This window comes from Melanostigma gelatinosum (genome assembly GCF_949748355.1).
Source record: "Melanostigma gelatinosum genome assembly, chromosome: 23".
NCBI lineage: Eukaryota > Metazoa > Chordata > Actinopteri > Perciformes > Zoarcidae > Melanostigma > Melanostigma gelatinosum.
In genome coordinates, this window is record NC_136656.1 from 1407237 (window position 1) to 1478035 (window position 70799).

The 70799-nt window shown below is 43.4% G+C and overlaps 4 protein-coding genes and 1 long non-coding RNA gene across 10 annotated transcripts in view; 1 reads left to right on the plus strand and 4 right to left on the minus strand.

Annotated features, from left to right (window-relative positions):
* Positions 1 to 7479: 7479 nt before the first annotated feature.
* LOC306796220 (ladderlectin-like) lies at positions 7480 to 9481 on the minus strand. 2 transcript variants are annotated; one of them, XM_079295051.1, is made up of 5 exons: positions 9322 to 9481; positions 8874 to 8983; positions 8646 to 8780; positions 8196 to 8307; positions 7480 to 7839 (listed from the first exon to the last, which is right to left on the minus strand). In XM_079295051.1, the coding sequence occupies exons 1-5, from the start codon at positions 9380 to 9382 to the stop codon at positions 7772 to 7774; spliced, it is 486 nt and encodes a 161-aa protein (XP_079151177.1). In that variant the 5' UTR covers positions 9383 to 9481; the 3' UTR covers positions 7480 to 7771. The 2 variants fall into 2 exon arrangements, with proteins under 2 accessions (XP_079151177.1, XP_079151178.1); XM_079295052.1 differs by having other exon boundaries at positions 8874 to 8980; positions 9322 to 9480.
* Positions 9482 to 23621: 14140 nt separating this feature from the next.
* On the plus strand, positions 23622 to 26473 carry LOC306796217 (ladderlectin-like). Of its 2 annotated transcripts, none has more exons than XM_079295045.1 (5): positions 23622 to 23781; positions 24131 to 24240; positions 25120 to 25254; positions 25646 to 25757; positions 26114 to 26473. In XM_079295045.1, exons 1-5 carry the CDS (start codon positions 23721 to 23723, stop codon positions 26179 to 26181), a joined length of 486 nt encoding a protein of 161 aa, XP_079151171.1. In that variant the 5' UTR covers positions 23622 to 23720; the 3' UTR covers positions 26182 to 26473. The 2 variants fall into 2 exon arrangements, with proteins under 2 accessions (XP_079151171.1, XP_079151172.1); XM_079295046.1 differs by having other exon boundaries at positions 23625 to 23781; positions 24134 to 24240.
* Positions 26474 to 29416: 2943 nt separating this feature from the next.
* On the minus strand, positions 29417 to 39744 carry LOC306796437. The gene is made up of 5 exons (XR_013773054.1): positions 39655 to 39744; positions 31310 to 31430; positions 30768 to 31109; positions 29896 to 30177; positions 29417 to 29809 (listed from the first exon to the last, which is right to left on the minus strand). It is a non-coding gene; the product is annotated as an uncharacterized lncRNA (long non-coding RNA).
* A 1347-nt stretch (positions 39745 to 41091) lies between these two features.
* Positions 41092 to 45570, minus strand: LOC306796316 (coronin-2A-like; the record flags this gene model as incomplete). Its single annotated transcript, XM_079295178.1, has 13 exons — positions 41092 to 41157; positions 41250 to 41318; positions 41416 to 41583; positions 42294 to 42454; positions 42538 to 42628; positions 42706 to 42821; positions 43348 to 43444; positions 43643 to 43747; positions 43827 to 43943; positions 44013 to 44213; positions 44472 to 44621; positions 44713 to 44829; positions 45370 to 45570. The coding sequence occupies 13 exons, from the start codon at positions 45568 to 45570 to the stop codon at positions 41092 to 41094; spliced, it is 1659 nt and encodes a 552-aa protein (XP_079151304.1).
* A 19536-nt stretch (positions 45571 to 65106) lies between these two features.
* LOC306796958 (uncharacterized protein) overlaps positions 65107 to 70799 on the minus strand; it is a 6402-nt gene continuing 709 nt past the window's right edge. For 2 of the 4 annotated variants that reach the window (XM_079296056.1, XM_079296055.1), the window contains exons 2-10: positions 70229 to 70354; positions 69178 to 69314; positions 68331 to 68433; positions 67786 to 67824; positions 67479 to 67558; positions 67291 to 67381; positions 67108 to 67215; positions 66230 to 66448; positions 65107 to 65555 (exon numbers count right to left, since the gene is read on the minus strand). In XM_079296056.1, coding sequence (XP_079152182.1) covers positions 65401 to 65555; positions 66230 to 66448; positions 67108 to 67215; positions 67291 to 67381; positions 67479 to 67558; positions 67786 to 67824; positions 68331 to 68433; positions 69178 to 69314; positions 70229 to 70354 — 1058 coding nt within the window. In that variant the 3' untranslated portion in view covers positions 65107 to 65400. The remainder of the gene's footprint in view (positions 65556 to 66229; positions 66449 to 67107; positions 67216 to 67290; positions 67382 to 67478; positions 67559 to 67785; positions 67825 to 68330; positions 68434 to 69177; positions 69315 to 70228; positions 70355 to 70799) is intronic. The other 2 variants (XM_079296057.1, XM_079296058.1) reach the window with 2 other exon arrangements.

A 70799-nucleotide genomic window follows, 5' to 3' on the forward strand; every position in this document is an offset into this window, starting at 1 on the left:
GAGGTTGGCGAGAGGTCCTCGTTGGCAGATTTTGTACGGTTTGAAAGAGTAGCTGATTCCCCCTGATGTCAGTCTTTATGCTCAGCTTAGCTAACAGGCCACCTTCTCATCTAACTCGTATCAAGAAACCAAAGAAGTGTATTTCTCTGTTAAGTAAAAGATCTGAATGCTTCTTTCATCAATGACTTTTTCCTCGTGATGACTGGAATCAGCAGCTTCTAAATATTGTGTCCACGTTTGTCATTTTGGTTGATGTAGGGGCACATTTTATAGTAAATCTATATCGTATGAATCAAAGATTACTTACCAACGACGAGCATGATAAAAGCGGGTGGACCCAGTGAGGGAACGAGGCATCTGTACGTTCCCTCATCTGACACTCTCACTTTGGAGAGTTTCAGTGAAACGTCTGCGTGCTGCAGTTTGTTGATGAACACTGACGTTCTTCCTCTGAATGACGGCTGTTCGTGAGCTACGTATTCTTGACGGTTTGCCCTCACATGTATATACCCAGGGCTCAGGTCGGCTCTTGCCCACTCCAACCTCATGTCAGAAGCATTCATGGCAGGTTCCAGGCGGCACGGCAAAATGACGTCATCACCAACTGTGGCCAGTATTTGCTGAGATGGACCAATCACCTGAAGTTGACCTGAGGAGAAACAGAACTGTGGCTTAATTCCAGCACTCCCCACTTCCTTTTTACACTTCACGATAACATAAGCAGCTGAAACTCAGAATCTGTTGAGTATCAATCAATTTGGATGCAAATCTTTGAAGTTAAAAGTTGATTGGTGTCCTTTGGCTTCTAAAGCACAGAGTGGTTTTATTCACGTGTTGCACCACAGTTACCTCCGTGTGGCTGTGACAGGAGAAGGAAGACAATCAGGGGACGAAAAAGCGGAACTGTGAAGTCACTGAAGGCCTGATTGAGCTGCATCAGCAGATTCAGCAGATTCAGCATCCCATAATCCTGAAAATGAACACAAAGTTGTGAAATGGAAGTCAATGATTATCCGGGTTCTGTTCATGATGTACAATGATATTTGGGGCGACCGTGACTCACTGGGTTAAGAGGGTTGTCTGGTAACCGCAAAGTCAACGGTTCGATCCTCGACTGGGATGTGTCACGTGTCGAAGTGGACCTGAGCAATACACTGAACCCCTAACGGCTCCCCGGGTGCCTGTCATTGGCAGCCCACTGCTCTCTATATACAGGGATGGGTCAAATGCAGAGACAAATTTCCCCCTTAAAAAGGGATCAAGATAGTATAATAAATTGAAAAAAAATTTGATTAAATGATAGTTATCTGTTGCAAAGATTTGCTTGAAAGTAAAGAAATCTTTCGACACTATAAACATTAAGCTTCGGGCCGCGCTGAATCACTTTGTGAGGGAAAGTTATGTGTTGCTCTGATTCTCAGGTTCATTGCTCTCGTCCGCTCGCAGTCAGATATCGCTGTTTTATAATTTAATGATTTGTATCTCATTGCACAGCTACTGTCTTACTACTGCTACTAATTTGTCTGTGGTGTTGTTTTCATGATATGGTTAATATTGTTCCCTCTGATGTGAATAATATCTGAATGGCTCGTGCTCTTCAGTGTGTGGTAGAATACGTGTGTTAGCGCTGCAGTGTTGCTGGATTGATTTGTTGCCATATAAATATCTCTGACTGGTTCTTGTGAGTTTGTTCTGGTCGTTGTGTTAATTACATTGATTGTGACTCAATGCATTGTCCGGTAATGACGAAGCATCCCGTCATGCGCGTACTCATGTATCTGCACTCTGCAGTTAGTGTATTTGCAGGTGTTGAGCTTCATGTAACATTTTATTTCACTTGTCAAATGTTGCAGTGTTCTGTGAATATGAGGTGTTTACACGAAACAAATAATAACCCGTAGCTGTGGTGTTATAATGTGTCACAGTTCAGCTCCACACCCTCCTCACTCTACTCGTCAGCCACTCCCCCCTCATCAGTCTAACGCCCTTCACCTGATCACTCACCTGCCTCTGATCACGAATCGAGCCCCTATATAGACTCCTGCCTCTCAGACGCTTATTGGCAGATTGTTCTTTGCTATTGAATGCCAGACGTTCCAGCGCTTCGACCCTTCCTGCCCCTGAAGTCTCTGTTGCTCTGCAGAGTCTTTGCTGTAACACTCTGTACCTGCTGAGTTTATAATCAAATCAAACTTCATTACATGTTTCTGCTTCTGGTAAATCTCAACAGGGACACATTTTTGCTCTGAAACTTTTCCAGGACGACATTACGATAAAAAACGAAAGTTGGGTTAAGGCAACGAATCCAATTCGTTAGGTTTCGGAAAAACATAATTTCATCATTTTAAGAACAGAAAAGGATTCAAGTAGAAATACAATACGTCAGAAAGTTGAACCTGTAGTTGTGTGACTTTAAAAAAAGATTTCTGCCTTTCAAATGAAAACAAGTTTTGTTTTTGTTTTCTGAACATGTCATACCAGGTAAGTCAGAAATAACACTACGTACAGAGCCAGTAAAGGTCACCGTTGTTTCTCTCAACTACTTTAGTGATCCTTCATGATACTTTTGTGTTTTCCTGCAATACATTCTTTTATCCACTGTGATGCATATTTCCAGAGAAAGGCCCCGACAGTCATGTTAAATTACTATAATAATACTATGAATTAGATTTATTGTTATACTTTTAGTCATTTAAAAGTCTATTGTTGTCTATTGAGTACTTCTGTGCAACATTTCTGCACGCTTCCAAAGACGGATGTTGAGCAGAAATGTTGTTCTGTGTATGACAACAGTCCCACATCTGTCCTCAGTTCCCTCTTTGTGAGAGATGGTAAGATAAGGGGCTTTATTTAAGTCTTCCTCTTGTTCTGCACCTCATCACAGGACGACTGAAGCTACAGACATCAGTATCAAGTTTGGACCAAGTTAGGTTAAAAACAACCACAGCTGCCAGTTTATTGACAGGACACAAGTAAACTGTAGTGTGCAAATCCCACTGCAGACCAGGGTCTGGTGCCAGGCAGATGAGAGAGAGCGAGGGCCGAGCAAGGAGACGCTTCTATTGGTAAACCACATCCTCATCCAGGTGCCCTCAATCACTTGTTAGGGAGCTGCACCTAGAAGTCAAAGACACAGAATACACACATGCAAACAGACACACCCAAGCACAAACATTCACAGCAGGACATAGAACCATACGTAACACTCCCCTCCTTAAGATGACAGCCATAAGGGTGTCATCCAAAACCATGCTGTTTGAACATAAGAAACCCTCTTACGCATGAGGATACCAACCTCCCAGTAAAAGTGGCATGAGTAGTACCACTCTCATCCTTAGGCAACACTGCTGCCAGACACTTGGCCAAAGGAGGGTCAGCCTTCTGGGCTGCTATCAGCTGTTCCTTGCCAACCTTCAACTGTGTATCAGGCCCAGCCGGCACAGTGACAGGACTGGTCAATTTAACTTCAGCAGACTCATTTCCAACAGAGTTAGTGGACAGCTTATCGAGAGGCAACTCAGAAGTTACAGAAGGATCAGGATCAGCCTCAGACTGTCAACAGGTGGATTAATTCACTACATCTTCATACTTTCTTGACTGGGCACGAGTTACAATGCAAGCAGGAAGGACTTTAGGCACCCGAGATGACAGATCAGCACTCTGGTAATTGTCAACTACGGAGCCTGTTGGTCTATCCACTACAATGGGAGCAGGAAACACCTTCCCTCCAGCCAAATTATTACCCAAAATCAGGTCTACTCCCCCTAAAGGAAGCTGGGGACGAATCACCACCACGACAGGGCCTGTAACCAACCCAGATTGCAAATACACAACATGCAATGGGGCTTTAAGCCACCTCATCCCACATCCTTGGACTGAAGCACTGCTACCAGTGGAGGTCTTCTCAGAGAGAGGCAAAACTCCTGCCAAAAACAAGGACTGAGAGGCCCCTGTATCCCCAAGGATGTGAATTGGGATGAGCTTCTCAGAATCACAAATTGCTATTGAACCCTCCATATGGAACGGTGCAAAGGAGTCATGCTCAGTGTGTTTTTTTTTATTGGTCTGACAAGGACCAACTACACAGGGCAACTGCTGTGGTAGTGAAACTATTAGCCCTACAGGCTTAGTACCTTCTGACTTTTTATTGAGAGCATGACAGTTTGCTGTGAAATGACCAGGCTTTTTGCAATAAAAGCAAGTCCTAATGGGAACTGAAGGAGACCCATTGCTTCCAGGTCTTAAACAAAAGGTGTGAGGATAGTCTAAGCTCTTAGTCTCACCGGTTTTCCAACTAAAGACTGTTTTATGAGCAAATACATACTCATCGGCAAGCACAGCAGCCTCCTCCGCTTTAGTCACTCTTTGCTCACTCAGATAGGTGGCCACCACTTCAGGGACACAATTTCAAAATTCTTCCACAATAATTAACTGCTGAAGTTCCTCCTTGGTCACAACCTTTTGTGATGTGAACCACCTAGTGAAAAGGATTTCCTTTTCTCGAGCAAACTCCACAAATGTCTGCTTCTCCACCTTACGATACCCTCTAAACATCTGTCTGTAGGCCTCAGGGACCAACGCATAGGCACGCAAAATGGCTGCCTTAACGATGTCATAAGCTGAGCTCTGGGTCAGAGTTAAAGATGAATAAGCCTCTTGAGCTCTACCTGTCAGTACATACTGCAACAGTGGTGTCCAGAATTCTTTAGGCCATGCTAAGGTGGTAGCAACACACTCAAAGTGGGAAAAGTACTTTTCTACCTCCTTCTCACCAAAATGAGGAACTAAAGCTTTGTTCTTAGCTCCATCAAAACGAGGACTAGATGTATAAGAATTAGCCTGCTCAGTTTCACCTCTTGACCTCAACTCCAGCTCCTTCATTTTCTAGTCATGTACTTGTCTCAACCTCTCCATCTCAAACCTCCTTACCTGTTCTCTTTCCTTAGCCTCCATTTTTAGCTCTTTCATTGGGGGCCGAGCACCGACGTAGTCGGAGCGGAGGACCTATTGTTTTTCGAATGTTTTTACATGTTTCGTCGCAAAAAGGAGGTGCTTGGGATACTGGGAAACTTCTGAAATTTGGCACGCAAGCCAGAATTTGCGAAAATTGCAGCCTGATTGGGGTGTCCAGCTGCGGTATGAAATAATTGCTCGATAGCGCCCCCTATTGAGTAGCCCCAACATTGGGTTTCACCTAGCTGTATGAAACTTGTTAGGTATGTGGATCTTGATGGGACGTACAAAAAATCCTCTTGGAATTGTTCTGTAAACCAAACAGGAAGTCGGACATTTTGAATTGTATGATGTTTTTGGACCGTTTCAAGGTACTTTAACCTCTTGGGCCCTCTTAGGCATCGTACTTTAACCCGATCAACTTCAAATCAATCCGATCAAATTTCAATCCGTTGCCAGGAACGAATAAACTGATGTAACTCAACTCCACATCGTCAGATCTTTACCAGATTTCACGTGTTTGATTAGACTCCAGGCACGAAGATATCTGCAGGCCAATTTTGAATCATGGTCATAGTGCCACGTACTGGTAAAAGGAAGTTAGAGACTTTATACTTTGGCTTGTTTCTCTTCGTAGGTAAATCAGATCAACATCAAGTTAGTTCCACACAAATATAAGAAGTTCATAATGCCAGTTCATGAAGCTTTTGATGTTTCGTCGAACACTGTTGCCGTGGCGACGCAGTCTTCGCTGTGAAAAACGAAGGTAATTTTGAGAGGCTAAAAATGCTCGAAACATGAGCAAACTTGGCACACAGATTACAAGCCCAAAATGTATTTATGTAATATCATTTCATTGGTTCAGAGGGACAAATCGGCTCAATAACGCCCCCTACAATATTTAGACGAAGCGGCCCTCGCAGTACGTTTCACATAGATTTACAAAATTTGGTATGCACATGTATCACATGTGGACTTAAAAGAAAGTCTCTTGGGACCATGCTCTAAACCCAACCGGAAGTCAGCCATTTTGAATTCTTTATGACTTTCTCGTGTCGCTTTTGTCATTTCCAGGCACTGTACTCTAACGAACTCCTCCTAGGGAATTAATCGAATCAACTTCAAATTTGGTCGGTACAATCTAAAGACCTTTGTGATGAAAAGCTACTCAAAGCTTGTTGTTTTGTGAAAAGCCGTTGCCGTGGCGATGCTTTGTTCGCCCTTGAAAAACAAAGGTGTTTTTGAGGGGCTAAAAATGATCAAAACATGACCAAACTTATCACACACATTTAAAATCCTGAATGTAGTTATCTGATGTGATTTTAATGCTTCAGAATGAAAGGTGAAACTAATCAAAACACACACGGGCAGGAAGTGAAGTTATCTGAAACTAGAGGAGAGGTGGGTAACAAAATAAAACAGGAAACACAAAACATGAATAAAAGGCAGGAAACAGGAAACACGTGACCTACGAGCAGGAGCAGGGCAGATTGTGACAGATCCAGAACTTAAGACAAAAACAAGATCAAATAATTTAAATAGTTACAGTTTCTTTAACTAATGACTCGCATAAAATGAACTGAACTTGCAGCAACTCAAATTACGTATTCATTTCTGAGATCATTTTCTGTGCATAGCAGATTCACGCAGCAGTGAGTAAAGAGGCGGGGCTTATCCAATGATTGTAGAAAACCTCAAAGACAAAACCTTCACACCACCCGTGTGATCATTCAGTCTTTGGGAATACTATCTTCACATTTGGTGTCTTTCTGTTGAACTGAAGCCTGCATACTTGACCGTGTCTCCCTGTTTTCTGATGTGAGGGTCCACACAGGATGTTGTACATTGTAAAGCCCTCCGAGGCAAATGTGTGATTGGGGGCCAAACAAATACATTTAAAAGTTAAAACTTCACCCTGTACGATTTTCACGAAACAAATAAATGAATTGATTGATGGAGGAGCTCTTGTTGAAGAAAATCATCATATAACTTAGGATTGAACTCAACAAATTTGGTTCATCAAAAACATTCTTAGGAAGAGATTAAGGCACGTCAGACAAATTGTAATCCATCACTCCAATGTGTGTCCAAACATTTCCCGTACACGAATTGTGTGTTCTGCGAAAAGGTTATCTTGACCCAAACAAAGTCACGAGAGCATGACATAGTGAAGAGACCAGAGGTGTTTTGTTTGTGCTTCAACCCATTGGTTTGATTGGTGGAAAGTGACTTAAAGGGGGGTGAAGTTTGACTATAAAAGTAATCTGTGAAAAGTAATACGTTGGATTTGTTTGGATTTGCTGAACTCGTATGTTGGCTTGTGCTTATTAAAACACTTCCCGCTGGGTTGCAACTTCAATTCGCTGTCTCTTCTCGTCATTTTGCAACAACACTGCGCTCCAATTTGTAGTGAATGAAATGAGTTAGTATTGATTTGATATGTTTCATATCCACACGGCAACCTGCAGCAACAAGAGCACAGGGCCAACATGTAAAGATGTCTGGATAGATGTATGACAGACCAGCTTGTTTGAATGCTTGAGCCTTTTATTCATGCAGAAAGAAAGAAGGGTTATATGTGTAGAATATATGTTGTGCTGAAAGGATTCGCTCCATAAAACACTCTTATTAAGGCACAAGGCCTCAAAGACAGTCCAGCTCCTGTTGATGTCACTTGTCGTATCGTTCATTAAGTAGCGTTACAGCGACAGAAAAGAAAGCTATAGATATGAAATACAGTCAATGTATTTGCGATCATGCACACAACAGGACTCCTTCTGTGTTACGGGTACTGCATGCCTCGCTGTCACTCCACCAATCAGACTCTCTTGACACACACAGACGGTTTCATATTGCTGCACTGTAGGTCGTCCCAGCACTTCCCATCTGCAAGCACAACACAAGAAGGTGAGTCAGTGAATGTTACTCAAACTGTTTCATGTGACCAATAATTATTGATGGATGAAGTCAGCGAACACTAGAGTCACTAATGCAAATCAAATCTTTGTCAAAACGTGAATAATGTAACACAAGAGGTCCTTGAGATACAGTATGTTAGAGAGCTGCTCATCTCAACAACTTCACACTCAAAACTTCTTTGAGTGCTAAACAACACAGCCAACGAGTGTGAAGTCGATGTGATGAGCAGTTACCAGAACATAAATACATGCAGTTCACTCTCCTCTTTTCATCCACCTCTTATCACGAGTATCACTCCTACAACAAGCACTGTCTTGTTTTACCACTGTAATTCATCTGGATACAATCCTGGTTGCCTCCCCCGTTGTTAGGCTCTCCAGCACACCAGTTCACGTAGCCGAAAGAAGTACCGTCACTCCAGAACCAGACATTCTCCTGGAAGAAAGAATAGAATCGAGTATTACAAGAAATAAAAGTGTTCAAGTTATTTGATTTAAGTAACTTAAGATCAGTTAATTGGTCCCCAGAGGAGCAATCCATTTGTTGGAGAACATTTATAATAATAATACAATTATAAAGTATGTAAAATAATACAAATAGTAATAGAAAGAGCACTTTTAAGAAATGGCCATGGAACTGGAGTGGAGCGGAGCAAAAGAGAGAGAAAGTAATATTATACCTGTTCATATAATATGGTAAAGTTTGAGTAAAGTTTCATGTATAATACATAATGAATGCAATATTTGCAAATGGGGCAATGATGAAATAAATACCTCTTCTGCATCAGAGCCTCCAATCCAGCATGATTGATTCTCTTGACTGTTGTCCAGGATGATCTTCTGAATCCCTTGGTACTCCAGGATGCTGTGGACGGATGCAAGGTTTCCACCCTGGAGCACACAGTTTTTCTACAGTACGAGAGAGAGAGAGAGAGAGAGAGAGAAGAGTTGTTAAACTCCAAGTCAGTCAAAAATACAATCTTTCAAAGCCACCAGCATTACCTCAGCTTCAGCCCAAGTCATCAGTGTTGGAATGTAGCGGAAACAGCGACTGCTGCTCTCAGTCCAACCCTCGGAACAATACGCTTCCCTCTTCACCAGATGACTCTCTGCTGAGAGAAATAGAGTTTGGATATAGATATATAGATTTATATATAGAATAGAGTAATGTAAAGTCCAGTGAGAGACTCTTCATGTAGAATATTTACATTACTGTATTAAAACAATTTATTTTGATGGTACAGAGATGCTAAAACATGATGTAACAGTGAACATATATATGTATATAGATCTATTGAAGTGGAAATCTAAAAGCTACTCTTCTGATTGGTCATTTTCCGGCATTCCCTCTGGAAAAGCTAGACAGTTTGACATTGCAGTTATTGATCTGGATTATTACTGTTCAGTGACAATAAATGAATCTCTAACAGTTTCTATGTATAATACTCACCAGCAGCTTGAGTCAGAGCAATCATGGCACAAACAAGTGCAGACACAGTCAGCGTCTTCATGGCGAAGGCAATGAGATGATGCAGATGCTGAAGATGAAGAGAACAAAGACAGATTACTTATGGATCTGTAGAGAACAAAGAAACTCACTGACTGTCAGAACAGTGTTGCGTTTGGTTTTATACCCTGCTGTGAATGTTTGTGCTTGGGTGTGTCTGTGTGCGTGTGTGTATTTTGTGTCTTTTGACTTCTAGGTGCAGCTCTTCTTCTGCTTTTGTTTTTAATGGCGGTTGGCAAACAACTTTCAAACTAGGTGCAGGAGAAAAGAAAGCCTGCGGGTGTTGGAGAGACCAGCACCACCTTATTGTTTTTGGTGCGGTAACTGCGGTGGTCCCTGGCGTGCCCGGGAAAGCCGACAAAGGCTAGTTGAGGTTTAGCCAGATAGAACTAGTTTCTTAGGTAGAGAGGAACCCAGGTAAGTTCAAGAATACGGTAGGTCAGTTTGAAATGTTCATTCCTCAGGATAGTATGTGGTGGCATTTGCTGGCCTTTGTTCTTCACACATGCGGAACGCTGTGTGAGTAGTAAGAGTGGAGAAATATTGTTGTGCACACTAGTTTTGGTTAAATGTTAGGCTGTAGTTTTGTTCTTCTTTGAACGCTGATTCGTCTGGCTGACTTAGTAAGCCAGTGCTCATGCTTTTCTATTATCTGTGTGAGCTTCGTGTTCAGGTAGTCGCATGCTTCTTGCAGGGACTACATTTGTGGAACCTACTTTCTTCTCGGTGGAGGTAGAAAAGCAGTGTTTAGAATTCCAGTGTATCGTAGGTCGGGTTGGGTATCGTTTGGGGTTTTTCCGAAACCGGTGCAAAAATGATACCGGTGCCTGAACCGATACTTTTTTCTTCAAATTGAACAATATATTAACTGTTTAAAGTATACTATGAATATAAATGAATACAAAACACTTGGCTTCAAACTACAGCTTCAAAGTTTTTAACATCAAACTATGAACAATATCTTAACTGTTAACAGTTCACAGTATACTAAAATAAATAAAAATAAATACAAAACACACACACTCTGTACACACACTACAGCTTCAAACTTCAGCAATTATTTAGCAGAAATATGAGCATATTTGCATTCTCTATGAATACTATGAGTGAGGAGCGGAGGACCGATGTTATCGTTAGCATCGGTCCTAGGACGAGCTAACCTAGAGCTAACGAGTAGTGTAAAAAAAGTATTTCAATCGGCTCAGGCACCGAAAGGAAGCATCGAAATCTGCGTTGCATTTCGGTCCGGTAGATACCGGTCGTATAGGAACCGGTACCATACCGGCACCGGTTTTCGGTACCCAACCCTAATCGTAGGGGCGAGAGTACTGTGAACACTATTTCTATACTGTGTGGCCTGAAATAGTTAAGTAGCTGCTCTTGTATAGACAGCCTAGTGATTGGTGCATTTCAATTACTCTCTGATTTTGTGTAGGTAAGCTGTGCTGTTTGGTAAGGCAAGGCAAGGCAAGGCAGGTTTATTTGTAGAGCACATTTCAACAACAAGGTAATTCAAAGTGCTTCACATAAAACCATTAAAAGCATCAAAACACAAGGCAAAAGAAAAGGAGATTTCAAAAACAATTAAAAAACAGTGTAAGAAATAAAATGCAGTAGTAAAATGCAGAAATGCAGGAAATTGATTCATATATTATTTGAACGTGGTTCAATTAAAGGCAGCAGTAAACAGAAAGGTCTTCAATCTTGATTTAAATGAGCTGAGGGTCTCAGCAGACCTGCAGCTTTCTGGGACTTTGTTCCAGATATGTGGAGCAGAAAAACTGAACGCTGCTTCTCCATGTTTAGTTCTGACTCTGGGAACAGAAAGTAGACCGGTCCCAGACGACCTGAGGGGTCGGGATGGTTCATAAGGTAGCAGCAGATCAGAGATGTATTTTGGTCCCAAACCATTCAGTGCTTTGTAAACCAACAGCAGGATTTTAAAGTCAATTCTTTGTTGGACAGGAAGCCAGTGCAAAGACCTCAGAACTGGAGTGATGTGGTCCACCCTCCTGGTCTTAGTGAGGACTCGAGCTGCAGCGTTCTGAATCAGCTGCAGCTTTCTGACGGACTTTTTACAGAGACCTGTAAACACACCGTTACAGTAGTCCAGTCTGCTGAAGATAAATGCATGGACAAGTTTTTCCAAATCCTGTTGAGACATAAGTCCTCTAATCCTTGATATATTCTTCAGGTGATAGGAGGCTGATTTTGTAATTGTCTTGATATGGCTGTTCAGGTTGAGGTCTGAATCCATAACTACACCTAGATTTCTGGCTTGGTTTGTGGGTTTTAACATCAGTGACTGAAGCTGAGCGGTGATTTTCAATTGTTCGTCCTTGGTACCAAAAACAATTACTTCTGTTTTATCTTTGTTTAATTGAAGAAAATTCTGGCACATCCAGTTGTTGATTTGTTCAATGCAGTTACCCAGCCCTTGTATGGGATTATAGTCCCCTGGTGACATAGTTATGTAGATTTGTGTGTCGTCTGCATAATTATGATAACACACTTTGTTGTTTTCCATAATCTGAGCTAGTGGAAGCATGTAGATGTTGAACAGAAGAGGCCCCAGTATTGAACCTTGGGGAACACCACATGTCATTTTAGTCAGCTCTGATGTGTAATCAGCTAGAGACAAAGTATTCTCGGCCCTTCAAGTAGGATTCAAACCAGTTACGTGCTGTGCCAGAGAGTCCCACCCAGATGTTTAGTCTTTCTAGGAGTATGGCATGGTCGACCGTGTCGAATGCAGCACTGAGATCCAGTAACACTAAGACTGAACTTCTGCCATTGTCTATGTTCAAGTGGATGTCGTTGAAAACCTTAACAAGAGCAGTTTCAGTACTGTGGTGCTGTCGAAAGCCTGACTGGAAAACATCAAAGCAGTTATTTACGGCCAAGAAGTCGGTCAGCTGTTGGAAAACCGCTTTTTCAATTATTTTTCTTAAAAATGGGAGGTTTGATATTGGCCTATCATTTTTCATCGTTGCGGAATCTAAACTAGCTTTCTTTAGGAGCGGTTTAATAACTGCAGTTTTTAGGGCTTGTGGGAAGACACCTGAGAGAAGGGATGTGTTTACAATTTGTAAAAGATCAGTGCTCATGCAGTTTGAAATATTTTTGAAAAAGTGTGTTGGTAGAATATCCAAGCAGCAGGAGGATGACTTCAGATGTTGTATGATGTCTTCTAGGCTTCTACGGTCGATTGAATGAAATTGTGTCATGATATTTGAATGGATGTTAGATCGGGACAACACATATCCTGTGGTTGATGTGGAGGCACTGACTGCTTGTCTAATTTTCAGAATTTTGTCAGTAAAAAAGGTGGCAAATTGATTGCATGCCCAGGTGGATTGTAGTTCAGCAGCTACCGACACTGGAGGGTTTGTTAGCCTGTCGACGGTAGCAAATAAGGCGCGTGTATTGTTCTTGTTTTTGGTTATGATGTCAGAGAAGAATGACTGCCTTGCATTTCTAAGTTCCAAATTATAATTGCGAAGTCTCTCTTTATAGATGTCACAGTGAACCTGGAGATTAGTTTTTCGCCACCTGCGCTCAGCTTTCCGACACTCTCGTTTCCCTATTCTGACCAGCGTAGCATTTCCCCAAGGAGATCTTTGCTTACCCGAGACAACCTTCACTTTAGTGGGTGCAATGGCATCAATAATATTTTTAACTTTAAAATTGAAGCCATCTACAAGCTCATTGACTGAGAGACAAGAGAGGGCTGGTGTGGAGGAGAACTTCTGAATAAATAGTTCAGAGCCACATATTCAAAATAACTAAAATGACCAAAGGACATCTGCTTTCATTGAAGAGAATCATTAAATAAAACAGCAACTCCACCTCCTTTCTGATGCGCTCTTGTTTCACTCATGAAACTGAAGTTGTGAGGTGTTGATTCAATAAGAACAGCTGCACTGTTATCTTGATTTAACCAAGTTTCAGTTAAAAACAAAATGTCCAGTTTGTGCCTAACAATAAAATCATTGATTAAAAGTGTTTTTCCTGACAGAGACCTGACATTTAATAAAGCTAAGTTTAATGTGGTTAAACCTTTCTTTGCCCAATTTATTTGGACAGGCTGACGAGGAATGTATGCTAAGCTTGATAAGTTTGCATGTTTACTATTGTTTCTTCGCAGCCTCACCTTTCTTTTTCTATAAACTTGCAAGACAGGAATTGAAGCGGCTAGCTGCATACAGGGCCCCGACTTTTCCTGGAGAGAGTCATTGGTATCATTAGCCCTGTAGCCTGGACCCAGAAGATATCAATTATTTCCTCCATCAGGTAGGGGGGAGTGTGTAGAGGTGTGTGTTTGGTTCCAGCAGTGACCAGCTTTTTCATGTTGTCAGTGAACTCCAGGTGGGGGGACGATGGGGAGAGTGTGAGAGAGGATTGCGATTCAAAGTATGTACCCAAAATAGCTGGGGAGGGAGGTAAAGACTCCTCGTCTAGGAAGGGTGGGGAAAGTGGGAGATCGGAGGCGAAGGCGGTCCCTGATGATGAGGTTGGAGACTCCTCCTTTTGACTGTCGTTAGGCGGGGGCATCCTTCCCGTAAGGTCTCCATGGCGATGCTGTGTGGTTATCTCTTGTTTAGACTCCTCTTGTATCTTGTCCTTGGCAGTAGGGACAGACGGGTGACGCAGGGAGAAAAACAGGTTAGAGGTAAACAGTTTTACCCCTGACTTGTTCAGGCAAATTTCATGCGCTGCAAAAAGATGTCTGCGCTCCCAGAAAAGGTAGAAATTGTTGATAAAATGTACTGAATGGTCAGCACATGCAGTTGACAGCCATCTGTTCAGTGCAAACAGCCTGCTGAATCCTTCATCTCCTCCTCTGACTGGTGGGAGAGGGCCACTGATGAACACCTCAGCCTTGACAGAGCTGACTGTGTTTAACAGATCAATAAAGTATCGCTTTAGAACTTCAGACTGTTGTTTCACAATATCACAGCTTCCTGTATGCACCATGATGTTTTTCGCTGTGGGATAGTCAGCCACGATGTCCAGGAATTTGTCTCTCATGTCAGAGACCATATCTTTCGGAAAGCAGAGTATTTTGGTGTTCTTGCTGCACACTTTTCTGACATCTTTTACAGCATAGTCACCAACAATCAGAGTCTCAGGCCCATTCACTAGCTTTGCCTGCGGCCTTTTACTCTCACATTTACTCTCAGTTCTTACCCTGCTTTGAGGAGATAGCTGCTTATCCAGGTCATCAGATGGAGATTTATGATCCTGCGACAATGGAGCAAATCTGTTTTGAAGTTGTAGGCTTGGTTGTTGTGGAGGTATTTTGCAGGTTTTACTTTCCTTAGCTGTCCTTGGCTTTGTCCATCTGGGTGCAGGGGTTGAGGAGGAGTTCTGCCCGTGTGCTAGTGCAAGCCAGTCAGTCGCATAAGATTCATTATCTGCTCTCCTCCTGGTAGCACTATTTCTGTGTGGTAGTGTTACTTTGTGTTGGTGCTTTGGCTTACTTAGGGGGAGCCCATTTTTGGGTGTGCTACCTTGTAGATATTTGTTTCACATGAAGTTGTTTTTGTGAACTCGCAATGAAGGCAGATTTTCAAGAGATCAGTGAAGGTCCTACAATAGAGCAGCTAGCTCAATGTACCAAAGCCCAGCTCATGTCTATTGCAGAGCAGTACCATCTTGAAATTGCTCAAACGTCCCTTAAGAAAGGTCAGCTTAGACCTAAGGTAGTCACTGCACTCATTGAACAGGGAGTAGTGCCCCTTGAATCTAGTCAGCTTGATGAGGAGCAGGGCTTACATGTGTCTGCAGGTTTAACTGTTGGAAAGACGGAACAAGTAATCTTGAAGTCTCAAGATGCTCAATCTGTACGTTTGCGAGAATTGGAATTGCAATTCAGAATAAAAGAGCTAGAAATGGAGGCTAAGGAAAGAGAACAGGTAAGGAGGTTTGAGATGGAGAGGTTGAGACAAGGACATGAGGAGAAAATGAAGGAGCTGGAGTTGAGGTCAAGAGCTGAAACTGAGCAGGCTAATTGTTGTACATCTAGTCCTTGTTTTGATGTAGCTAAGAACAAAGCTTTAGTTCTTCATTTTGGTGAGAAGGAGGTAGAAAAGCACTTTTCCCACTTTGAGCGTGTTGCTACCATCTTAGCATGGCCTAAAGAATTCTGGACACTCCGGTTGCAGTGTGTACTGACAGGTAGAGCTCTCAAGAGGCTTATTCATCTTTAACTCTGACCCAGAGCTCAGCTTATGACATCGTTAAGGCAGCCATCTTGCGTGCCTATGCGTTGGTCCCTGAGGCCTACAGACAGATGTTTAGAGGGTATCGTAAGGTGGAGAAGCAGACATTTGTGGAGTTTGCTCGAGAAAAGGAAATCCTTTTCACTCGGTGGTTCACATCACAAAAGGTTGTGACCAAGGAGGAACTTCAGCAGTTGATTATTGTGGAAGAATTTTGAAATTGTGTCCCTGAAGTGATGGCCACCTATCTGAGTGAGCAAAGAGTGACTAAAGTGGAGGAGGCTGCTGTGCTTGCCGATGAGTATGTATTTGCTCATAAAACAGTCTTTAGTTGGAAAACCGGTGAGACTAAGAGCTTAGACTCTCCTCATACCTTTTGTTTAAGACCTGGAAGCAATGGGTCTCCTTCAGTTCCCATTAGGACTTGCTTTTATTGCAAAAAGCCTGGTCATTTCATAGCAAACTGTCATGCTCTCAATAAAACGTCAGAAGGTACTAAGCCTGTAGGGCTAATAGTTTCAGTACCACAGCAGTTGCCCTGTGTAGTTGGTCCTTGTCAGACCAATGAAAAACACACTGAGCATGACTCCTTTGCACCGTTCCGTATGGAGGGTTCAACAGCAATTTCTGATTCTGAGAAGCTCATCCCAATTCGCATCCTTGGGGATACAGGGGCCTCTCAGTCCTTGTTTTTGGCAGGAGTTTTGCCTCTCTCTGAGAAGACCTCCACTGGTAGCAGTGCTTCAGTCCAAGGATGTGGGATGAGGTGGCTTAAAGCCCCATTGCATGTTGTGTATTTGCAATCTGGGTTGGTTACAGGCCCTGTCGTGGTGGTGATTCGTCCCCAGCTTCCTTTAGGGGGAGTAGACCTGATTTTTGGTAATGATTTGGCTGGAGGGAAGGTGTTTCCTGCTCCCATTGTAGTGGATAGACCAACAGGCTCCGTAGTTGACAATTACCAGAGTGCTGATCCGTCATCTCGGATGCCTAAAGTCCTTCCTGCTTGCATTGTAACTCGTGCCCAGTCAAGAAAGTATGAAGATGTAGTGAATTTATCCACCTGTTGACAGTCTGAGGCTGATCCTGATCCTTCTGTAACTTCTGAGTTGCCTCTAGATAAGCTGTCCACTAACTCTGTTGGAAATGAGTCTGCTGAAGTTAAATTGACCAGTCCTGTCACTGTGCCGGCTGGGCCTGACACACAGTTGAAGGTTGGCAAGGAACAGCTGATAGCAGCCCAGAAGGCTGACCCTCCTTTGGCCAAGTGTCTGGCAGCAGTGTTGCCTAAGGATGAGAGTGGTACTACTCATGCCACTTTTACTGGGAGGTTGGTATCCTCATGCGTAAGAGGGTTTCTTATGTTCAAACAGCATGGTTTTGGATGACACCCTTATGGCTGTCATCTTAAGGAGGGGAGTGTTACGTATGGTTCTATGTCCTGCTGTGAATGTTTGTGCTTGGGTGTGTCTGTTTGCATGTGTGTATTCTGTGTCTTTGACTTCTAGGTGCAGCTCCCTAACAAGTGATTGAGGGCAGCTGGATGAGGATGTGGTTTACCAATAGAAGCGTCTCCTTGCTCGGCCCTCGCTCTCTCTCATCTGCCTGGCACCAGACCCTGGGCCCCGTTCCTCGTACGTGGCAAACTTTTCAGGATAAGATGACGTAGATCAGGCTTTTCGGTTCCACGAAGCAAGTTCGTCAAAATCACCATGGCAACACATCCATAAGCTTGAACCTGCTCCAGCGCAGGTTAACTGAGGGTAGCTGGATAAGCTGGTCACTCCCCCAGAAGAAATGGCAGCTCCTGTCATATACGGTAGTCTAATGCGCTTGCGCATATACTGGGGGTTATATGGGAGTTCCGGAAATGCATGTAAAGTGAGACACACGGTGTCAAAAAGAGTTGAGATCCCAGAACCAGCCTTAAATGAGGAATGTATGGTAGGCCTGTAAATTAGGTTAAAGGGACACAAAGCGTAGAATTAAGAGTTAAAAGATGAAATAGAATAATTATTTTAAAGCAAGCAGGTATTACATAAATATAAAGTGATTTTAACCAGGATCCTTAAAACCAGCTGAGCAAACTAAGAAGCCTCTATTGCATTAATGTACAGCTCCCTTCCTCATAGATCCACTGATGAAGGAGGATATTAGTTAGATTTGCGTTTTATAGGGAGAGAGTTCTTCCACATCGCCAAGATCCGTTATCACATCATGATGACTTCCTATAGGAGCGCTATCCATTCTGCCCACAAGGAATCATTTATTTACAAGACCTTCTGGAGCCATACATTGAACACCACACGCCGCAGGTGAGCATTGACTGTCTCACAGACTGGATGCAACCTTGCGCTTTTTTGCGAGTGGTACATTTTGTACAGTGTCGGCGATGCGCAGAACATCGGGAAAGCCGCCGTGCTGTTCGTAAAGTGTATTTGCCGCTTAATAAACTCATGGATGTGTTCATTACATTATGGCACATATTGTATTGACTCACCATTCTTAATAATGTGTTTGTGCTTCGTGTTTAATTGCTCCCATGTCCTCTTGATGGCTGCATTGCATACATGGGGGTTAAAGCACTCATAATTATATGACAGTGTTATTAGTACAGCAGCATATCATTATTGTAGAAAATGATTAAGACTCATAAGAGAGAATCACACACTATTTCTTTTCACTGCTTCAATTGATTGAATGTCTGATTATGAATAATACACACATACATACTGATCCGCCCATACACAGATTCACACACATATTCAAACTCCTAGTTCTATATGGTAATCTACACATACATGTATATACACATATATAGTAGACTACATTATACATACGTGCATACAGTACATATATCCTCATATTAATGAGTATCAGTTAGATACTCTTTGGGCTTGTTTTATCTACTTATTCTGAAAGAGTTGAGAATAATTTTCGCTGTAGATCTCATTCAATGATGCATTCCATTAAGCCTACTGCTAGCAGGCACATTTAAAGAAATATAATCTGATTGATTGGGGTGATGAGGCATCAAAATGAGCCGAGATATTTTGCCTTCTTGTCTAGCCCTCGCAGCGGTGGCGGCGTTAGATTTTGCCGTGTTTATGGTCTTGAATTCCTCGTATGCGTTCATGATCATCTCCTGCTCGTCAGCGGAGTAAAAAGAGGCTCTTTCTTTGAGTTTATTTGACATTGTACTGTTAGAACATCATGGTTTCGGTGATCGACGCTTCCCCCTTTGACGTAGGACGGGCACGCGCAATTATCCTGATCGTCTGGGTCGAATTAACGAGACTGTTTGAGAGCGGATCAGCCTTGGAGAACCCGACATAGCCTGACATCAATCATCTCATTAATTTAGGCTGGCTAATAGGACATTTGATCGACTTTGCTGAACCACGTACGAGGAACGGGGCCCTGATCTGCAGTGGGATTTGCACATGACAGTTTACTTGTGTCCTGTAAATAAACTGGCAGCTGTGGTTGTGACACAAGTAAACTGTAGTGTGCAAATCCCACTGCAGACCAGGCAGATGAGAGAGAGCGAGGGTGGAGCAAGGAGGCGCTTGTATAGGTAAACCACATCCTCATCCAGGTGCCCTCAATCACTTGTTAGGGCGCTGCACCTAGAAGTCAAAAGACACAGAATACAGACACGCACACAGACACACCCAAGCACAAACATTCACAGCAGGACATAGAACCACACGTAACACTCCCTTTAAACACATTTAACCAAAACTAGTGTGCACAACAATATTTCTCCACTCTTACTACTCACACAGCATATAGCATGTGTGAAGAACAAAGGCCAGCAAATGCCACCACATACTATCCTGAGGAATGCACATTTCAAACTGACCTATTCTTGAACTTACATTTAGTTTCATAAACTTAGTTCAGGAACGGGACCACGGCCAGAACACGGCTCATTTCACCTGCACAAGTATTTAAGCTCAACGCACCTGTTCACTTCCTCTTCGACTCCGTTCTCTCATTCGACTCTTGTCTTCACATGACTTACGACAGACGCTCTCTAACTCAGCAGGCGCTCTATCCCTACCCCACATCCCTCTACCCCTACCCCACATCCAGACGAGCAACACTCTCTGACTCTGCTTTCATACGACTCAACACGAGGCATGACAGACAAACAACATCTTAAAACTGCTTACCTTTCTCACCACGCTCGTCACAAGCAACTTCGGCTGCGTTTAGCCATCCACTTTCCCCGCAGCTGTCGATAACCATCCTCCGTCAACTCCGAAGCCGTCCGCCCCCGCCTTCCAACAGCCCGGGGGGGAGATCCCGATTCCGGAATCCAATTCTTCACCCACGCCGCTCTCCTTACAGCCGCAGTTCCAGGCGCTCGAACAACCGGTGAAACCACCGCGACCCTCATTCACCATTCTGAGGGCCCGACAGTCTCTCCATATTCCACTTCTCCGAGTGGACAGTCTCTCAAACGAAGAAAGCAATCATCCAACGCAACAGTCCTTTGCATCAGTCTGTTAAAAGCGCAACTTTCCTAACTATTCGAAGCACCCGCAGCACAACACCCCTCTCACTCTGCGAGCCTCCAGAGCACTTCCGGGTTCCCGGCGCCACGACAGGCGCACGCTGATGGCGTCATGATGCCTCACACGGCGGAAGAAGCCCATCCATCTACATCAGTCCCTCCAGAGGGCCAGGTTGTATACTCTGATCATGAATCTTCAATCTGAGTTTAATACAGCCATAAGTATCCGATTAGGGTAATGAGACCAGTACCAAGGCTATGAACCGATCCTCTTCAAGACGAGCCACGATTAAATATCTGTCAAACTGCATACGCAAGTCAGATATACGGCGTTCAGTAAGGGAAGGTGTTTTAGCATAAGTTAAGCTGCTGCTTCCAGTCTGCTGTTGGCCGCAATTTAGATGTGTTTAGAGAAGGGCAGTTGACTGCGTCCTGCCTTAAGTTGCCCCATGCCACACTGACTCTGGTCGTCAAGCTCACCCCGCGCCAGCGACATCTCCTCACAATGTTTTTCCCACTAACTTCATGATTAGCCCAGGCATCCATCCTGGCATCCTTTCATGTTCTGTTACTTCTACCTTCCATGTTCCACCCACCTCGGCCACTTCGGCTAAACTCCTCCCACCTCTACCGGCTACCCCAGCTGCACAGACCGCTCCAACAACAGAACAGGTAGGTATATGGCACAGCTAAGGGAGCAGCTCGGGGTTGGTTTCTTGCCAGGGACGAAGCAGCTGTTTCTTCCTGCCTATGCCGCCCCCCCCACTAGCGTTGCCATCCCATCTTAAACGCACCCCATTTCCACAGCTCCGCCAGCAGACAATTCCAGCGTCCTTTGACTTATCCCCCCCCCCCCACCAGTTTCACTTTTAGCCACAGCTAACCCTATCATCGGACAATTCCGAAGTTGTCGGTCCTTTGCCTTCCAACAACCCCAGGAGGAGATCCCCGAGGGATATCGTCCCTCTGCAACGCCACTCTTCCACCCCCTCGAGATCCAGCCGCTCGAACGGCCAAAACCACAGCGACCCTTCTCCCCCAGGCCAACGCCGGCCCCATACATCAGAGTGGACAGTCTCTCGACTGAAGTATGCACTCACCCAGCTCAACATCCATTTCCACCAGTCCGACAGAAAAGCAAACTCTCCAAACTGCTCACGGCCGCTCGGCACTACACCTCCCTCGATTGCCGAGCCACCAGTGTCAGGCGCGACGTCGACGCCTGACAAGCCCAGTCACTCACACCAGCCCCTCTAGAGGGCCATTTCGTATCGCACCCCCGCCTTACTCTCTCTGCATCAGGGGTATCTCACCCTGCAGCCTCTTTTTCCCAAACTGCACTTCCAACCCACGCACATGCATCCTTTCATCCCAGCATCTTTTCCTCTTCCCTCGCTCCTGCCTTTCCGTTCAACACAACACAGGCTATCGATCACCAGTAACCACATGAACCTCGCCCAATTATCGAGCCATCCACATGCAATCCCCACATCCCCCGGGAATTGCTAAACAAGCTCGGTCGCTGCACTCAAACAGCCACTCCCCACCTGAGCAGACATCTCAAGGCTCCACTTATTTCCCAGCCCGGACTTCTCCACGAAGTACATAAGAGTCGATCACGCCACGTTCCCCATCAGCCTTGCAGGCGAAGAAGCCGGTCACCTAAGGCAGACATCACCAGCACCTCCAAGTCCTTACCACCGATCCCAACTAACAGTACCTTTTCGTTTTCTTCGGAAGGACGCGTATGACTCCACCATGCGTCCATCCAAGAGCAGCCGGAATATTTGCTGACCTGAATCCGGACAAACGTCTTGTCACCGCAACCTCTCGGTGCATCACTTAATTCTTAATCACCACGGTCATTATTGTGCTACCTACTGCCAGCCACTGGCACGGAAGAGTATTAAAATTACGTAGTCAGCTACTATATTGCAGGCCCAGACGCTCAGCCATGGCCTTCTTCAAACCCACCACACGGTCTAAACACTCAGCTTTCCTCTACCAGATAAAATAAATAAATAGAATCAATAGATTTAACTAAATCCTCCTTGCCACACATACCGTTGGTCGCCGCCGCTACAATCTTCCATGACCATGTCACACTTGACGAAACACGTAAACCGAGGTAACTGACACCAGTTCCTCTCCTCCCGGAACGGCATCTCCTTCTTCCACGACGAACTCATCACCAAGCCGGAAGACATCCAGCTTTTCACAGACGCAGCACCCTCGATCAGCTTTGACGGCTTCTACAGGGACAATCTGTCCTTGGCCGCGTGAATTCTCATCCCCCACACCTTCCTCCGCGATCGACGAAACGCATCCCATAGTAGCCATTCTTTTGGGGCATGAACGGTCCATTAAAGACCATTGCCATCCACTCAGAATATAGCGCAGATGGCATCCTCAACAAAGTCGCTCTCATCGTACCTCACCGGACGGAACCGCTTCCAAGCTTTCGCAACTCCTTCCATTCCTGCCACTCGAGATCCTTACTCCCACAACCTTCAGTCACTTATCCTTTTCCCTCCTTAAGGTCAAGCCCTCCACCGTACAGGTTTACAAAAGCGGAATTAACTTCTACACAAACTGTCCTCACGCTCCGTGCCCAGCCTACCCACTCGCACGTCGCCATGCTAGTCGAAGGTCCGTAAAGCCAAACTACGCCTAAACGGCTGCCCCTCACTTCGGACCTCCTCACCTGCGGCACCCTCGCGCTCAGCTCAGGTCATCCGTCTCCCTTCTGGGACAAAGCATTGAAGTCCACGTTCTTGCCAGCTTCTTTCGCTGCTCCGAGTCCACCGCTTCAAACTCCATCCGTCCCGAGACGCCGCCATGTCAGACTTCACATCCATCCTCCCGACACAGTCGTCTATGACCTCAACGCCGCAAGACCAACCAATACGGTCCACCTCAACCCATCTACCACTTCCCTTCATCCCTCTACCTCGATCCCTAACCTACATCCCTTCATCTCTCTACCGCTACCCCTACCCTACACCCTCTACCCTTACCCTACATCCCTTCATCCCTCTACCCTTACCCTACATCCCTTCATCCCTCTACCCCTACCCTACATCCCTTCATCACTCGACCCCTTCTGCTTCCTAAACCTAACTATCATTCCATTACGCAATAAAAACTCTTGAAACGTATCCTGTTATTGGTGTGGTCCTTGTTAGTGAACTGGGTTCCTCTCTACCTAAGAAACTAGTTCTATCTGGCTAAACCTCAACTAGCCTTTGTCGGCTTTCCCGGGCACGCCAGGGACCACCGCAGTTACCGCACCAAAAACAATAAGGTGGTGCTGGTCTCTCCAACACCCGCAGGCTTTCTTTTCTCCTGCACCTAGTTTGAAAGTTGTTTGCCAACCGCCATTAAAAACAAAAGAAGAAGAGCTGCACCTAGAAGTCAAAAGACACAAAATACACACACGCACACAGACACACCCAAGCACAAACATTCACAGCAGGGTATAAAACCAAACGCAACACTGTTCTGACAGTCAGTGAGTTTCTTTGTTCTCTACAGATCCATAAGTAATCTGTCTTTGTTCTCTTCATCTTCAGCATCTGCATCGTCTCATTGCCTTCGCCATGAAGACGCTGACTGTGTTTGCACTTGTTTGTGCCATGATTGCTCTGACTCAAGCTGCTGGTGAGTATTATACATAGAAACTATTAGAGATTCATTTATTGTCACTGAACAGTAATAATCCAGATCAATAACTGCAATGTCAAACTGTCTAGCTTTTCCAGAGGGAATGCCGGAAAATGACCAATCAGAAGAGTAGCTTTTAGATTTTCACTTCAATAGATCTATATACATATATATATATACTGTATATATTTTGTTATATCATGATTTAGCATCTATGTACCATCAAAATATATTGTTTTAATACAGTAATGTAAATATTCTACATGAAGAGTCTGTCACTGGACTTTACATTACTCTATTCTATATATAAATCTATATATCTATATCCAAACTCTATTTCTCTCAGCAGAGAGTCATCTGGTGAAGAGGGAAGCGTATTGTTCCGACGGTTGGACTGAGGGCAGCGGTCGCTGTTTCCGCTACATTTCAACACCGATGACTTGGGCTGAAGCTGAGGTAATGCTGGTGGCTTTGAAAGATTGTATGCGGATGACACTGTGATTTCTGTGCATGTTAAAGACGGACATGGTGTGGCAGCCAAATTCACTTCAGCAATAGAAATTGAGAATCTTGCCTGACACACGTAAAACCGCTTGCATCTACTTTTATATGAACACAAATGAAGGTCGACCAGATCTCTCTGTAGAGGGTGAGAGGATTCAGACGGTTTCAGATTTACAATATCTTGTTACTCTCATTGACTCACAGCTGTCCGTTAAACACATGACGCAGGTGTGTAACACTAACATTCTCAGGAACTCTCGGTTTATCTGAAACCAGCTACACTAAGATGCAGCAAAACGATACATGCACTCAAACCCTTTGTACACATCTTATACTGCATCACAAGCTGGACACAAGCTGGAACAACAAGGCTCAACTGATGAACAAAGTTTCCATCAATGTAACGTCCTGCAGCAGGAGAAACTCCTGATCTTTGACAGCTTGGTCTGTCTTGCTGATGCTAGTTTAGTGTACAAATAATTGTAATTGTGTTTTTATACTGCAGTGTTCATTTTCTTACCAGAGATGTTATCGTGTTTTCTGCCCAGAGAACAAAGATTTACAGCTGAGAGTCTGTGCACTGTCCTGGTCAAATACATAAGTAATACATAAAATAATAACTCTCTGTTGCTTTGACGTAGGACACTTCTACAACAATGTCATTGTGTTTGCACTCACACGTTTGGTTCCTCGACATTTTTGACTGACTTGGTGTTTAACAACTCGTCTCTCTCTCTGTCTCTCTCTCTCTCTCTCTCTCTCTCTCTCTCTCGCTCTGTCTCTGTCTCTGTCTCTCTCTCTCTCTCTCTCTCTCTCTCTCTCGTACTGTAGAAAAACTGTCTGTCCCTGGGTGGAAACCTTGCATCTGTCCACAACATCCTGGAGTACCAAGGGATTCAGAAGATCATCCTGGACCAGAGTCAAGAGAATCAATCATGCTGGATTGGAGGCTCTGATGCAGAAGAGGTATTTATTTCATCTTTGCCTCATTTGCAAATATTGCTCACAAAATACATATAATATCCATTATATGTTATTATAATTCATTCCATATGTATTCATTATGTATTATACATGAAACTTTACTCAAACTTTACCATATTATATGAACAGGTATAATATTACTTTCTCTCTCTTTTGCTCCGCTTCACTCCAGTTCCACGGCCATTTCTTAAAAGTGCTCTTTCTATTACTATTTGTATTATTTTATATACTTTATAATTGTATTATTATTATAAATGTTCTCCAACAAATGGATTGCTCCTCTGGGGACCAATTAACTGATCTTAAGTTACTTAAATCAAATAACTTGAACACTTTTATTTCTTGTAATACTCGATTCTATTCTTTCTTCCAGGAGAATAAATGGTTCTGGAGTGACGGTACTCTTTTCGGCTACGTGAACTGGTGTGCTGGACAGCCTAACAACTGGGGAGGCAACCAGGGTTGTATCCAGATGAATTACAGTGGTAAAACAACACAGTGCTTGTTGTAGGGGTGATACTCGTGATAAGAGGTGGATGAAAAGAGGAGAGTGAACTGCATGTGTTTATGTTCTGGTAACTGCTCATCACATCGACTTCACACTCGTTGGCTGTGTTGTTTAGCACTCAAAGAAGTTTTGAGTGTGAAGTTGTTGAGATGAGCAGCTCTCTAACATACTGTATCTCAAGGACCTCTTGTGTTACATTATTCACGTTTTGACAAAGATTTGATTTGCATTAGTGACTCTAGTGTTCGCTGACTTCATCCATCAATAATTATTGGTCACATGAAACAGTTTGAGTAACATTCACTGACTCACCTTCTTGTGTTGTGCTTGCAGGTGAGAAGTGCTGGGACGACGAAGGGTGCAGCTATATGAAACCGTCTGTGTGTGTCAAGAGAGTCTGATTGGTGGACTGACAGCGAGGCATGCAGTACCCGTAACACAGAAGGAGTCCTGTTGTGTGCATGATCGCAAATACATTGACTGTATTTCATATCTATAGCTTTCTTTTCTGTCGCTGTAACGCTACTTAATGAACGATACGACAAGTGACATCAACAGGAGCTGGACTGTCTTTGAGGCCTTGTGCCTTAATAAGAGTGTTTTATGGAGCGAATCCTTTCAGCACAACATATATTCTACACATATAACCCTTCTTTCTTTCTGCATGAATAAAAGGCTCAAGCATTCAAACAAGCTGGTCTGTCATACATCTATCCAGACATCTTTACATGTTGGCCCTGTGCTCTTGTTGCTGCAGGTTGCCGTGTGGATATGAAACATATCAAATCAATACTAACTCATTTCATTCACTACAAATTGGAGCGCAGTGTTGTTGCAAAATGACGAGAAGAGACGGCGAATTGAAGTTGCAACCCAGCGGGAAGTGTTTTAATAAGCACAAGCCAACATACGAGTTCAGCAAATCCAAACAAATCCAACGTATTACTTTTCACAGATTACTTTTATAGTCAAACTTCACCCCCCTTTAAGTCACTTTCCACCAATCAAACCAATGGGTTGAAGCACAAACAAAACACCTCTGGTCTCTTCACTATGTCATGCTCTCGTGACTTTGTTTGGGTCAAGATAACCTTTTCGCAGAACACACAATTCGTGTACGGGAAATGTTTGCACACACATTGGAGTGATGGATTACAATTTGTCTGACGTGCCTTAATCTCTTCCTAAGAATGTTTTTGATGAACCAAATTTGTTGAGTTCAATCCTTAGTTATGTTGGGAACTAAAGGAGCGTGTTTGGGTTATCAGCATTTAAAAAACTGAATTCTTGACATCAATAGAATTATTAATGTATGTAACAATTATTAATGATTATTAATAACAACGGGGCACCACCCTGCGAACAGGGACCAATAACCAAACGATAAAACTAAGTCTCATAATTAGTAGTCACTCATAATGTCAATCGTCTGCGTATGACGATACATTCAGTGACAGTGAAGGGTTAAGTTCGTACACAGGCTACTACATACAGTTTCATTACACATATATATATACAAGTAATCACAGACGACTGCTCCTTAAAGTATAACAGAGTTTATGAAATCAAAATAATAAATGATCAAATCAATTAATATTGCAACCAACAAACGTTATCATACAATTTTATATGCCTAAACTAAAGAATGAATAAAATGGATGAGGGTGTATGTCTGTGTGTGTGTGTGTGTGTGTGGGTGTGTGTGTAAAGGAGAGTCTTTAAGCTACAGCTAAAGACTACAAAGATGGCGGCGTCGAGTGACGTGATCTATCCTCGCTGCAGGGAGGACAGTTTAACTTCGGCTAAGACGGCGTGGTCCGTCCGTCTTTCCGGTAATCGTCGGAGAAGGAGGCAGGCTTCGTCGTGCTCCTTCGCCGGGTTGTGTGCACAAAAAGAAAAAGAAAAGCAAAAAGCGGAGAACGGATTGCTGAAGCGGATTCGTTATCGCGGGCTGAGTGGGCCTTTACTCAGCGTGGAACACTGTCGTTTCGACCAGCGAAATGGCTTTGTGACCTGACAGGGTTTGATGAGGGTTTGAGGGTTTGAGGGCCTCGGCTCCCTCGTGGCCTTCAGTTGCCAGCGTCGTGCTGGAGGTAGGAGGCTGGTGTGTCTTCATATGTCCAAGGACGGGTCCCAGGGCGAAGAGCGTTTGCGTGCCTCCTTCTATCCCGGAGGGATTGGTGGAAAAAGCAAGGAGGTGTGAGTTACAGACAGTTTTGTAGAACAGTGGTTGAACCACAGGGGTCCTGGGGTCTCTTGGCCCTCGGCCAATGAGATTGCAGCGGTGCATTCAGGTGACTTCAGGAACCATAGTTTTTTGGGGGGGTAATTCACACCCTAGTGTGAAATTCCTTCAGAGGAGGTTTGCTCTCATCAAACTACAAATCAGGATGAAACCTTTGCTTGAAAAAGGGAAGGCCTGATTCTCTTTGTCCACAGCACATGTTGAAGCCATATGGTCAGACCCCAACAGTTATATGATGATTTTCTTCAACACGAGCTCCTCCATCAATCAATTCATTTATTTGTTTCGTGAAAATCGTACAGGGTGAAGTTCTAACTTTTAAATGTATTTGTTTGGCCCCCAATCACACATTTGCCTCGGAGGGCTTTACAATGTACAACATCCTGTGTGGACCCTCACATCAGAAAACAGGGAGACACGGTCAAGTATGCAGGCTTCAGTTCAACAGAAAGACACCAAATGTGAAGATAGTATTCCCAAAGACTGAATGATCACACGGGTGGTGTGAAGGTTTTGTGTTTGAAGCCCCCTGCGATCATTGGATAAGCCCCGCCTCTTTACTCACTGCTGCGTGAATCTGCTATGCACAGAAAATGAAGTCAGAAATGAATCCGTAACTTGAGTTGCTGCAAGTTCAGTTAATTTTTTGTGAGTCATCAGTTGTAGAAATCACGAGTAATCACATTTTTTTCATCAAACACTGAAGAAGAGCAGCTTTCATTCCTGCAACAACACAGCAGGTGGTGCTCACATGTCAGACTTGTTTCTTTCTCTGGTTAAATGTAATAGAGTTAAGTTTACTCAGAGTACATGTTATCTAAGTACATGTGTATATGTAGTACTCATGTATTCTAGTACTTTTCCATCCCTGGAAAGGTGGTTGCCTGGTGGGTAGAGAAGCAAAATAAGGAAATACGAGCTTCACGTTTACGTTCTCATCCGATCAAAATGATTTCCAGGTAATACTGGTCACTAGATAAATCAATGAAATAAGACGCCATCCTTAAAAAACTTTGTTGTATCAGTGATTAATGAAAAGGGTTAGGGTACAGTCTTTTGTGTTTACTCACAATATTACAGTCGTACATTTCAGAGGCAGTATTCAGTCGATCGTACAAGTTGAAAGTACCTTCATAATCAGTATCACAACCAGCTTTATTAACCAGCTGTGTGGATAGAAAATACAAGGAATTAGACTTCAATTCATTATAAATATATACTGTGTAGAGAACAAATGATACGGACACAGTTAAACAAAGATATGAAGCTTATTAACTCTATTCAAACTCATAACAATGTGCTCTCTGAATAACAAAGACTGATGTTATCTCTGAAGACACAGAGAGCTATGATGTCTAAGCACGAGTTTGACGACATCCTCTAAGGTGCCTATAAAGAGAGTATATGTGCAGAATATACCTGCAGGTAACAAAAGAAAAACATTTTGTACATGTTATTGCATCATGTTTGACACACCATAATATCCATTCTACAATATGTATTTACAGTTTGTTATTATTAGACCTTACGTGGCAACGTGATGGAGTATAGAAACAGGTTACTTGGTTACAGTGGTGGAACTCTTTTCTAGCATGTAGGGAAGCCTATATGGCACTGCATCGTGTTTACTCCAATGAAAGGGAATGGAAGAAATAGTGACAGTATCTTGAAATGAAAAGCAGCAAAATGTTACCCTATTCTCCATTTATGTATTGTGAATCCAGCACCCAGAAGGACACCGAGTAAGCCTGGAGCCAAGATAACTTTCACCCACTGGGACAGGACTGTGAAGATATCAATTGAAATGACAAATTACACAACATCATTGCATTCATATTAAGCATATGATGCATGTATTAATAGATTCTACCTGGAACAGTGACGTGAGTCTCTCTGGTCTGGTTGGTGGTCCTCTGTTGGACTTTACAGGTGAAGCTGTTGCTGTGTCTCTTCTCCACAGTCACTCTGCTGCTGACAGTATAGAGGTGATCAGGACCTCTCACTGTCTCTGTAGGTCCAGCAGAGAGGAGGTTTCCCTCACCGTCCAGCCACAACACCTCAGGCTCTGGATACCAGCCTCTAGACTCACACTGTAACACCACTTTGCGGCTGGATGTGTATATTGGACTGATAGCAGGCGAGGAGACAGCCCCTATGAATAAAAGAGAGGAGGTATGACTTTGTTTGCAATAACACTTAGTCAAGGCGGCTGTAGGGTTAGGGTTGATGGTTGCTGATGTCTGTCTGATACAAGTTAATGTTATATGTGGCCTAGTTTCTTACACCCAGGAGACTGCAGTATGTGTCCTCCTGTGTGACTACTTGCCTTATGTCATCTACGTAACTGAAGAACAAATGTGATTTTAACCCAAACCGCCATCTTTTCTGAACCTAACCTAAGTGGCGCCATTGGTTCCTGACCGAGCGTCTGTAAACGGGTTGGCGAAAGGTCCTCGTTGGCAGATTTTGTACGGTTTGAAAGAGTAGCTGATTCCCCCTGATGTCAGTCTTTATGCTCAGCTTAGCTAACAGGCCACCTTCTCATCTAACTCGTATCAAGAAACCAAAGAAGTGTATTTCTCTGTTAAGTAAAAGATCTGAATGCTTCTTTCATCAATGACTTTTTCCTCGTGATGACTGGAATCAGCAGCTTCTAAATATTGTGTCCACGTTTGTCATTTTGGTTGATGTAGGGGCACATTTTATAGTAAATCTATATCGTATGAATCAAAGATTACTTACCAACGACGAGCATGATAAAAGCGGGTGGACCCAGTGAGGGAACGAGGCATCTGTACGTTCCCTCATCTGACACTCTCACTTTGGAGAGTTTCAGTGAAACGTCTGCGTGCTGCAGTTTGTTGATGAACACTGACGTTCTTCCTCTGAATGACGGCTGTTCGTGAGCTACGTATTCTTGACGGTTTGCCCTCACATGTACATACCCAGGGCTCAGGTCGGCTCTTGCCCACTCCAACCTCATGTCAGAAGCATTCATGGCAGGTTCCAGGCGGCACGGCAAAATGACGTCATCACCAACTGTGGCCAGTATTTGCTGAGATGGACCAATCACCTGAAGTTGACCTGAGGAGAAACAGAACTGTGGCTTAATTCCGGCACTCCCCACTTCCTTTTTACACTTCACGATAACATAAGCAGCTGAAACTCAGAATCTGTTGAGTATCAATCAATTTGGATGCAAATCTTTGAAGTTAAAAGTTGATTGGTGTCCTTTGGCTTCTAAAGCACAGAGTGGTTTTATTCACGTGTTGCACCACAGTTACCTCCGTGTGGCTGTGACAGGAGAAGGAAGAGAATCAGGCGACGAAAAAGCGGAACTGTGAAGTCACTGAAGGCCTGATTGAGCTGCATCAGCAGATTCAGCAGATTCAGCATCCCATAATCCTGAAAATGAACACAAAGTTGTGAAATGGAAGTCAATGATTATCCGGGTTGTGTTCATGATAGTTACAAAGATTTGCTTGAAAGTAAAGAAATCTTTTGACGCTATAAACATGAAGCTTAAGGTGTTGCTCTGCTTCTCGTCCGCTCGCAGTCTGGTTTGCCGTACTTTTAATTCACCATTGTGTGTTTTTCTCTTCACATGCTGTGTGATAATCTGTTGCAAGATGCAAAAACAGAACAATTTCTCTGTAAAAAAAACAAATCATGCATCTTCAGTGCTCAATGTGTTTCTGCATGCTGCAATCGTGGTTCGTTAAAAGGAAACCACAATAACTGCTAATTCCAGGAAGCAGCCGTCCTGTCACATGTTGTTTAAAGACCGAGCTGCCTAAGCTCAACTGTCGCACAAAAGAGTTGGCGCTAAATTCCATTTGAAGTTTAAATACTTTGTACTCAAAACCTTCGATGATGCGTTCCAGACATACAGATTTATGACAGAACAACAACAAATATGATACGATAATAACTTCTGTGTAAGTCCTTCACCGGCTGAGCAGTAAAATTCTTGTTATCCAAGATGCCAAATGTTGAGAAAATTAGCTTATATACAGCTTTAAGTAGCATTTAGCTTATATGCAGCTTTAATTAGCAACTAGCTTATATGTAGTTTTAATTAAACACTAGCTTACATTTGTAGTTCTAATAACCATTAGCTTATGCAGCTCTATTAACCACTTATACAGTGCTCACAACACAGCAAGGCCAGAGAGAAGCAGGTGAAAGGTTACTTATTTAACTGCGACACAAGGAACAGGACGCCATCCTTAGAGAAGATAAGAAAGAGACAATGAGACAGTGAGACAACGCCCCAAGCTGAGCCCGGCTCTTCATACACACTCTTTCTTAGGACCTCTCGCATGGAACTCCTCACTCACACTGATGGAAACCAACGCCTACTGGGAGGGGCCAAGGTGAATGGACATTCACGGCTTCCAACCAGGTGTCATAACGTACAAACGTGCCACGCCTGCATCTTTGACTTTGGCCAATGTGTAGCAAGGGGTGGACCCCCTATATTAAGATTCACGCTGATGTGTTCAAGCGTGTCTCATGGTGAATCTCTGCGAAGTTCATCCATTAGCACCCAAGCTTGTTTTTGATAGCTGGGCTGAATGACTCTGTTGATAAATAAATCTATTGCTTTGATTTAACTATACGCCTCTGAGAGCTTCTGTTTCATTCTTAAACCTGCTCTAAGTGTGAAAGACAGCTACAACATTTTTTTCACAACAATTTGGTGACCCCGACGTGATAGATATGATACGGAGCTTCAGGTTGGAATGTTAACAGACCTCTCCTTTTGATTCCAGATAACGGCGCATCTCTCCCCCTGAGGCTGGGAACCGATAATTGCCATCGGAGCGAGCTTGCAGTTCGGGAGACAGTCTGATTGTGCCGGCACATCTCAAGGTGAGCAGACGCCTATTTAACTGAATTCTGCATATTGTATTATAGACATGAACTAAATTAGATCCGACTGTCCGAACTGTAAGTATTGCGTAGTCATAAAAGTATTGTAAAGATTAAAAACACAGCAGCAGGGTTGTTCAGCCCAGCATTTGGGGTTTTTTGTACATATGCGTGCTTGTACATATGTGTGAATGACGAAGAAATTGTATAATATGACGGGGATATATGTATATGTTATTGATGTCATTGGTAAATTGTATTGAGAGAATTGACCGTGAAATATTCGTATCAAGACATCGAGTGTGTTACGTGTGGTGTAAAAACCAAGTTAACTCTGCTTAGAGTAACTCTTAGAAAGTTTCTGCACGGGAGCACAAGTTTTAAGTTAGCCGATGTATCATTGATAGCGGACCAAGAGAAAATTACCTTATTGAGATCATCAAATCTCCGGATCTAGATTTGTGTGCGGCGTTTAGTGGAAAACCATGATATCTCTGCTTAGAGTATCCTCGACGGAGTTTCTGGGCGAGAGCACAAAATTTACGTTAATTGATGTGTCGTTGATAACGGACGTTGTGTAATAAAGTAACCTAAAGCGAAAAGGACCCGCAGAGTCCTAGGTTACTTAAAAGTGTATTAAATTGTATTGTTTGATGTATTGCGTTGGTGGTGTGGTTGGTAGCACCGCGGACTTCCACGCGGAAGAGCCGTGATCGCGGCCCAGCCAAAGCAGATATTGTAAAATAGCGCTGTTTTCTTTTGTGTGCAAGAGAGGGAAAGAATCCTTTATACTTTGACTGATTGTTTGCTAAAAAGCATTTGTTTTTCATTTGTATCGTGGTCGAGAGGTCAGCGGTACACAGTCTGTTTGATGAGGTTGAGAAAAAGAAATTGCTGTTGGAATATAAAATAGTGTGTCTAAAAGAAAAAGAGCTGTTTTCTGCGCTTCTGACTGATTTATATTTAAAGAGACAGCCGTGTATGTTCTAATGTGTGTTCATTGTTTCACTGCATTTGTAAAGATATTAATTTCCTTCTAGACCGTACTGTGTTTGTTTGCTGAGAAGCAGTTTGCTTAGTTTGAGAAAAAGAGCTGTCCATCTCCTTTGAAGACAGCGCGCTTGTGACTTATTTAACTTCAGAAAATGGCAGTGCCTGTTTTAATTTGTGTTTATGATTTTACTTCAGAGAATGGCAGTGTACGTTTTGAGCTTGTGTTTATGCTTTGCCTTCAGAGACACAAGAGCATGTTTTAACTGTGTTTATTAGTTGCCTACAGAGAGCTAATGCTGAGGCGTACGTTTTAACTTTTGTTTATTTGTTTGACTGTATTTCTAAAGATATTCCTTTACCGTATTGGTGATCTGTGCGCATTTAAAAATGGCAGTGTGTTGCAATTTTGTTTGAATGAGAGTTGATGTTTGAAGCGTAAATATGAGAGAGAGAGAGCTGAGAGCTGAGAGCTGAAGCCGAGTTGATTTGTGGCAACATGTTCGTGCGTTGTTTCAAAGTTTGGTCAGTTGAGCAGAAAAAACACGCATTAGACACAGACGTTGCACTCACACACACACATAAATCACTAGAATATGCTGAGAGACAGCTGAGGGTTAATATAAGTGTCAGTTTTACTGGCGTAGTTAGATTTATTGGAAAATTGGGTTCCCCAGGGACTGTTAGCAAAGTCTAATGCGGAAACACAGCAGCCACTATATTCAGCCAGACAGATGCTAAAATTAGGAAGTCAGCAAATTTAAAAATGCTGTAACAAAGCATCCATTCATTTAGTCAGACAAACGCTGGTGGGAAAATAAGGGAGGATAGAGCATTCCTGATAAGAAAGAACAGTGCGGCCTTAGATTGTGTCCACGGCAAGGACAGAGAGAAGACAATTAAAAAGGTGGGGGCTTGGTGCACACTAGAGGCCTTATAAAACATTAAGTTACATCCATTGCATGTGTAATTAAAACATAGCATTTCACACCTAGCAGGGGTATATAGGGAGATTTGTAAATAACATATATTCATACACTGTTAAATAATATGCGTTATACTTGTAAAGCTATATTGCGGAGTTGTGAGGTCACTGTATGAAGGTTTAAAACGCCGAGAGGAGCACTCCGTCATCCTTTCGTACGACAGGAACAGATAACAGTAACCCTGAAAGTCACGCTTGCTAAAACCATCAGATTAGGTCAGAAAACTGCCATCTTAACGCAGGAACAGAGTGTTCTGCTTATCTATCCACACAGAGACTTCGAAATATGTTTAGAACATTACTGTTTTCGTCTTCTTCACCCTAAGTGTTAATAATAAAATAGATCATCATTTCACACACACACATTCCAGAGAAGGCAAGGTTGTGAACGAGGGCCAGTGTGAATTCAGAGAGCAAACATGTCAATTGAAGGCATAAGAGGAGGTTTGGCTCCCTCTGCTGGCACTTCACAACCTGGGAAGAAAAAACTGTGGCCACTCCAAGAACTGCAACAGGAACAGTGGATAGGAGCTTTGGCTCCATCGTGTGGACATTTGGGAATACTGATTTCAGACTTTCTATTGATTATTGCAGAGAGGGACATCATGGCTGCGAAATACACCTCTTGTCTGTGCAACTTGGAGAATGATGTCCAGGATCAGAGCAGGATGAATGGAAGAATCAAACATTGGCCGGTGGACCAACAAGCGTACAAAAGAATGATAAAGAGATGGAAAGATAAAGACATTTGGGATGGAGAACTGCTGAACTGTCCTCTCACTGAAGAGAATCTGCAACAAATAAGTGAAGAACACACTTATGATGAATACAGAGCTGCTGTGGAAAGAACAGATATGGAGCTCGAAGCACTAAAAGTGTCAATACAGCTGGCAAAGCTTGACGTGGCCCCAAAGCCTGCTAAAAAGAAAAAGAAACAGCACGGAAGAACTTTCTACTGCTACAACTGTGGAAAACCTGGTCACTATTCACGAGACTGCCGCACGCGTGGTCAACAACAATCAGGCTCACCACATGGAAGAAGAGGAAATTATCAGAGAGAGACAGGCAGTCAGCATCCAAGAAGCCAGAATCACGCTGAACAGCAATATCTTTCACATACCTGGCAACAACAGAGACACTGCTGCAACTATTAGCCACAATACCTGCGTCATATCCAGTCCAGATCCACATATTCCCTTAACAACCCACAGCCCACAGCCCACAGACAAAGCATCCTCCATCATGAAACACCTCAGCCCCTTTACTTTGAACACAAGAAACAGAAGATGTGTTCACCATTCTCACATAGACTCTGTCACATGCATCGGCACTTCAAGAATTGACTATTAACTCCCTTTTCCACCGAGATGTTTCTGAACAAAAAGAGGGATGTTAATGCAGTTTTGTATCAGAAAAAAGGGGGAGAAAGAGACTCATCAAAGAATCCTCCTAAGAGAAATACACATCAAAGAATCCTCCTAAGTAAATTCACGTTTGGAGCTGCAAGAAAATCGAAAAGAGAAGGAGCTGCATCAAAGAATCCTCCTAAGCGAAAAATTCACGTTCGGAGCTGCAAGAAAATCGAAAATTAAAAAAAGAATGCACAAAGAGCACATATTGTCTATGAAACAGGAGGAATCAATATGGCGTCATCACAACAACAAGGACCAGAATAGCTGCAGGAAACGACATGGCAGATGAAGCTGCTAAAGAAGAAGAGGATACAGACCAAAACAGATGGTTCTGAAAACAGCCATACAAGAACCAGAAATCACTGAAGAAACACTGATTGAGATACAGAAGAAGGCTGGACCATACGAATGGTCCGAATGGCAAAGGAAAGGAGCAACAAAAGGAGAAAGTGGACTTTGGAGATCCCATGATGGCAGAATTGTGTGTCTCACTGATATCAGAGGCACGCACGAAGGAAAGAAAGGAACATTGCAAAGAATGCAAGCACTGTGCCTCTTCTGCGACGAATGCACCACCTGTGGAGATCACAATGTGAAGAAACCGTACAAAACACCTATGGGCTCTTATCCTGTACCATCAGCCTGCTTCCAAGACATCAGCATGGACTTTACTCATCTTGGTAATGGTGGACAGATTCTCAAAGTGGGTGGAGGCAATCCCAACTAAAAGAGAAGACGCACAGACAGTAGTGAGGTGGCTGCAGACAGAGCTGATACTCCGATAATGGTTCACATTTCAGTAATAAGCATTTGCAGGAAGTAGATATGGATCAGTGTATCATTCACAGTCACAAGGACTGGTAGAGAGGGCAAATCAGACGCTAAAATCGAAAAATAGCGAAAACATGTGTAGCATCAAAGCTGACATGGGTTAAAATTTTACCATTAGCTCTAATGGCAGTGAGGAGCACAAAAGGAAATAAGACGCATCTTTCACCACATGAGTTAATGACAGGGAGGCAAATGCCTGGTCCTCCAAGAGACGGTAGTCATATACATAGATATACATAGATACATAGATGTACATATACATAGATGTGCAGCAAGTTGAAATGAAGGCATATGTGACTGCATTAATCATTCTCACGGAGGCTCTCTCCAAACAGGTCCAGCGAACCAGTGCAGCTGACCAGGAAAAGGTAAAAATCTCATCCGAGAGGGTGACTGGGTCAGGGTCAAAGTTCATAAGAAAAGTGGACTGACCCCAGGTGGACAGGGCCGTACGAAGTGAAGGAGGTTACTTCACACTCGGTCCAAGTCATAGGTAAAGCAGGAGCACCTTGGCACCACCTGTCACACTGTGCCCCAGCATCTGAGCCGTCCAGACCTCTAGCAGAGGTCCGAGGTAATCTGACGCAAAATGCATAATTTGTTTTGTAATTTGTAATTTGACTTTTCAGCAACCACCAACAGGTGATCCAATTAGCTACAGGACATGGAAACGACAATGTTTGGTTAAATTGAATTGTTGATAATGCTATAAAAAACAAAATGAGTGGCTGTATAGCTTGTGCTGCAGCTAGACCAGCTAGGTTCGCCGAACCAGCACCACTATATCCTGAATCTGACCCAACAGGATACGCATGCATGACAAATATGACTAAAATGGCTACTCCACCAAATTGCACTACTCTGGCATCCATATTTAAAGTACAAAACCTGACCCAACACAGACGCAGACATATCTTAGCAAAAAGAGCAGCTGAGTTCAGTCTGGACAAAGGTCCAACCTACATAGATGCTATCGGAGTGAACCAGAGGAGTGCCTAATCAATACAAATTGGTATATCAAATTGCAGCAGGTTTTGAGAGTGTCGCAAGTATTATTCCATGGATAACTGTGAATAAAAATGTTGATCGTATCAATTATGTGCATTACAATGTTCTTCGTTTGGCTAATCATACTAGGGATGCAATAGAGGGTCTGGCTGAGCAGCTGGCCCCAACTTCTTTGATTTCTATGCAAAACAAAATGGCTTTGGAGCTTTTGCTCAATGTTTGGAGATCTGTGTTGCACTAACATCCCCAACAATACTGCGCCGGACGGTTCAGTCACAAAAGCACTGAATAGTCTGAAGGCACTGTCAAAAAGAAATGCAGGAAGCATCAGGTGTGAATAATCCATTTGGAGATTGGATGGAAAACATGTTTGGAAAATGGAAGCACCTGATCTTGTCAATAGCAGTGTCAATGGGTGTGTTCATTGCAATACTGGTCTCATGTGGATGTTGTATAATACCCTGTATTCGTTCTTTGGTTGGCCGTCCTATCACCACTGCCCTCTCCAAGGAACCATTACCACCCCCTCCTTATGGAGCTTACCCAGTATGGGAAGAGCAGAACAGCCTGGTAGGGTCAGGTGAGGCAGAGCCAGACACCAGCGTGTGAACAGGGCAGGAAGGTAAAGAAAGTGACGTCCTTCAGACGTCAAGAGAGGGATTTGTTGAGAAAATTAGCTTATATACAGCTTTAAGTAGCATTTAGCTTATATGCAGCTTTAATTAGCAACTAGCTTATATGTAGTTTTAATTAAACACTAGCTTACATTTGTAGTTCTAATAACCATTAGCTTATGCAGCTCTATTAACCACTTATACAGTGCTCACAACACAGCAAGGCCAGAGAGAAGCAGGTGAAAGGTTACTTATTTAACTGCGACACAAGGAACAGGACGCCATCCTTAGAGAAGATAAGAAAGAGACAATGAGACAGTGAGACAACGCCCCAAGCTGAGCCCGGCTCTTCATACACACTCTTTCTTAGGACCTCTCGCATGGAACTCCTCACTCACACTGATGGAAACCAACGCCTACTGGGAGGGGCCAAGGTGAATGGACATTCACGGCTTCCAACCAGGTGTCATAACGTACAAACGTGCCACGCCTGCATCTTTGACTTTGGCCAATGTGTAGCAAGGGGTGGACCCCCTATATTAAGATTCACGCTGATGTGTTCAAGCGTGTCTCATGGTGAATCTCTGCGAAGTTCATCCATTAGCACCCAAGCTTGTTTTTGATAGCTGGGCTGAATGACTCTGTTGATAAATAAATCTATTGCTTTGATTTAACTATACGCCTCTGAGAGCTTCTGTTTCATTCTTAAACCTGCTCTAAGTGTGAAAGACAGCTACAACATTTTTTTCACAACACAAACCAGAACAACAAAACGCTGCATCGTGTTTTTACTCTCAGCTACAACATGAGATGCTGCGTCACAGTGAAAGTAACTTTACAACTTTACAAACATGATGGATTCAATTAATTTCCAACACTCAAATAATCTCCAGGTTGTTTTTAAAGCCACGTACCTTCCCAGCTACCTGCTTGGTTCCAATCTTTCCCTTACTGTTGAGTGTGAAGACGCAGCTACTTCTAGTTCAAGTCCTGCTTGTTGCTGCGTGAGCTACTTCCTTGTTATCAGTGACTTCCTCCTTCATTTATCACGTGCAGTATGTCTCATGTAGGCGGTGCTCAAGTAAATGACTGTAATGAAGGTGTTTAGTGCTTTCAAGCCAAACTGCCTCTGCTCCCTGCACCATGACAGAATGACCCGACCGGACCTGGACCCAGCAGACTCAGAATCAGAGACGGTTTATTGCCAAGTACGCTTGCACATACAAGGAATTTGGCTGATTGGTGCGCGACTATAAACAAAGGGCAATAGTGCAGGACGTCATTTAAAAATTACAAATACAAGAATTTACTGTAGCATAATGATTAACAGACAAGTTTAGAGGCTCATTAGAAGATGAAGTGTTTGATTTGTCTCATTCTGCATCGATTATATTTTGAGTCTCTAAAAGCGTTTCATGGTGCGCAGGTTCTGCAAACACACAGAGAATATCATAAATCGATCCTCATCTATTGTGATGATGTGCTGGTGATGACTAACACATATTTCTGTTGATTCCATGAAATGCCACACCGTTAATCGTAAACTATTGTCAATACACAGTGAGGACGAGTTGTACAAGCTGTTTGGTTTGGTTTTACACCTCAGGAGTTTGGATCGGAGCCAAGAGATCAGGGGGAAGCAGTGAACGCCTCAGTGTGATCAGAGGGAGGAGAGAGCCTGATGGATGATACATAGAGGAGAACATGTCACATGTCATCACTGATCCTCACCTCTGTGTTCTTCAGGAAGGGTTCAAACACTGATGGATCTGAATTCAATCACAGTGAACGGTACTTGGGTAGCCAGACAATTTTGATGGACAAGACGACTGCATCGAGTTGAACCATACAGGTGAGGAAAAAAGGGGAGTAGAAAAAAGTGCTTCTGCAACAGCAACGGGCCTCAAGAAGAACTAGTCACACAAAGATTAGCTCTGAAACAGCACGCACGAGAGATTTAAGAGAACGTTTCACACTTTACAGTTTTTGTTTTATTATTTTTCTCGCGTTCCGGTGGTGCAGATTGAAGAAATCCGGTCGCTTCAGTCTTTTGTTCTCCTCCAGTTTACCTGCTCTGACCAGGTGAGCCATGCAACATTCCCATTAATCTTGCATCATGATGCAGATGTTATTATTATAAATATATGAATTACTAATTCATTGGTCGCCGAGAATTTGCCTGAGCTAATGGCTATCCATGTTTAAAGAAATGAAGGGTAAAACTAACTAAAAGTGCAAACACAAACAGTATAAGTACATCATGATGTCAGCTGTTTCCTTTATTGGTGGAAATGTTGAGTAGTTTGATTGGTTCAGCTTTAAAACAGCAGCGTGAGAGCTGATTGGTTGACTCAGAAGGTTGCCCTCATGTTGTTCCTGGTGTTTTTGATGTCCAGCTCCAGCTGAGTGATCCTCACCTGCACAACAGAAACAATCACTGTAATAGTCATACGTTTAAATCGTGTTGGTGTTTGGCCTTTGATTTTTGCGTGTGTGTTTGAATACTAACATCTTTGGCATTGAGTTGTTCTCTCAGGCCTCTGATCTCGTCTTGCTGTCTGTAAAATGCCTGCAGAAGCTGAAATTAGAGAAACAAGTCTCTTGGCAGGAAGAGGAGAAACTCCAACCTCAACATTTGCACACTCAGTATTCTCACGTGCATATCCGAGCCTCACCTCGCTCTCAGTTGTGGGCGGCGGCCTCTCTGCAGGTTCACAGCAGTGCGGCGTGCAGCAGTACGTCCACAGCGGGATCTGGGTCTCATCTGGCTGCCACCCCGACAGATCGCTCATCTCCCTGGGGTACTTGGCGTCCTGGTAGGCCAGCTGCTCCTCGAGGAAGGCCTCAAGAGACGGGATCAGCTGGTTTATACAACAGCAACAAAACAGAGCTGGACAGAACTTTGTGACAAGTTGCGTTTACTGTAAACAATAGCTACAAGAAGTCTTTCATTTGATGACAGAATTGCTTTTCGCCAGATGTTAAACTTTGCAGCAGTTCTACTTTGGGCATGCCACTTGTATTTAACACATTTTACACTGAGCTCAAAACTGGGTTTTCAAAAAGCTCAATATTTACCAAACTACCTACGTTGCAACCCTCAACTATGTTCACCAGCTTTAGGTAGTGACCGAAAAAATTAGATTGCGATGCATTTGAACTTCGGGTGTTGAAACGACCAGTGATTTACGAAGGGAGTCCCTGTGGAAAAAACAAGTACAACCTCAAGTACTTTATACACATACTGTTTTTGCTTGACCTGTTTTTCAAATTCGTGGCGATTTCTTACTTGCTGGCGCACGTTGGTTGCATGAGAACTTATGTCAGACTTTGTATCTGCACTGTGCAGTGAACACAGCTCATTGTGCTGATTATGGCTCGAAGGTCTTGGAATTGAGACCTTGAAGGCGTCACACATGTTGTCCTTCTGGTCTGCCATAAACCAGTTTCCCATCGGAGTGGCAAATCCGCCAGATTTACGATAATCTAAACCGATATGTGACTGTAACTCAGCTGCCAGCTGTTTGACATTCCAGTGCTGACGTGAGTATACCTCTTCCATAATGTCCAGGTTGGGCCCGGTCCCTGCACCGACAGCCAGATCCATCTGGAACCTCAGGGAGCTCAGCTGCCTCACTATCCCTTTCTCAGCCGGGGTTTCTGGGTAAGGGTTGGCTACCCGAGTCCCAGGCTTCAAGGACATCAGCACTGGGCCTGATGGAGATGTGTAAGAGAGGCATGGGTCCATCATATATCTGTCAGCCATTTTGGCTTGAAGACACGAATGCATTACTGACTTCTGTTGATCCCCAACAGCCACTCCTGAGCCGTCATGGCCGCCTGGTTTCCAGCTGTCAGTGGGTACAGATCCTCTTGGAAAATACCCGGCTGGAAGGACGAAGAAAACGCTTGATCATCAGTAAATGCAACAAAATAAGAAAAGTGAGGTAAACGTATTTGCTCACCTCTTTTCGGGGTACGATCATTGACAGTGGTTCCACCAGGTCTTTGATGGCGATCAGACGGTAAAATCTGAAAACTTCACAGGCGCTCACGTCCAGGCCGCGCTTTGGCATCACCCCTGAAGTGATGTAACACATCAAAGGTATGTATACCTTTGTAACGTCTAAAATGACCTGCTCTGTTTTTTTTAGCTAGCTAGAAATAGATTTGGCTCAGCTAGCTACATTTGTTCTCAAATAAGTTAATATTGTCTTTGTTTAAAGTGTAAATGGAGCTCGTTCCAAAATAAATTTGGTTGAGCCGTCTAAGATTTTGTAATGCTCTCCTTCAAAACCCGATCCTCGCATGCAAATTGAGATTTCAAAATTTGAAGTGAAAAGTCATGCCCTCAAATTGAAAAAACACCCTCTTGAAGTTAGGAAAATAAATCTCCATACGTGTGAACCACAGAGCTTATTTCAGGCATCTTTGCAAAAGTCCAATCAAACAAGCCATCGACTTTGAGACAAGCGAACAAGAAGGGAAAAAATGCTGACTCATCTCAGGGTATTGGGGCTCAATCCTGCAGCACTCTATTGGTTGGTAGGTAATAGTAATGCATGGAGACAAAATAGAAAAAAATGTTCTGCAAGTGTTGAGCTCACCAAGTCCTTTCTGTGGCAGCAGAGACCTGTACTCCATCAGGAAGCTGATGTAAGGTTTCTCAGCGCTCAGCTCGTAGTACCGGATGTTCCCGTCACCCTAAATCAAGGCATCAGTTTTGTCTGGCACATTCGATACGAGCGGATTTAGGCAACTTCGGATCGGTAACATTTTTTGCATCAACAACTAAACTGAAATGCAAACAAGAGATATATGGTGACGTTTTATAAGGCGCAATCCCAACCAACTGTAGGAAATAAATCCAAGAATTGTGTGTGTGTGTGTGTGTTGTCTGACCTTTCCTGCTAAGTAGAGCATGTGTGTGTCTGGGTCGTAGAACGGGAAGAGGACTCCAGCAGATCCATCCAAATCTTCTTCATACAGCGGCTCAGATAAATCGTCCTGCACACAAAAAACAATCATTAAATCTATTCAAATAATCAATCACTCGGTTAGCTGTAGAAGTGTGTTTGTGTCTTACAGGGTCCCAGAGGACGATCTGTCTGTGGTTCCAGGGTGAGCTGCCGGTCGACAGAAGCATCTTCAAACCTCTGATGTATAAAACTTTGCTGGATCTGTGAGACTTGCTGCTGGACACCTGCAGGAACGTTAAAAAGTTTCCGTTTTTTACACCTTCAGTTGAAATGAATGCCTCAAAAACACACACCTGTAGGATCCGTCCTGTCCGTGGGTCCAGGACTCGAACCCGTCTGTCTTTGGACGTGACCGCCAGCCTGCTGCCGTCACTGTTGAAGCTGACAGACAGCAGCAGCGTATCGGATGGGTAGCGGTGGTGGATGGGCATCAGAACCACCCGGACCGGGTACCTGATCACCGCACCTACCTGGGACACATCCCAGAGGAGGACCTGGGGCAAAAAGAGAGACAACGTCAGGGCTGTTTCTCTCGGTGAGTTCACCTCGACCTGAAAATATTTTACATTGATATGATAAAAAAGTACAACACAATAATAGTCAGGATTTACTACTTTAAAACGGATTATAATTCCTAATCACAAAAAGAACTACAAGAACAAAAGTGCCGATTTGTACGTTGCTTTGGACCAAATCAAATGTCAGAGTAACGACTTTGACTGAGGCCGCCACTGACCAATGAGGATCCTCACCTTGTAGTCGTAGGCGGAGCTTAGCAGCAGGTTCTCAGCTGTCGGATGCCACTCAATAAGCGCCACCCTCCTGGAGTGACCAATCAGAGTCTTCCTGGCCTTGGTGAGGTTCTGCTGGACGCCACAGACCGGGATATCCCAGATCTTCGCCTACACACAGACAGTACTGCGTTGTGTTTACTATACTTCTGGGGACATTTCGTCATGAATGTAAAGAAAAAGGACAGGACATTGTGCTTACAGTGCAATCCTCTGAGCACGAGGCGATGCAGTGATCGTCAAACGGGTTCCACTTGACGTCCAGGACCCTCCCACTGTGACCGCACACCCTCGGGTGCTGAGGGTCCACCCTGCCTGTCTGAGAGAACAGCGCTGTCTGTCAATTAGGTCAAACAATTAGGTCAAAGCTAACCAATATCTCAAACTATTCATCCTTTTATCACGTGATGAAACACTAATGGACGGTTACAATATGAAGAGCTCAATGACTTTGGTCTTAAAAGCACACATTTGTCAGTTGTCTTTAGAATTTTTGAAAACAAGTTTTTCATTCCACAGTTGTTCGTATTTTTTGTAGGTAATGCAACAAAAAAGGAAAAATGCCAAGGTGGTTTAGTCACTGTATTAGCGTATTTTACGGCGCTGTGTCAGCCATTTTTTGGTAAGATCCTGTTGGATGCATCGCACCTGGTCGCTACGCTTGACGTCCATAAACGACGTTTATAAACTATGGCGGACGAAAGGCTTTTATTATACATTTCTTTCTGTTTGTTTTATCCATTTATTTATTGAGTCATTTGTTTAAAATGGCAGGTTTCGTCCTTCATACCAAACGGTCTCATGCTTTTCAGTGTTTATGGCGTTCAACAGGAGGAGGTGACCACGAAGGACTACACACATGATGGAGGGGCAGGACTAAAAAGGACCCGCCCCCGGCGCACTCCGTCACCACGGCGATGAAGCAGGGATTGGCTGAGCAGCAGTGGTTGTCGTGGACGCTGCGCGTGATCGGCACCCCGTCGTAGCCGCGCTCCTTAGTGGACGGCTTCCCGAAGACGTGACGAAACTTTGAGCAGCGGAAAGACGAACGCCACGACATCTGCAGGACGGCAAGTTCAACGGTTTTAAAACTTTATCAGCAGTTTAAACATCAACAACATGTGGCTACAGCAACTTTCATTAGTGTGTGTGTGTGTGTGTGTGTGTGTCCTTCGTGATCTCATAATAGTGTTGTGGAACCTCTTATCTGGCCTCATCAATGATGCAATCAGCTGTCATTACTGGCTTTCATAATCTTATCAATAATTAAACAATTTCTTTAATAACTGAACGTCTTAATCACACACACACACACACACACACACACACACACACACACACACACACACACACACACACACACACACACGCACACAAGACTTGAGTGATAAATCCTTGGTCCAGAACAGTTTCTTCATGTTATTAAAGATTCATCAGTTACATACAGACTCCCTGTTGTTACAAACTCCTCCTGACCTTTGACCTTTATGTGGCTAGAAGAGATCAGCTTACTGTGGAGCGAGGAGGGAAGAGGAGGAAGGAGAAGGAGGTGGAGGACTTCAGATGAACATTGTCAGATCATCGTCCAGCTGCATGGATGAATAGTATTAGTGGTGTCGTGTCTGTACATTTACTGAAGATCTGGACACATTTGAGGTACTTTACTTGAGTATTTACATTTCCTGCTACTTCACTATATCTCAGTGGTACATATACAGCGCTATATTTACTAGGCAGGTACTGTTACTGGTTACTTTTCCAATTAAGATCATGCAGCAATAAAAGGTGGTACAGTCATAAAATATAATACAATTATAATAGTTGTTTACAACTGTTTTGTCTTGTGATCTCTGACAAAAGAAATCAATCACCATCAAAGAGATATTTCTGCTCTGAACGTCTCCATTGATTTCATCTTTGAATCAGATTAAATAAAAGTAATGTTGTGTTCGGGTGAGGAGATCGATACCACACACTGGTGTCTGTGTGCTAAATATGAAGCCTCAGCCAGCAGCAGGCTAACTTAGCTTAGCATAAAGACATGTAACAGTGGGAAACAGCTAGCCTGGCTCCGTCCAAAAGATCACTCATTAGAATGTTATATGCTCTTCTTTCTTTCTTTCATCCGTACATAAACATCCTCTCATCTTTCTCTCCGCTAGAAAACAAAATTAGCAGATTTTCCAAATTGTCAAACTATTCCTTTACTTTAGCCCCTTGAACGCTCCAAAAGACCGTCCGGGTTGCATTCACGTTCACAGACAATGAAAAACACGGAACAAACATCGCCAACGTCCTGACGGCTGCAGCTCTGCAAGTTGTACGGTCGTTCAGCATCTGTGATATTTCTCACGTTGTCCAAATCAATTCTTCCTTCACGTCCTGGTTTAAGGGGCTGAACGTCAACCTCAACAGTTCCATGATCTCTCCACTCTTAACTTCATATCATAGAAACAAAAGGATGTTTCTTACCTCTGGTAGTCATCTGAGTTCTCTTCCTGCAAACACACTTGCTGCTGCTGTTAATAACTTTATGATTAGGACTGTTATTATGATGCTAGTACGGAAAGAACTGTTCAATCGGCTGCTGACTGTAAAAGTACAAGTGCTGACTTCTGACGTGTGTGTGTGTGTGTGTGTGTGTGTGTGTGTGTGTGTGTGTGTGTGTGTGTGTGTGTGATCCATGACGTCTCACCTCTCCTTCCACATTAGCAGAGCCGTTTATGCACGGCTGCACGTGCACAAACGGCTCTCTACATCCGATACTGCTGCGCACACACACACACACACACACACACAGAACCAGTGCCCAACTAAGACGACAGTAAAACTCATTATCATAAATCTGTTGTACTTCATGTGAAGTATTTCATCTTCCAGAAAGTTTCGTCATTTCGTCAGTTATATTTGCAAAAGTCTAAATTTCTTCCAATAGTTTTGATCAACTGTTTCTTCAAGTCTGTATTTGTCATATGCACGACAAATATTATCTCGAGATTTGTATCTGTTGTTCTTCCATCACATGTCTTCTTTCAGACCAATGTTAAGAAAACATCCGAAAATACACATTTCGGTGTTTATTTTACTACTTTGTCTGTTTGCGTCTGTAGATTTCTCCTAAATTCACAAAAGTTACAATTAGATTCGATCTTAAACGGCTTTGACTCTACTGAACCGGCCTTTATCAAAATGATTCATGTTCTGGAAATGTATGCAAATTACATATTATATTATGAGGATTACGCCTCATTTGCATATTTAAATATTTCAGAAAACTTGTAATACAATAAATAACAGTCTTTATCACAAATAACATACATGGAACTGAATGCAAAATATCGTCATTTGGGTTAAGTTAAGTTTGTTTTTTATATGAAATCGTTAGCTTCTTACATAAGAAAAGTAAGGTCAAATAAGTTAACGTTGACTTGGTTTCACACCAGACCTGAACGGCGGTGTCTGCTCAGGAGCCGGAAGTTGAATCTGTTCCTCCTCTGGTGCCACGTTAGCACAACTTAAAGGTTGTCGATTCTCGTCGTCCTGCAGCTCGATGGCTTCACAGCGAACCGTTTGCGGTCAAACCAACAAGGCTTCACTGAAGTCTGGAGGCCAGACGCTGAGGCGCAACACCTTAATGGTGAGGAGATCATACTCATTCACCCCCGCAGCAGGAGAAATTAAGATTTGATACCAAACATGTGTCAGGTACTTTAGTCAGGGAGTCCAAATTGAGTGATGCAATTAGGGAATCCCCACCAAGAGAAAACATGGCGGAGACACTGACGGCGGTTCCTGGTGGCCATAAGAGGAACTGCATCTCAGGAAACCTTGACAGAGATTGTGTTTGGAAGAAAGCTTTTTGTTTTTTTCTTTGAATGTTTTTCCTCATCTGAAGGAAGACAAACCGCACGTAGCTGCCTCTTTCAGACAAAAGCCCCGACCTTTGGGAACCACAGAGCGGGAAGAAAACTTCTCAACCAACCACGAGATCCAGACAGTCAAAAAGCTTCTGCTGGATTTACGTTTCCGTTGTCTACGTCAGGAGGTAGCGGGTCTCCCTCTGCCGTGAGTCCGACTCTTCGTATTGTCAGATCTCTTCGTATTGTCAGATCCTGGCGGGTGGATGCAGCTGGTCAGCGAGGTGGAGATCGCGGGTTTGGCTGCCCGGACCCTCTCGATGGCGGTTGGCGGCGTCCTCTGCGTGGTGTTCCGGTTGCCGTGGTGTTCCGGTTGCCGTAGTGTTCCGGTTGCGAGTGCAGAAAACTCGAGTGTGCCGAGGCTTAGAGTGGGTAGGTATTTATAGGAGCGTGGCCGGAAGTGGGCGAGTGGCTGAGGTGTGGTCCTGCTCCTGAAATTCAGCTAAGTTTTATCTCCAATTGTTTTGTTTGTTTTGTTCCACCGAAAAATTATTTCCCACAATTTAAGCTTCTGCATTTTCCAAATGCACTAGTATTATTCAAACGTATTGTTCAGTTCGTAAGGCTCGTACCAAACGGTTTAATACGAATACGTGTATTATTACACCCCTAGAAACAAATAGCTGTAGCTGTGGCGCCATCATGAGGTTATTAGGAGGTGTTTCAGCTGCAAGACAGCACTGAAGGCCTAGGTATGACATGCGCGGCCCGCCACTGGTACATAGTGTTGCTCCAATGTGACCTTTTGAAAATCCAATAAATGAAAATAATGTTTAAAAGTTCCTTTGGCTTCATTACAAAAAGACAAATAACAAGTAAGTAAAATCAAAGGCAGCAGAAACACTTAAAAATGCACTACAACAGGAACAGGAAGTCAATGATTTGCACATGAAAGGTGATCAATACAACCACATGCTGCTCACACATTGTAAACATTTTTAAACATTCAATATAATGACCAGATTTTCTGGTTAATCTGGAAGATATTTTTCATAACCTGTGCCATATATTTTCACAAAAGGATCAATAAAATTCATCTTGCAGGATTTATTCTTATGTTTGTTTAACAGGGAAAGTAAAAGTGCTGACATTGCCGTTGAGAATTTGACTCTCAAATGAGAACGGAATGCCCCTGCAGGGGTTGATATAGTTTCACATTGAATCAACAGGGGGCGCTGTGGTTACATTTTTATGACACCCTTCTGACAAGGCGTACAGTCATGTCTGATGGCAGCCCTCTTCTCATCAGTTCATCTCTTATCTGGAGAAGAAAAATGCAACAGTGGTGCTGAGATGTGATCACTGCCTTATCAGATTGTTCAGTGTAAAGAGGGAGATCTGTGATTGTTATAATGTGTTTCTGAATCATCGAAAGTCTTCATAGTAAGACCACTACTGTATAATTAAGCCTCCAACTAGCCACAGCAGGTGCAGTTATCTGATGCTTTGACATGCTTTGATTTCAAGATACATAAGAAGAGGCTGACCTGTTGTATGAGGGTACTCCTGATGTCGTCCTCAGACAGTGGAATTGAAGATGAAAGTCTCATTCTCAGAGCTACAACAACTAGAAGCACAGTGTCCAAACATTACAATGCAGGTCAGGGGGGTGCTGAAGCTGAGTAATGCAGCACAGATACATAGTCTTCCATTCTCAGACAACTCATTGTTCCCCCTTAGCTCCCATCCTTAGCTTTGGATATGTTCATTGAGATAATTACAGAATGTGCAACATCACCTTTTGTCACACTCACTTGTGTTTGAAACGTCTGTTAAAGGTGTTGGGGAAGATGTTGTGTCTTGAGGTGTAGTAGATAGTGGTGTAGTTGATGCAGTATAAACATTTGTAGTTGGTTTAGTGCTGGTTGCAGTGAGGGCAGTAGTTGTTGAGGGAATGTTGGCTGTCGTTTGTGCGGCAGTCGTAGCCTGTGTGGTGCTGGTTGCAGTCGTCAAGGGAGTGGGGGCTGTCGTCTGTGCGGCTGCCGTAGCCGTCGTTGTGCTGGTTGCAGTCGTCGAGAGAGTGGGGGCTGTCGTTTGTGCGGCTGTCGTTGACGGTGTAGTGCTGGTCGCGGGAGTGGCGGCTGTCGTTTGTGCGGTTGTCGTAGCCAGTGTGGAGCTGGTTGCAGTCGTCAAGGGAGTTGGGGCTGTCGTTTGTGCGGTTGTCGTAGCCGGTGTCGTACTTGTTGCAGTCGTCGAGGGAGTGGGGGCTGTCGTTTGTGCGGTTGTCGTAGCCGGTGTCGTACTTGTTGCAGTCGTCGAGGGAGTGGGGGCTGTCGTTTGTGCGGGTGTCGTAGCCGGTGTCGTGCTTGATGCAGTCGTCGAGGGAGTGGGGGCTGTCGTTTGTGCGGGTGTCGTAGCCGGTGTCGTGCTTGATGCAGTCGTCGAGGGAGTGGGGGCTGTCGTTTGTGCGGCTGTCGTACCCGGTGTCGTGCTGGTTGCGGTTGTCGAGGGAGTGGGGTCTGTTGCCTGTGCGGCTGTCGTAGCCGGTGTGGTGCTGGTTGCAGTCGTCGAGAGAGTGGTGGCTGTCGTTTGTGCGGCTGTCGTAGCCGGGGTGGTGCTTGTTGCAGACGTCGAGGGAGTGGGGGCTGTCGTTTGTGCGGCTGTCGTACCCGGTGTCGTGCTGGTTGCGGTTGTCGAGGGAGTGGGAGCTGTCGTCTGTGCGGCTGTCATAGCCGGTGTGGTGCTGGTTGCATTGGTCAAGGTATTGGGGGCTGTCGTTTGTGCGGGTGTCGTAGCCGGTGTCGTGCTTGATGCAGTCGTCGAGGGAGTGGGGGCTGTCGTTTGTGCGGGTGTCGTAGCCGGTGTCGTGCTTGTTGCAGTCGTCGAGGGAGTGGGGGCTGTCGTTTGTGCGGGTGTCGTAGCCGGTGTCGTGCTTGATGCAGTCGTCGAGGGAGTGGGGGCTGTCATTTGTGCGGGTGTCGTAGCCGGTGTCGTGCTTGATGCAGTCGTCGAGGGAGTGGGGGCTGTCGTTTGTGCGGGTGTCGTAGCCGGTGTCGTGCTTGTTGCAGTCGTCGAGGGATTGGGGGCTGTCATTTGTGCGGCTGTCGTCGCCAGTGTGGTGCTGGTTGCGGTCATCGAGGGTGTGGGGGCTGTCGTTTGTGCGGGTGTCGTAGCCGGTGTCGTGCTTGATGCAGTCGTCGAGGGAGTGGGGGCTGTCATTTGTGCGGGTGTCGTAGCCGGTGTCGTGCTTGATGCAGTCGTCGAGGGAGTGGGGGCTGTCGTTTGTGCGGGTGTCGTAGCCGGTGTCGTGCTTGTTGCAGTCGTCGAGGGAGTGGGGGCTGTCGTTTGTGCGGGTGTCGTAGCCGGTGTCGTGCTTGTTTCAGTTGTCGAGGGAGTGGGGGCTGTCGTTTGTGCGGCTGTCGTAGCCGGTGTGGTGCTGGTTGCGGTTGTTGAGGTAGTGGGGGCTGTCGTCTGTGCTGCTGCCATAGCCGGTGTGGTCCCGGTTGCAGTCGTCGAGGGAGTGGGAACTGTTGTCTCTGCGGCTGTCGTAGCTGGTGTAGTGCTGGTTGCAGTCGTCGAAGGAGTTGGGCCGTTCGTTTGTGCGGCTATCGTAGCCGGTGTGGTGCTGGTTGCATTGGTCGAGGTATTGGGGGCTGTCGTTTGTGCGGCTGTCGTAGCCGGTGTCGTGCTGGTTCCGGTCGTCGAGGGACTGGGGGCCGTCGTTTGTGCGACTGTCGTAGCAGGTGTAGTGCTGGTTGCAGTCGTCGAGGGAGTGGGGGCTGTCGTCTGTGCAGTTGTCGTAGCCGGTGTAGTGCTGGATGTTTCAGTTGGTAGGGATGTTGTCGATGGAGTAGTTGTTGGAGCTGGTGTGGTTGTTGTCGTGATGATAGTTGTTGTCACCGGTGTAGTTAGTAGACGATTGGTTGTGGTTGTCATTGGGTCTGTAAAAAGAAGTGTATATAAAAGATTACAAATTAACTTTATTAATCCAGCGACATAAAGAACAAGAAGTTCCACTCACCGATTCCAATACTCACAATGACACATCGGAGCTCAGAGTGATACTTGACTGAACTGAGGAGATAAATCAGTACGATTTTTTTAGATATTAAAAGGTACAGTCTTTCTTGCCATATCTCTCCTTCATATTAAAGGAATAGAGAGAACTGCTTCTGAAACACACTGCGTCGCATCTGATGGAATCACAAGTATTGTCTGCAGTGGCTGTGCTTCACCTAGTGGAGGCTAACTATCACAAACGTCAGTCAGATAAGTGTCTTTCATTCCTTCAAACACCTTGTTGAAAAGGTCGACGTTGTTATGTGTTTATATCCAAAAACTTGTGTATGTCCAAGTCCTTCATAATGTTTTAAAGTATGTGGGTTTCTCCTTTTCTTTTGGAAATTCATCTCTACTCCAGTTCTGCAAACTATTGGCGAGTTGGTTTGTGTTCAATGCAAAAGTGTTTGTCGCAAAGTGACTCGTATTGTGAATGAGCTGTGCACATGTCCAAAGAATGCTCCTAAAACCAGAATAATATCAACATATCACACGTCTTAGACAGATAATGTTCCATTTGGAATAAGACCTAATTCAGAATATCCAATCGGAATATGATGTTTCCATGAACCACATCAGATTTGGAAAATTGTCATATTCTGAGTAATAGTTGTATATGAGTGTTCATGTAAACAGAGTCAGTGTTAAAGGGAAATGTTCATGGGACAAGTGACTGACTTCAAAGCTGCCTGGAAGCTGAAACAGATGGGGTGGCTTTCTCCATCTTCGTTTTCAGACGGCGTCCATCTCAGGATGTACTCTCCTACTCCTGCTACTACTCCTACTCTAATCTGGTTGACGTTGTGCGACCCGCTGAACAGCAGCTCGGAAATCCTTTTAACAAACAGAAGAAAAAAAGTATTTGGCACGTTAAGATAACCTTTCCAAAAACCACCACACAAACAAATTGTCTTCCGTGACGGCATGCTGGAAATCCTCACCTGGCACCTTCTTCCTTTTTCTTTCAAATGTTTCCTCAATGGCAAATATTTCACTGCTGGCTGATGTTTATAACAGTCACACTTGTTGCATTTAGGTCTTGGACGTTTTTCATATTTTTTTTGGCTTTAAATGCAAACTGCATTGTTATATTTGATAAAGTTAGTTGGTTTTTACACTCATCAATCCTGTCCAATGCATCAGTGTTGATAGAACACAACAGATCAAATTCCTTGTACACCTGAATTCCCAGCAACCATTGACTAATGTACTCATGTGGACAAGTTTTTCTTGTCTCACCAGAGAACATTCTGCAGCATTAATCTTCTTTGAATTTTATGTTTGACTTACGTGGAGACATTTGCCTCAGCAATGATTCTGATATCCAGGGACTGATCAACAGGCGTGTACAGCCAAGCTCTGTTTGCTGGGGTTGGAGGCAGGAACTTGGGCAGATAGACACCCTCTGTGCAGGACGGCACCACAGGATCCACTGGAACAACAAAGACAAGCAAGACTTTTTCTAAGGATGGAAATACCGGTCGGTTCGTCCATCCATCGGTCGGTCCACCACTTTGGTTTGGACTAGAATATCTCGGCAACTGTTTGATTGCCATAAAATGCTTTACAGACATTCATGTTGCCCAGAGGATGAACCCGAATGACTTTAATGACTCAAGAGTTTCACTTGCTCTATGAAAGATCGTCACATCTACTATATCGACTGGAACAAACTTGCTTGCTGGAATCTTACATTGAGCTTAATGTTAGAGACACCAAACTAGCAATTGACCCTTCCATAGACTCTCATGCAATTGTTTCAGATTTTCTTCTTTTTCAGGCTGGTTTAGTGGATTTGGAGCTAGTTATGGTTAAATGTATATATGTATATGTATATATATATATATATATATATATGTATATATATGTATATATATATATGTATATATATATATATATATATGTATATATATATGTATATATATATGTATATATATATATATATATATGTGTATATATATATATATATATGTATATATATATATATATATGTATGTATATATATATATATATATATGATTCTAAAACATTACCTTTCTACCTCAAGATCTGTGGAGCTAACATTAGCAGAGTATGTTAGCACATCATTAACTAACGTTAGCACTTCTATGCTACGCTGAAGGTACTGAATGTATACACATGGTGCTGTTGCTTTTCAATGATTGTTACAGTGAATAAAGACCTACCCGGCTTTACAGGAACAGTGAATTTTAATAATGAATTCAGACAATTTTATTCAGTTTGTACAATATTTAACATTTGCCAACTCCGGCTTTTATTTTGACTTAAAAAGTAGACTAGAAAAAGTTTATCTTGCAAATGAATGTTGAGGTTGTTACCTTTACTGTAACTTAGGCAGTGTAAGAATGTTTACAATAGTAACAAGCGCTAGCTAGCAGAGGAAGCATCCAATCCATCATCAACATTATTGAAACAAAATCGTCAATGTTAAGTGTATATTTATCCAGGTTCCATATAGTCCTGGCTGCCAAAACAAGAAATATTACCTTTCAAAATAAACTGGACAGGCAGTTTGCTGATAGCGACGTTTTCATTTAAGATCGTCTTAGACCCGTTGTCTTGAGTCAAGGTGATGGTCTGCCTGGTAAAGTCCTCCATCACCAGCTGGACAGCGTACGAACCTTCGTCACCGCTAGTAGTGGGGCTGAATGACAGGGTGCAGGACTGCAAGAGGACAAAAAGGGACATGAGGTCAAAATAACGTATTTTATGTCAGTTAATGAAATACCCAACGTGTACATTTCATTTGGAACAAAATATCTTTGCTTGTTTTATTCGTTTGGTCTTTTTGGTCAAAGTGAGCCGAAACCAGAGGTGAATGTAACTAAGTACATTTACTCAAGAACTGATATTCTTCAGATAAATAAACTCTTTAAAAAGCTTCTTAGATCAGCTGGAAAATGCATCGTCACAAAGCAGTATGTTCTTTTTGGAGATAAGTGGTTCTCACAGGACAGCGAGCTACAAACATATGATGATATTTTACTTGTAGTATTATCACAGTGTCATTAAGTACTTTTACTGCAGTAAAGGATCTGATTCTGGGTTATGATTGGACTATAATGGTGCGATTATAAAGTATCAGTGTCTGTGTTCACTCACCGAGGAGAGGCTGAGAACGGAGGGCGGTGTGCAGACGTCACACTCTGCTGCCGCTGTGTTTCCATATCTGCATTTGATCTCGTCACCGTCGGGGTCGAACGCCAACAGGTGGAAATCTCTCCGACAGTTTGAAGGAACTCTGATGGAGAGAAACATTTCCATGTAAAGCGTGAGCCAGGAAGCCAATCACTGCTGATGATTCACTTTTGTCTCGACAAAGGTATCTCTTCAATGTCAGAAGACAATCTAGTGACTGTCTTTCTGTTGGAATTAGATACTTCATGTAACCTGACTCACTTCTTCCTCAACGTTTGTACCATGAACTAACTTTACTGCAGATGTCTTTAAGAACTTAAGCTTGAATCTGAGCCTGAACACAAGTCAGCAGATTTCATCCTTTCAGCTCTTTTTAAGTATTTTTTTATCTTTCGGTTTAAAAGTTTAAATTGAGTGAAACAAATAAAATAAACCAAATTCACATATTTCTTCCTCTTCTATTCTTTAAAAAATGTGTCGTGAGGTCTTGTGACACATTCAAATTTAAAAACATTAAAGTGTATAATCACCTCAGAACTGGCACGATGGTGGTCTGGGGGGACCCGTTGGCTCGGCCGGTGTCCGACCGGTTCCTCAGCTCCACCAAAGTCTCAGCTTTCCAACTTATGACATTGTTTTTGTTACTGATCCAGTTGCCACCGCTCAACCTTCAGGGGTAGTTATGAAAAAGTAATTTTTACCTCCTAATATAAAGTGTGCTAATAAATCATTAGTTCACATGATACCAGAGCAGCAGCACTGACAGTTAAAAATGTTTCAATCGTATCGTTGGGATGCCACAAATATGAGGAAATGAACACTCAAGGAAACCACCATCACAGCAAAATGTTAACTTTGCTAAACTTTTCAAAACATTTCAGTGTCACCTGAAAGAAAAAAAACGGATTATCATTATTTTAAGAAAGTAACAGATAATCTGAATATTTTGAGAAATAAAATAGACGAGGAAATGTGTCTGTCTCCTCCTAAATGACTGACAGAGCGCCCCTACAACTATCATACTGTGTGATACACATGGCAAATTACATAAATGCAGAATTGTTTATTTACTGAGGTCCTCAATGAACCATGTCACTGATTGGAGTCATATTTCCTGGAAAGCTCTTGCACATCTTTTCCAGTGTTTTGGGCCAAGTTTCCTATTTCTAGCTTGCTCCTGCTCAAAGGTGGAACACAAATCAAAATAAGCCTACAGGCTTTAACGCTGATAATTAAAACCAACTCAATCTGATTGATACTGCATTAGAATAGAAACATGTGTCACAGACTTTAGTTTGCACTTCCTGTTTTAGTTTGTGCATCTTGTGTCCTGCGTTGGTTTGACTTCCTGTCTTGTGGGATTTTTCCCTCCTTTTTTTCTGTGTATCACCTGTATTTAATTGGCCTCCTTTTGTTGCCATTGTCTCAACTACCAATCAGCGTCCAGCCTGCCTTAATGTCTGCACACCTGTGTCTAGTTGTCTGGTTCCTTTCTTGTGTGTTTCCAGTCGTGTCTTTTGTCTGTTGTTTGTCAGTTTGTCTGTAATTGTATGTGGTTTGGCGACTTCCTTGCCCACATCCTTCATGCCTTAAATCATTGAGCTCCACAGGTCACCGCGTCTTGTCAGTGTTTGGGTCCTTCATCACTAATATATTTTTCAGCAAAAGCTTCTTTTCTTTCCAGGGCCTCAAAATATTGATCCATTTCATATTTTGCATCATCATGGTGCACTCACTGCAGCTGCAATGGAGCGTTGGCGACAAACTGCCGAGTCATGATTCCCTCTCTCTGACACCACTCTCCGCTGAGCTCCTGGTCCACGATATTCAGCACTACAGAAATCTCGGTCCCACAGTTCCCGAAGCAGGTCCACGAGTCGATTTGTGTGCAAGTGTTGAAGCTCAGCTTATAGTGGAAGACCACCTGTAGTGTCACAGTGGAGACGAGTCAAAGAAAACATCTTACTGTGAAGACAGACACGGGACAGAGGCCAGGTTGGTTGGTACGCGGTTCATTTCTGGTCCTCTAAAGGTCAATCTTTGCTTTTTTTGACCTGCACTCATCTAAGATGTTAAAACATCTGAAAATCACTAACTTTTGGGGGGATTTTATTCAGGTAGGTTTAGAAAAATATTATCTCTTGACCCAGAAGTGTCATTCCTGAATTAAGCAAGTTTCGTGACAAAAACCATCAACGTTGACTTCTCGTTGCACATTGGGAACAAACATCGGTCTCCTGGTAGAAAGATCAGTTTGTTCGAGCCGTTAACCCCCCCCCCCCCCCCCCCCCTCTCTCGTGCCCGGTGTGTGATTTAGCGGTCTTTATACTTTCTTGTTTATAACATACACAATACATGTTGTGGGGTATTGTAGTAAGAACGTAGAAAAGTATGAAAGCATAAAAGTATAGCTATTATAACCTGTAACCCTTTTGATTTAAAAGTATAACCAGCACAACATATAGCTTGTTTAGACTTTTTATAACATCATAATGTGAATTGTTTTATTTTATGATAGCTGTGATTTAACATATAAACTGTTTAGAGTTAGACACTTTGTTTAAAATAGTCACTAGAGCCTTACAGTGCTTCTGGTTCTAGCAGGATCAAACCAGTTACCAACAGTTACATTCTGTGTCAGCCTAAGAAAGAGGAGGACTCATGTGTGTGTGACACTTGAAATGAAGGAGGTGCCGGCCTTAGATCAGCATAAAAAGCTACAGAAAAACTGTGAGATTGGGGCTTCTCCCCACTCCAACTAGAGAATGGGATAGACTTCCAACCCCCTCAGAGATGGCCAGAATAAGACCCCTTTAGTTACCCAAAATAAGACCCCTTAGTTACCCAAAATAGGACCCCTTTAGTTACCCAAAGTAAGACCCTTTTTCTGTCTGACCCACTTAGAGGAGGACAGAGCTGACTGAGAGCCTGCACTGACAAGCGCAGAGCAGAGAGAAGAGAGGGGGGGGGGGGGAGAATAGCCAGTGAGTGACTGAAGAATACCTCATTACAAAATCAGCGAAGGCTGACAAAGAGGAATGCTAGAATTAGTTCTTGTAGCCACTGTAACTGTTTCATTGAATTGAAATTGTTTTATGTGGATCTTGTGTGAAAACATTAAATAAAAACACAGCCTTACATTTAGTAAGTGTCTGAAGCAAAACAAAGTATTCTGGTCCTTCAGAACAATGTAGCCCTCTTCCCCTGTCCGTTAATGGTGCGATAGGATGTGACGACTGAAACATGCAGAGGAGCTTAAGGTGAGTTCTCTGGGTGAAGACTTGGCAGTGTTAGTCATACATGGTGAGAATGTTCACAATAGGCAATAGTAAAGTAGACGATGTACATAACTATTACATGCAGGGTGTTAGGGTTACATCCCATTGAGAGCGCCGAGGGCATTAGCCCTAAAAGACTTTCAAGAAGACAATTAATTCCGAAATCCTAACGATTTAGCTACGGGGTGAGATAAAAGGCCGAAGGTATTATTCTGAGAGCTCAAGGAGGAACGCATATCCTCACAGGTGGGACTGCCGACGGAGTGACCACCGTGTTAGCTGCGAACTACTTCCCCGCCTAGAAACTGGGCAGGAGCCACTCACGCTACAGTGTCCACATTATTTTTCGTAAGTAAAGCTACCAATGCTGGATTAGACCAACCCGAACTGTCTTCCACAGAGATATTGGAAACGTTTCACTTCCAATTAACAGTCATTCAGCAAATGCTTTTATCCAAAGCCACTTACAATTCAGATTCTGTCACATACACATAGGAACAGCTACAGGAGCAATGTTGGGGTTAAGTGTCTCGCTCAAGAACACATCGACATCGACCAGCGGAGCCGGGGATCAAACCGTGTGGAGATATCCACATTATTTTTCGTAGGTAAAGCTACGAATGCTGCATTAGACCAACGCGAACTGTCTTCCACAGAGATATTGGAAACGTTTCACTTCCAATTAACAGACATTGGAATCAGCCACGTTTTGTTGGAAAGATTTGAAAGTCTGTCATTGTAGCCGGTTAACAATTTTCATCCAGAGTTGGGTCAAATGGTCTCATTGATGTTTATGTTTTGTAAAACCCTCATGGAAAGTTATTCTTAAAACCCTTTAGTATATTTAAAACATTGTTGAGAGACATCCCAGAACTATTATCACTTTTTATTTCCTGCTTCTATTCATTCATGAACAGTTGAGTTATTTTTACTTCTGTCTTGTCACATTCTAAGCGGTAAATATTGAAGAGGGGAGCTGTGCACGTACCGTGATGGATCCAGATGCGTCGGGGTTTTTTGGGTAGTAATTCATTACTGTCCCAAGAAAATGAGAAGCCTGGGCGACGCTGACCAGCAGCAGCAACAGAGAGAGCGACATGGTGAATGTGTTGGTCTCTCCCCACAAAGACAGCAGGTAAATACCAACAGGCTTCCAAGGCACCTCTCTCTCTCTCTCTCTCTCTCTCTCTCTCTCTCTCTCTCTCTCTCTCTCTCTCTCTCTCTCTCTCTCTCTCTCTCTCTCTCCCCATCTGACTGAAACTGGTATGGGGAAATGTTTTGTGAACAAGATTATAATCACAAAATGAAAATGCTTTTCTATCTCTATGTGCCAATAGTGCAAAGTCATCCAAAGGTCATCCAAAATGCTGCCGCCAGATTACTCACCAGGACAAATCGACGGTCTCACATCACCCCGTACTCCGATCTCTCCACTGGCTTCCTGTAGCATCTCGGATACACTTCAACATTCTCACCATCACTTACAGAGCACTTCACGGTCAGGCTCCGGCTTATGTAGCTGATCTACTTCGCCCCTATTCACCCGCCGCACTCTCAGGTCAAACGCTCGAGGTCTTCTGTCCCACGCACACGATGTAAGAGCCGTGGTGACCGAGCCTTTGAGGCAGTGGCCCCTCTGGAATGCTCTGCCTGCAACTCTGCGCCTCGCAGATACTGTGGATACTTTTAAAAGCCAGCTAAAAACCCACCTGTTTAGGCTGGCGTTTGAGTAAAAACCCATGTCCTAGACCTGCTCTTAAAACATGTTTTACATTTTTATTTTATTTTTATTTAATTTTAATTTTATTCTTTAACATTTTTTATTCACTCTGTGTAGATAATGTATTGACCCTTGGGTCACATTGTGTTTTTTATGCTTTTAAATGCCTGCTCTGTTAAGCACTTTGTGATAGTACTGTCTGTGAAAAGCGCTATATAAATAAAATTCATTCATTCATTCATTCAAAGTAACTTGGAAACAATTTTGGCATGATGCGGATCATAGAAGGTGAGATAAACATTAAATATTGTGTGTTTGCAGTTTGTTTCAGAAAACCGGTTGAACAGGCTCAGAGTGGACTAACCGTGAGATGGAGTTCATCAAAGGAGCTTCGATCCGTTTGAATCCAGAGGATGTAGATATTAATGTAAGATATATGAAGACTGTGCACATCTATCCTAAAACAACGGCCCAACAATACACAGTGAAGCGTTCGAGTTGCGTGCCATCAATGTGTCAGAAACAAGTGAACCGTCCACGTCTCTGCGTTGAGACAGAGGAAGGAGGGAAAAGCAAAGCAGAGGTGGGTGTGAGAAAAAGAAACGTGATCCAGAAAATCCAGTTCCAGCAGTGTGAGGCGTTCAGGGGTCTTTGTTTCTAACCGCTGTGAACGCACCAAATCGGGCCTGAAAGAGGCGTAAACGCTGCGTTCCACGCACACATTTTGACTTGGCAGGAAACATAAGGCTTTACTTTCACTTCATATTACACGTTATTCATATAGATCCACTTCATCATCAACATTCAAACCATCAATGTTTGTGCTGGTGAGCCATAACTAAATCATAAGCACCTTTCAGTTGTAAAAGACATAAACCAGCTCGTGTCTCAAATCATTTATGTTCTGGAGCAGATGATGGAACCATTTGTTTTTGGGGGCGTCAGTGAGCTGGTTTGGAACAAGTTGTATTTTTTAATCTATCTAGTGACCAGGGGTCACTAATAGGCGGTTCCGGACCCAAACGCCGTTGTATGTGGACTCGGACCTAAAACCTAAAAAAAAAAAAATCATATGTGTGTATTCCTATAACTCAACTCCAGTGACATTTGCAGACACACAGGAGACGAGAGACCCAACACTCAGAGAAGTACGTGAGTCAGAGGAGTTATTTCACATGAAATTCTAAGAAGAGAAATGTGACCAGAGACACCAGAGACACCAGAGAGACCAGAGAGACCAGAGACACCAGAGACACCAGAGAGACCAGAGAGACCAGAGACACCAGAGAGACCAGAGACACCAGAGAGACCAGAGAGACCAGAGACACCAGATACTAGACTCTTTAACCAAGAATGTACAGACTCGTATATCTTCATTCTTCCCACAGGCGGTTCAAAACCAGTATGTCTCATTCGTTCAGAGACCACAGAGTGAGTTTAGAAGCGGTAATGTGAAGCGCCACTACGAAACCAATATTTGAATGGCTGCAGCTAACGGTTCAATGAAAATGGCTATTCGTCAGAACATCTACATAAAAGGAATTCAAACACTCAACACCCATCACAAGATCAGTCTCTATGCAGATGATATATTGCTCTTCCTACAAAACCCCTACTCATCACTACAGGAAACTATTAAAGTCATGGAAGCATTCTCTAATATCTCCGACTACTCCATTAACTGGAGTAAATCATCCTGCTCCTCACAGATTAATCAGATCCCTCTCAAATGTTGTCAGAAAAATCTTAAGACCTTGATAATGCTTCATTGTGAAGATTGTAAGAAGTTGTTGAAGGGCGGCGACGTGGCGGCTCGGCGAATTTCGATCCTTCGCCATTAACGAATAAACTGATGTAACTCGACTCCACATCATCAGATCTTTACCAGATTTCACGTGCTTGATTAGATTCCAGTCCTGAAGACATCTGCAGGCAAATTTTGAATCATAGTGACAGCGCCACCTACTGGTAACAGGAAGTTAAAGTCTTTATACTTTGGCTTGTTTCTCTTTGTACAGGGGTCGGCAACCTTTACTGTCCAAAGAGCCAATTCGTTCTATTTTCCACCAAATCTATTGCCGCAAAAGCTATTTTCTCTTCAAAAGCATATTCCTCGACTAGACTAGAGCTGCAGCATATTCCTCTACTAGACTAGACCTGCGGCATATTCCTCTACTAGACTAGACCTGCGGCATATTCCTCTACTAGACTAGACCTGCTGCATATTCCTCTACTAGACTAGAGCTGCAGCATATTCCTCTACTAGACTAGACCTGCAGCATATTCCTCTACTAGACTAGAGCTGCAGCATATTCCTCTACTAGACTAGACCTGCTGCATATTCCTCTACTAGACTAGAGCTGCAGCATATTCCTCTACTAGACTAGACCTGCTGCATATTCCTCTACTAGACTAGAGCTGCAGCAGCCGCCTCCTCTGTGTCTGTGTGCTGTGAGACATGACATTGTGGGTTATGGTGAGCTCACCCTCAAGGTTCCTTATGCTGTATCACACATTAGACTAGATTACTACATTATATTTGTCTAACATTACTGTGAATCAATGTACTATCCTTAATCCTGCTACTCTTTGTCCTCCTGCAGCAGATGGAGAGCTAAATAACTGTGTTGTTTCTCCTGAACAGGTCTGCACAGCGAGACCTCACAGACATGTCCACCAAGTGATTTACAACTGTTAGGACGGTTTAGCGTCCGGCACGTCAGACACGGGAGAAGGGTTGGTTGGGTTTGCTGTAGTCTCATCATATGACACTCTGTGCAGCGGTAAGTTGGATCACACTTTCCTGCTCAAGCTGCAGATCCTGTGGCTCTTACTTTGACACAACCTCCAGCAGCACTGCAGTAGAGAGCGTTACTGCTGAAAGAACTTCTCACGTTCTTGTAGATTAGAGGTCGACGAGGACAGAGTCAAAAGCGTGCTCCAAGTCAATATGTATAGGATTCAATTCATCCTTGGATTTGGTGTTTTCATGAGGTTTATTGAAATGAAGAGACATACTGAAAAATATTATTTATTGATAAGGTCAGTGGACACAGAGCGCTTTCACCAGGAAATCTGCTGCAGGACAGTTTGTCCACGAACATGTTTAAAAGAAGAGAAAACTGTTTCCTACAATCGTGATGCTGAAAAGCAACAAATGAAAGGAGCCGCTGCGTTGACGCTGATCGATTGGGACGAAAGGAAACAGTGTTGGGTGTTTCGCTGTAGGTCTGTGTGAAAGCCTGCGGCGCCCTCTTGCGGTTGAACTGAGTGGATCTGTTCACGAGGAGACGACTCATGAAGAAGAACAGTCGCGTAAATAACACGTAGAGAGGGAAACAGCAACAGCTGTCTCTGTCCGTGGTGCTGAACTCACACAGACCACCACTGAGCCGTCATATTGATTCTTATCTTATTATCTATACGAGGTATTTAATCAGCGAACCATCACTGTGGTAAACAAAGTACCACTGCTGGAAGTATTTAGATCCTTTTACTTCATTAAAAGTACTAATACCGTGGTGTGAAAAAAGAAAGTAAAATCCATGTACTCAAAACCTTACTGAAGTAAAAGTATGTAAGTATTACCAGCTAAATACTTACAAACACAATAGTTCCCCTGAAATATAGTGGAGTAGAACTATAAAGTTATTTAAACGGGAAATACTTAAAGTACAAGTACTTCAAATGTGTACAATAAACGAGTAGTTACATTCTACCACTAAAGAGTACACAAAGTACATTAATAGACTGGCCACTTTGACGAGAACGTTACTGCATGACGGTAGTGGTTCATGTAGCTCTATTATTATTAACTATGTAAATTGTCATTTTAGCGTTCATGTTGTTTCAACGTTACAGATCAAAGCTCGTGAACAAAGGAGGAGCCTACCTGTGTTAGATCCTGAGGTACTTCTGGCCCGATACTGGCCCCAGACTGCTGCCAAAACGATTGATTTTTGCTGCACCCTTAATTACACCGTTGCTGTCTCACATTTAAAATATTCCAGATCAATGTCGACTGCTGGATCATCCATCGTAAATATTTTTACCGCTGGCCCCGCCCTGCGAGCTCCCGCTCGGCCCGAAAACTTTACATTGTGATGACCTCACCGATTTATGAAAAAAAAAAGAGTTTTATTGCTTTTCTGAGCTGAAGGGAAGATGTATAGATTTAAACCTCCATGGATCAAAACATCTAAATAGAAAGAGTTCAAATGTACCTTATTTGCAGTTTGAAGGCATCTTGTCAATAGTTTTGCAGATGTCTCTTTCATAATGGTGGTCTCATGATGCGCAGAATCAGTCTTACTGTACGTGCTTATACTACTTTCACTTTGCATTGTGGGATACTTTGAGTCCATTCGGGTAAAATACAGTTTACAGTCCTATGAAATGGTGAAGCCACCGTGTAGTGTGGACTCTTCAGTGCGTATTGATTGAAACGGACACGGCCAGTAGAAATACAAGATGTTTAATAGCTTGATAACAACATATGTTTGTAGTTTGAGAAAACAGTGCTTACAGCAAATCATAGCTCTCCATTACAAAAAGCCAAATTCATTTTTAAGAGAAGCGTTAATAAAACAAAGGGTTACTGCTGAAGGCGCCAGCTAAAATCGCTGAGTCATCTGGCTACTCATTAGCTTCGCTAGTGGTTAGTTCAGGTTAACTGAGCTAACTCTTGTTTGACAGTTATGTCCATTTAGATATAAACCCATTATCAGGATGTGCTGAATCCATCCACACAACAGAGAAGATGAAGCGTAAGCGAGCTCTTTCTGGTTCCGTGACCTCCATGTTGAGCTGTGGGGTCGTCATTGGAGGTGCAAAGATGAAGAGGAGGAGGAGGAGGAGGAGGAGAAGGAGAAGGGGAGGACAGAAGAAGAAGCTTCCGGAGAGATGAGGAGCTGATCGCACAACGCCGCCTCATCGAGGTTTATTTCAACAAACGGGTCCCTGGAGCAAACCGCTAAAGAGAAGGAGAAGGGGATAAAAAAGCACATGACATTTTAGATTTAGATATATTTTCACAGAATATTCAGCAAAGTGCACTTTTCTTCTGTCTTGCTGGGAGTTAAAAGCTGTTTGATGTCTGCTAATTGATTCATTTAGCTTAGCTTAGCACCAAAAAGAAGATTATAATTCGCTGGCCTAGACCCGTCAGAGGTACCGTCTAACAACTCCGAGCTAGTTCCCAATTTAATAAGACACAAAATGTTTGAGAGCTGTTTTAAGTCAAACTAAATTCTCGCTATTTTTCAATTTTGCAGCCAGCAGGTTCCTCCTCCTCACATTGTGCCGAGGAAACACGATAAGACTACAAACAAGAGGCGAACAAAGTCTTAACAATTCAAATGACTAATCTGTGAAGAACAAAACAGCAGAAACTGAAATGTAATGCAGTATGCTCTTTGGCGTACCTGATACCGTATTAACCGTTAACTCGGTGGTTTAAAACCACATTTTGTTCATTTGTGCACATATTTCCATGATATCCATGACACCTGCCCGGCTCCTGTCCTTTGAGGGTCATTCCACCAATCATGAACAAGCTGTTCAGTAGACTCAAGACAAATATGAATACTGCTGTATGCTGGTTTTTGTATTGGTATTTTGTGTTTGTATGTATTTTAAGTATCTTACACGGGTTGTTGTTGTTGTTCTCATTCTGCTGCTCCTCCCCAACAGCATCGAAGAACATGTTGATGCAGCTCAGCGGGCTGGGGGGCTTGTCCGCCGGGCCGTCGCCCAGCGAGGGACTGTAGTTGCTGGCGTTGCTGGCGTTGCTGGCGTTGCTGGCGTTGCTGGCGTTGCTGGTGGGCGACGTCTCCGTACCGTTTGCATCTGGCTGTTCCTGTGGAGCTGGAGCGAGCAGAAGAGAAGGAAAGGTAAGACGGGAATGTTTTCTGAGTGCACCAGAGAATATTTAATATATATTTAATATATATATTTATAATACCAGAGAACACTATTATTGCCGTCTCCTATTTCTTCCCTTTGTCATCTGTTCTATTTACTACCTGAGAACCTCATTTCTTGTCATCTTGCGACCTCCATTACCTCGACTCTGTGACTAAAGTCTACGTTTTTAATGGAGAGCGATTAAGAAGAAACGGGGATTTGATCAGATGCAAGATGCTTTGTTGATAACATGGAAACTAACACAGGATCAGGTGTTTGAGGCTTAACTTGACTTGTGGAACCAAACTATGTTTTTAGCTTTCGAGAGTCATGGAGGGAAAAACATAAACGCATCGAGAAACTTCTAATTTCCTCTTGTGGCAAACTGGGCTCAGTGCATCCCTGCTCATCCAGAGTTTCCCTGTTTCTTGTGATAATATGAACTGCTGGTGGTATTTCCATGGACTACACATTGATATCAATAACCTAGAGACTCATGCAGCTGTGATGATGGCAGTTTAGCTCGTGTTTTGGTTTTCACCACATGGTTTGCTGTCGAAAGAGTTTTTAATGGTTTTGACTTCACAATGTTGAATGTTGTAATATAGCATCTGATGTACCGCTCTCTCCATCGGAGCGCCGTTCCGCCGACGGCAGAGTTGTGCCGTTGGATACAGGAGGAGGCGAAAGGTCGCCGGTGGTCACTTGGTCTTTGGAAGACGGTCGCTCTGAGATACAACACACAACGTCAGGACCTGCTCACACACACTCATGCTGCAGTCGTTTCGAGAGCGTAAACACACCCAGGTCGTCCAGGTAGACGGTTTCAAAGGTGCCGATGGGTTCGTTGAGATGGCTGGCGGGAGCCGGACGATGGAGGTCGAACGAGTACGTCTACATGAACAAACAAACGCAACGTCAGCGCTAACGGCTGAGCGTTGAACGAGCGGATGTAGAATGTGTATTTTAAAGGAAAACGAGGTTGTCTTACCCTGGAGACTCTCCTGAGGAAGTAGAGGATGGCACACAGAATGATGATCACCAAGACGATCAATACGAGGATCACATAGCCTGCAGACAGAGACGGGTGCATTCGCTTTCAGGCTCTTTGTGCACCTGTAGAGCTTATCTAATCTTTATTAACAATTATCTCGCCTTTTTGAGTGTGTTTCACACCTTAAAAAGTAATTATATACATGATCATAAGTTAGTTTAATAGTAGGAGCAGAAGGATGAATAGAACAGATGCTGCTTTACCCTGATGATCAATACAAAAGGTAACAGTACAATAAACTTACCCCAGCTAAAGGACGAATGACCCGCGTCTTCAATTTTCACTAAAAGAAACAGACTTGTGGTTAACGTTCAGGAACTCAACCCAAACAGGTTCACGCCCCCTCGTGGAGAACATGAATAAACATAATACACAGACAGGAAGCTTCCTTCCGCTCTCGATTGATCCATGAATCATTTCAAATAGCTTGTTTCATCCAAACAATCCAAAGATATTCAGTTTAACGTCACATGTGACCAAGAAAAACATCAAATCCTTCATTTGAGAAGCTGCAACCAGCAAATGTTTTGTTGTATTTGCTCAAGAAAAAATAACTGAAACGATGTAATCGATTACCAAAAACTAGAATTTTCATCCTCTCCTCACAATCACAAAGAAAATGTGATTTTAAACTTTTGTTTTCAGAGAGGCTGCGCGTCTGGTGGTGTGTGAGTGAGTGAGTGTGTGTCGGTGAGCAGTAACAGAGTGTGAGCATGTGATGGTTGTGGTTGGACACACAGGAAGACAGCCGGAGGCACAGAAGGCCTTCTGCAGCGCAGCGCGCGGTACCTGGTGAGGACGAGCTGTTGGTCGGTGTCGCTGTGCTGCCGTTGACTCCGTCTGTCATCGTCTTCACCGGCCCGTCTGTGCCGGATCTTCCTGCTTCTCGAGTCTGTAAAAGACGGTTAGAGCGTCACGTCACCGACCAGCTGACGTCTGCTGTGTGAGCGGCCGCACAGCTTCTAATGTGCTGCTTTTAAACCGTGGAGATGTTAGAATGGCCCATTTCAGAATAATATATATTTATTATCTGATTGTATTTTAGTGGTGCAGCTGAGATTCATCTGAATTCTTTTATAAACATTATCTGCTGAGTAGATTGTGAATATCTACAATAAAACATAATTAATCTGTTAAATATACTGTATCATTAATCTACATCAAAGTAGCTCAAGATGTAGTGGAGTAGAAGTGGAAAGTAGCGGAACATAGTAATATTCAGTTGAAGTACAAATTGCAACACTTGAGTGAATGTATCGAGTTACTTCCAGCGCTGTGCTGTTGTTTCTCAGTAGTTTCGTGTTTTTCCTGTTTAGTGCTGGTGTTTTGGGTTATTTTAGCTCAACTTAAACGTCTTGTATTTCCATAACATTTTAGGATCACTTTTTGTGTTTCATTCCGACGTTCCAGAAAGCAATAGTCTCCTTTTAGTTCCACGTGATTATCGACCATCAGAACAGCTGGTCACCATTATGTATTGGTCTATTTTAATAAAGGTTGAATAATGTCTTCAGCATGGAATAAAGGCTTGTGAGGCTCCTCAGTCGTGAGAGGATAACTTCAGGTCCACATTGATTGGTCGAGTTGTTGTTGGGAGGTCACGTGCTACAGGATACCGGCTCAGCTTGGCTGTTACCATAGAGACGGAAGGAGACGGGTCTGTTGCGTTGGCTGATGGATCATCCTGAGGAGACGAGGAGGGCGGCGTGGTGCCGGTACTCGTATTCTGACGGTCAGCTGGTAACGGGGTAAGGGTAGAGATGACTTCAGGATCTGTGTTAGACGTGAAAGACGCAACCAGAATCAGACTGTGTGGCCCCGAGACCACCTCCCCTCACACGGGCCGGTCCAGGATGTGGTGGCCCTGCCCCCCCACGGCTGTGACTCAGAGACGGAGGGTGAAGGGACAACAGAAAGACAGCACAGAGCCCAACATGCTGCATACAACAGCACAGGAAGTCACATCCAGACATTACCTGACGTTCACATTTCAGCACCGCAGAGCACAAGACACGGTGCTTCCTGAAGCGGTTCGAGGGAACCCATTGCTTTGTGGACTGCTGTTTTGAAGCCTTGAGTTCGACATATTGGCCGTGGTTTTTTTGGCTGTCGTCACTTTATTTTTTTGGCCCGTCACCATCTTGTTTTTTGGCCGTTGGCATCTGGTGAGGGGGCGGAGCTAAGTACAAGCTAAGCTAATGCTGGCTTCACATTTCAGAACCAGAAGTTGCATATATATGTAGAAGTATATATATATGTATATATATATACATATATATATGTATATATATATACATATGTATATATATATATATATATATATACATACATATATACATATATATATATATACATATATATACATATATATATGTATATATATGTATATACATGTATATATATATATATATATATATATATATATATATATGTGTATATATATATATATATATATATATATACATATATATATGTATATATATATATATATATATACATATATATATACATATATATATGTATGTATATGTATGTTTAATAAATAAAAACACTTCAACTGATCCCACACTCACAATCAGCGTGCTGACATTGCTCGTTTAAAACACTTTGGGAACCACTGCAATACAGAACTGTCCACGACGGGACGCGACCCTGATCCACAATGAATCAACCTTCCCTCCCCTCACCTGGACCACCTGGACCACCTGGAGTACCTGGAGCACCTGGACCACCTGGAGCACCTGGAGCACCTGGAGCACCTGTAGCAACAGCAGGTTTGTTTTGTCCTCTGGAAATTGAGGAAATTGCTAGAACTGAAACAGAGAGAGGGAAAGATGAGGGGAGGAACATAAAACAACAAATGTGACTTTTAGATGATGTTTTACTTTGTACTGCAAACATTAGTCTTCACATTGATGAGCTACAGGTTCTGGCTAACGTAAGCTGAGGGAGCGGCCGCTCCGACACCGTTCTGCACATGTTCTCTGTTGCAGTTGACGGGTCAACTTGTTGAAGGTGGTTTTACTTCACAGATCTGTTGCTGCAACACGTTTTCACACGTGTGAAAGAAGACAAACGTTGGTGTGAAAATGTGATCAGTGAAGTAAAGAAGACAGATCCAAAACACAACAGAGTCACACGTTATTGTCTCCGTGGACCTCTGCACTGTCTGATTATTTTATATTTTAACATGTAACGCATGAAATGCTTTATGCCCCATATTTGTAAGCAACATATTTCATATTTACACACTGTCTA

What these genes read in the sequence shown, in the direction of transcription:
- LOC306796220 (XM_079295051.1), bottom strand. Translation starts at nt 9,382, where the DNA reads ATGAAGACGCTGACTGTGTCTGCACTTGTTTGTGCCATGATTGCTCTG. An exon ending in TGCTCTGACTCAAGCTGCTG is followed by an intron (nt 8,984 to 9,321) that starts GTGAGTATTATA and finishes TATTTCTCTCAG; the next exon opens with CAGAGAGTCATCTGGTGAAG. An exon ending in TATCCAGATGAATTACAGTG is followed by an intron (nt 7,840 to 8,195) that starts GTAAAACAAGAC and finishes TTGTGCTTGCAG; the next exon opens with ATGGGAAGTGCTGGGACGAC.
- LOC306796217 (XM_079295045.1), top strand. Translation starts at nt 23,721, where the DNA reads ATGAAGACGCTGACTGTGTTTGCACTTGTTTGTGCCATGATTGCTCTG. An exon ending in TGCTCTGACTCAAGCTGCTG is followed by an intron (nt 23,782 to 24,130) that starts GTGAGTATTATA and finishes TATTTCTCTCAG; the next exon opens with CAGAGAGTCATCTGGTGAAG. An exon ending in GAGGCTCTGATGCAGAAGAG is followed by an intron (nt 25,255 to 25,645) that starts GTATTTATTTCA and finishes TCTTTCTTCCAG; the next exon opens with GAGAATAAATGGTTCTGGAG.